At 45.6% G+C, this 70,618-nt stretch overlaps 1 protein-coding gene across 2 annotated transcripts; it reads left to right on the forward strand.

The window, feature by feature from the left end:
- The first annotated feature begins 318 nt into the window (after positions 1–318).
- CSF2RB (colony stimulating factor 2 receptor subunit beta) lies at positions 319–57,626 on the forward strand. 2 transcript variants are annotated; one of them, XM_083156351.1, is made up of 15 exons: positions 319–419; positions 4,364–4,433; positions 5,780–5,874; positions 8,289–8,418; positions 12,604–12,776; positions 14,088–14,236; positions 15,332–15,494; positions 23,607–23,787; positions 27,806–27,966; positions 29,396–29,526; positions 29,661–29,853; positions 33,388–33,478; positions 48,489–48,558; positions 50,693–50,778; positions 54,966–57,626. In XM_083156351.1, exons 3-15 carry the CDS (start codon positions 5,802–5,804, stop codon positions 55,699–55,701), a joined length of 2,337 nt encoding a protein of 778 aa, XP_083012477.1. In that variant the 5' UTR covers positions 319–419; positions 4,364–4,433; positions 5,780–5,801; the 3' UTR covers positions 55,702–57,626. The 2 variants fall into 2 exon arrangements, with proteins under 2 accessions (XP_083012477.1, XP_083012478.1); XM_083156352.1 differs by having other exon boundaries at positions 33,436–33,478.
- The last annotated feature ends 12,992 nt before the right edge of the window (positions 57,627–70,618 follow it).

The following is a 70,618-nucleotide window of genomic DNA, read 5'->3' on the forward strand; positions in this document are numbered from 1 at the left end:
GAAACCCACGCAAGTACGGGGAGAATAAACAATCTCCGTACAGTTAGAGCCATGGTGGGAATCAAACCCATGACCTCAGCGCTGTGAGGCAGTAATGCTAACCATTACACCATCCGTACTGTCCGTACTACATACAAATAAGCATTCTGTAGATATACAATACATGAGCCCTTGGCTAGGCCTTGCCATTTGGAAGTCCCCAATTTGGAGATATTTCGCTTTCCATCTACATGTGAGAGCAGGACACAAACCACTTCCCTATTCATAGAACAGTTTGCAACACACAGGAAAAGCGGCAGACACTTCGCTATGACACACGTAAAACACAAACACATTTTCAGACTTGATGTACACAGTTTTCAACACAGACATCATTCTGCGCAACGACAACCAATCCCAGAACCTTCAGATGAAAACAGGTAATTAATTAGATAAGACAGGAAAGTTAAGGGAATGTATGCAGAAAATAAAATGTTTTAGTAACAGTCAGAAAATATATGTTGAAAGCTGAGATAGCGGGTATGAAATGTGATAGTAGATCTGACATCCACACACCTGTCACCTACTCTAGCAGCTAATATGGGGCCTGTTCCAAACAGTCTGAAAATACAGACAGTACTAGATTGTTGATAGGCCGCATACTGCAGATGCCTGATGTGTGTGTGTGTGCGCGCGTGTGTGCGTGCGTGTGATTAGAACTCCTTACAGGAATATTGGGGCAGATGGATGAACATCTGTGCAACCCCCCCCCCCCCAGTAATTAGCGGCCAGGGCGATGTATTAACAGCCTTCAATGTGTTAAATTTACGGGGCTTGCATTGTCCCATCCCCACTGCAGGGACAACGCTAGACCTGCTGCTGGCTCAGGACTGCGCAAGAGATCTCACGATTAAAGTGAGATCTCGCGCCTGCCCAGAGAGCAGGGCAGGGGGAGAGAAGATAGTTTTTTAAAATGCGCATGTGCACGCTGGGCATCACGGCTCTCCTTATTGGCGCGCGGAGGGGGTGTGTGTTAATACATACGGCCATAATAGGTGCCCGCTGATCCTCGTTATGCAGGCGAAGCGTGACCTGTTATTTTGCAGTCCATATCGGCTGCTTAATACATCTGCCCCATTGTATAAATATATTAATTCTCTAATTGCGCTGCATTCTGTTCTACCGCGTACTGCTGAAATGTAAGGCTTAATGGGTTTATTAGTACAGAATGAGTTCCAGTGAACTGCAGTACTGAGACTGAACATACACTGACTCTGTCCATGTTATATGTGTAAGTGGGGTGATGCTACAGTATAGGATATTGCTTACACGTAACATATGAGGGCACTGTAGGACAGAATGAATGATACTTAAATCTACTGGCCAGATCCTGTTCCTGCACAGCAATATGCCTTACACAGATACTGCCTGTGTGCACTATGGTGCTTTAAATAGCAAATATGTACTGCAATGGCGACTAATCCCATATCAGCTTTCATTAGTCTGACGGACCACACTTGTGTATTGAGAGTTTGGATCTAAATAAGTGCTATGGATTACAGCATATAGTTCTGTAAGCATATTTAGAGCTAGCCCTGCATTTTATTTAGTAGGATTTACAATCCAGACGCAAAATGTATTTTCTCCTGTGTAAAAGCAGAAGTAGTAATAAGAATACTGATAATAATAATTCATGATAATGTTCACCTCTTTCAATGCACCTGACAGACTGCCGCAAATGTCATTCCGCTCCACCATGACTAGAATAGCAGTAAGGAGCACATAAGGGGTTATTTTGGTTCACTCTTTCTGACAAATTCCTTCTTAGATGGACAAAACCATGGGCCTTATTTTGGTTAATTCTTTCTGACAAAATCCTTCTTAGATGGGCAAAACCATGTGCACTGCAGGTGGGGCAGGTGTTACTTGTGCAGAGAGAATTAGATTTGGGTGGGGTTTTACTTCAAAGTGAGATCTATATCGCAGTGTAAAACTAAAGCAGCCAGTATTTACCCTGCACAGAAACAAAATAACTCACCCAAATCTAATTCTCTCTGCACATTTTACATCTGCCCCCCTGCAGTGCACATGGGTTTGTCCATCTAAGAAGAGTGAACTAGAATAAGGCCCATAATTCCCTCTGTTTGGGAGGTGATATTATACTAATGATAATAATCATGGAAAAAAGTGCAAGAGAAGTAACCGATCACCCAATCAGCAATCAGATTTTATTGATGTTTGCAGGTTAAAACAATGAAAATAAATGTCTAATTGTTTTGTGATTCACCTCCACTACTAGGAAACATATCCCCATATACAGTATTCTTACACCTTGCTCATATTATAATATATGGCTAATATATCGATTTGCCTGTGGACAACGGGGCTTACGTTGGCCATACACTTTCGATTCTGATTTATCAGGATTTCCCTCAAACTCCTTATAAGTGGGGCATTTTTGACACATAATCCATTGTGAGATCAAGCTGCCGCATACAATCAATCCTCTTATGTGCCAGAGGAGGTGGTTTGGGAGTGTCCGAGAAACTGCCAGTCAAATTAAGCTGGTTGTATGATCCATCAAATGACGATTTGTGCAACAAATGTGCAACAACCAACTCATGATCTGTGCTCAATCACAAATGATCAGACGAACAGCACTTATGATCTTAGGACTGACCTCTCGACCTGCGGGACTGCGCATCGAACCGATATACCACACGATGTGCACACATTCTATAGCATGACCTATTGAAATTGTGTGTATGCATGTGATTTCGGCCTATTGTGAGGCCAGACACCGTCAGTACAGCACAGGCGGTGGCTGATATATCTGCATTTTTCGTAAAAAGATGACAGTGTATTAGCACTTGGATAATTAAGGAAAACATATTTCTGGTAAGCCAACATAAATACTACCATTTCTATAATTGTGCTCAATGGTTGGTGTTGCTCCCAAAAATTCAGTATGAGTTTCTGTACAAACAGGTTTGCATAGGATCAAACAATAGATACATATATTTTCTGGAACACACTTTGTAATACTTGTAAGATATAAATTGGTATTGGTTAAAACATAACCTTTAATAGTACATATTTAAAATGGCGAAAGAAATTGACATATTAAACAACTAAAATCTCCATATAATATGCAAAATGTAAGTTCCTATATTTTTTTTAAGGAGTACATTATGCCTCCTTATAATAGGTGAAATTAATAACATCTCTATATAATCTCAAATTACAATGATACATATAATGATAGGGATAAAGTGCAGGCTAATTTCTCCACAAAAATGATGTCTATAAGTAGCAAATCACAATTCGGAAAGTATTGATTAACGCATACCTCCCAACTTATTCAGAAGGGAAATAGGGCTACTCGTGTGGCACATCCGCAAAGGGGGCATGGCCTATGCTAATGAGGGTGTGGCATATGCAAATTAGCCACCATTGGGTCACACCCCCATTTTTCACCCTCTGCGACGCTGAATAGACACTATGTGCATTCGCACAGCATCTATTCACTTCAGGTTGGGGGGCTCCCAACTGCCTCACTCGCACCCCAGGACATTGCCGGCCCCAGGCGGGACAAGGACTGTCCCAAAAAACCGGGACGGTCACACGAAAAATGGGACAGTTGGGAGGTATGATTAACATGAGCAAAAACATTGACCATACAGTATATCCTATGATTCTAGTGACCAAGAGAAAGGCATACTGTGTCAAGAAAAACTGTGTGATTACAGAGTTGATGAAGGTGTCTCCTTTATACAGTATCTGCTGTTTTAAATATTGATCCCAGATTCTCAAAGTCGGTCCTCAGGACCCCACACGGTGCATGTTTGGCAGGTCTTCTCTCAGAATCAAATGAAATAATTAGCTCCACCTGTGGATCTTTTAAAATGTGTCAGTGAGTAATAAGTGCACCTGTCGAGTGACCTGGAAAACGTGAACTGTGAGTTTGAGAACCACTGATATAGATCAGAAAAATGACTGTAACAGGTATTCCCCCATAGTCTCCTGTCCAAGTACTGACCTAGCCAACCACTGTGTCCTGGTTGACACGTCAAGCAGACGATTGGTAAATGTCTATACTTACCTTGATTGGCTGTTCCATCAGCAGGTGTGTCAGTCAGGTGTGTATCCAATGTTGCACCATTCTCTATTTAAGATGTTAAAACGCTTTATAAAAAAAAAAAAAAACAACCAATACATAAAAAGTAGTTTTGTAGCTGTTTCTGTAGCCACCCTCTCTGTCCAGCCAGGATTTTCTGCTTATTTAATGTCATGTGCGGGCTAAAACAGAATAAAGAAAACCATATATATAACATTATGAGTGTGAAGTGCTATATTTATGCTACAAATTCTCTGAAATCTTTAGAATAAGAAGAGGAGGAAGTGACTGAAAAATATGGCGCCACAACACAAGACTATTCCAGTGACAAGTTAAGGTATAATGTATTTCCTTGTTTGCATGAGTTGGATGTGGATGCGTCATCCAGTGGAGTTGCAGGTGATCTGGTACCGCATCCTAGGATGCAGCTTGGATCAGCCAAGTGTGAAGCCTGCTGCTGCATCACAGTAATAATGCTATGGATGCTGCTTCCATGTGAGCATCAGCAATACTCCATCCACATCTGAATAAAGGGGTGTACACACGGAGCAAATATGTGCTATTTTCTAAGCAATCTGACTAGATGTCTTAAGGTGCATACACACAGGGGCGATTTTGTGCAAAATTGCGGGAAATATGGTCGCTGAGCGACCATATTGCCCGCAATGGGAGTGTGCACCGGCGATATATTGCCGGGTGCGCGCTCCCGTTTTTGCCCCTGTGGTGATCGCTGGTCGCAGGAACATGCTCCTGCGACCAGCTGATTAACGCTGCCGGGCTCTCCCCGGCAGTTTCTTTTTCATCAGCGACCATCTCTGGTCGCTGATGTAAAGTAGAAACTGAGCAATATATTGCTCAGCCATATATTGCTCAGCCATATATGGCTGAGCAATATATCTCCCCCGTGTGTACACAGCATAAGAAAGTAAGCACAGATCTCTCCGTGTGTATGCTCCGAGAGATTAAATATCTCTTGCTAACTAAGTCAGTGCATGCAGTCAAAATCTAGTCAGATTGCTTAGCAAATGACTGAAAATCTCTCTGTGTGTACAGAATGAGAGATACTGATCGCAATCTCTCATTCTGAACCACTACCCGGCCTTTTTTTGCTTAAGCAAAATTGCTTAGCAAAATTGCTTAGCACAAATCTCTGTGTGTGTATGTCCTCTCCATGGGAGATCTTGACACCAGCAAAATTGCTTAGCAAAATTGCTTAGCACAGATCTCTACGTGTGTATGCCCCTTGAGAACCATTATCACATTGTTGTGGACATGTTCACTTCCCATTGTCTTCCCATTGTGCTTTGTGCAACATGGTGTTCACCAGCAGACTTCGGTGTCAGCCGAACCAAATAAATATATATTTATGGGTTGTGACCCAACTGTGGACTTTAATATTACTCTCCACACCCTCCCTATGTTGTAGACTTTAACCCACCCGAGACTATGCAAGTACAGCACCAACTAATTGCCTCTCTACTGGTCAAATGCAAGGAATTGGCGGAACAGCAATACATACCATATATGTCATCATGAACATAACACCTCTGGGAAATGTAACACATAGGTACACTATAAATAACAGATGAGCTGACCACAAAAGGAGAAGTTCCGCTGTTGATTTATATTTTATATGATGCAAAAGGTGTTTTTTGTAATATTAGTAACTTTCTTGTTTTCTAGCTATTTTAAGGAACTTACGAAAATGGTGGGACCATACCCTGTGCAGTGGTTGTGTGCCCTACTTGGCACCCTGCTGTACATGCCGGAAACACAAGGTCAGTAGACCTGCTTATTTAGCTGAAATCAGATGGATCTTTGTGTATGCATAACTAAACAGAGCTTCTACTGTATTGAGGTCACTGGGGTGCTGTCTGTACTGTATGGCAGTTACTGGAAAGATTAATACCCTGTGATTAGGGCTAACAGTTTTCTAAACCTGCTGTACAGTTCACTTGGACATGCCAACATGGGATCAGTATCATATTTTTCCAGGGACACTTTAAATTTACAAATTGCCCCAGGCCATCATATCTGGCTTTATCCCCTTGCATGCAGCCACACCATCGATTGATTTTTCTCCCCTTCGGTAATAAAAGTCAGTCTAGACTGACTTTTAACCCTGTCGGTATCCGCAGGGCACTGATGTCATGTGACATCAGCTGCCCGCCCCAAGCAGGTATCGTCATGCCTTTGTTTGTAGGGGAACGCCCAGCGGTTTTATGTGGACGCCCCTAAAACGCATAAACAAACCCCAAACATCGAGGATGGGGACTAATTCAGACCAAACGAACAGGTCTGCTTTGAATCGGCCCCTCAATCTGTGCAGAATCACAAGTGATTCTAATTACAGCCATTTCTTCTACAGACCCATGCTATATGGAAAACTGTTTATTTACCACCAAAGCCCGTGGGATGTTATACATAGTGCCAAGTAGATTAGTACTATACCTAAGTAAAACAATCTTTGAAATGTTTTCCTCATCGGCTGAGAGAACTATTGAGTTGCCATTTCATTATTCCCTGAACAGATTTTTGTGGATTAACAGTCTTGTGGTTGTTACCAGCAGATGTCTGTACAACACTGGTTTCAATTTACATTTTAGTGTTTCTACTAATGTATTCAATGTTTGGCCATTAAAATATTTATTACCTGTCTGTGTTTAAGACTCAAGCAGTATCTTTTATGTACTGTAGAAGTGTCTTACAAGCATTGCTAAATTTTTGCTGTGTGTTTCTTTTTGTGCGGTCAGCAATCGTCCGGTAGCTGTTGCTGATCTAAAGGTGGCCATACATCAGAAAGACCTGCCTACAATCATGATTGTGTCCTACTTTCCCTTCAACTCCTCGGCAGTCCTTGGTGGTTTTTGGACAAATAATGTACTCACAATCTGTTATACAATCCGTCGTACAATACAGCTGCTGCATACAACTGGTCGCCTCACAATCGATTGTATGCACCTGAGCTCTGAAAACCACCACACAAATGACGCTGGTTGTATGATTCGTCAAATGACCGATTGTATGTGCTTTAAAGCTCATGCAATTGGCTCCCAGTCCCAAACTGATCAACTGATGCAGCAGGTCTGATCAGAGGAACAATCCTCCAACCCGCGGGAATGCGCATTGCAGGATTAATAGAATTACATTTTATCCCACGATTATAAAAGCAAAATCGAATAGAAAATTAGACTACATCGAACCATATGTGTGGCGTATAACACACCCGTTCTTATTCCCTGTAACATCAACATTCCCCATTGATATTGTTACCAGCAGTGATGCACCAAAACTCCTTTCCCTAATGTCCAACTTTGGTCTATCATAGTGGATATGGATCATAGCATCCACTTGATCTTGTTTTGTACCATCTATGTGACATCTCCTTATTCTCTAGCTCAGTCTAGCTCCAGCTCTATGATCAAAAAGGGGTGGGACAGGGGCGGAGCTATGAGAGAAATGCATTGATGGGATGTGGTCAGCGCAATTACATCATCGTCAGAGGCGTACCTAGATATTCGTAGGCCCCATAGCAAAAGTTTGTAAGGGCCCCTATTTAGCAACTGATGGTGATAAATCTATGTAAAACATATTACTTAGATGGCAAAGATGGGCCCCTTTCAGCTTTGGGCCCCATAGCAGCTGCACCCCTTGCACCTATGGTAGTTACGCCCTTGATCATCGTGGCCATGCCATTACCTTGCAATGCTGGTATTACAGGCATTGCGGATTGATGGGCGGTGTTACAATGACACGATTTGCATCATTAGGTCCAAAGGACCCCCGCCAAGGGGGGGGTCATTGGAAACTGGCAGCAGAGCCGGGGGCCAGGAGGCAGACCTGATCTCTGGGAGGCTCCTGGCCATACCGGGAGAGTAGGCAACCCTGAAGTAGATGCTGACTGGTTACCATAGCAATATCCCATCTGAAATAGAACTCCCATGTGGATTAACACCACAATCTCGAACCATCACTCTATGTACAGTTCCTCCATCCTGTCACCGGAGGTTCCTCAGTCCCTGTGCTGCTCTGGATACAGTCAACTCCAGGAGGCACATGGTCATTCCCTTTGACTTTGATGATGATTATTATTCAGTTCTACTTACTTAACTGTATGTATTGTACACTAAGCCCTTTTTATGGAGATTGCTAAATAGATGTTTTGCTTATATTACATATATTACTATTTCAGGTTCTGCACTTCTAGACTCCCTTACCTGTGTGAATAACTACAAAACCCACTGGAAATGTCAGTGGAAGGAAAGCAGGGAAGCTCGGAAATTGCTCCCCATGAGCCTCTACCATTGGAATGATCTGGGCAGGTATTTTTGCATAATGATACCAATTTACTATTGTAAAATCCAGTAACATTTACACTAGGTATGTTCCAATGTGGCAGATACAGATACATTACAGCTGTCACCTCCTCTTCATGGTGTAGATTGTGATAGATCCTTTTGTGACTGCCAACTCATCTCAACACCACTAACAGCCGGTCCTAGCAGTGCCCGTTTATAATGCAATGCAAACTGAAAGCTGCTCAATCACATTAGTAATGCCCCTCAGGTGCTGAAAGGGGGGGGGGGGAGTGTTCTAGAATAGAAAGAAAAACATGTTTTCTTCCAGCACACTAAGGGGCACTATGGTAGTACAGTAGGTAATTCAAAGGTCTTAGTTGCATATATTTGCAAAGATATTGTAACCCTCTGGGCCATTGTCAAGGCTTCTCTGATACGGGAGGTCCGTCCCAACAGCATGACTGTCCTGCTGTCCCTCCCATGGGTGGCAATGTCCCGCAGGTGGGGGGGCAGTTGGAGGGAGCTGGAGATCACCGCTGCTCAGAGCAGCTGGTGATCTCTGAAGAAATGCTGTGTGCAAATGCACAGCATCTGTTCAGTGCAGGGAGGAAGGGTGCCAGGGGCTGCCTAGTCGCTAGGGGAGTGCTGGGCACACCCTCAAAAATGATAAAAACTGGTGCTGTGTTGCCAGGCCATACACCTTTACCAGAAGCCATGCCCACCCCTTAGCTCCACCTCCTTTTGGAACCAATTTAGGTATTAATGAAGTTAAGAGGTATGGTAATAGTATCTCCTCTGGGGCCTGAGCCATATAATTGCCTAATGTAATGCTGCATGATAATAGCACATCCACATATAACTAAATTGAGAGCTAGCTTACCAGGAGTTACCCCCACTATCATCCTTTTAGCACTACAGGGACCAGCAGACCCTTCTAAATGCAAGTGCCATTAATGCCTTTCTAAAATAAAACAAACTGAAAACTACTCAATAAAATTAGGAATGTCCCTAAGATGCTGAAAGGGGGTTGCTGAAGATACCTGTCTGCAGGTCTGTTGTGCCAAACCCAGAGGCGGATTTAGACCTCTTGGGGCCCTAGGCAAGATACCAGTTTGGGGCCCTCTTCCCTCCAACAATCTACAGCATTATATTTGTGCTGCTGATTGAAGACAGCATTGATAGAGCACCTTGGCACAGTCCACTGATAAATACTCGGGATACGGTCATATTGTCTACAGCATTTAGGTCTACAAGCATTAGGTCTACACCACTAGGTCGACCTGCATTAAGGTCGACCTGCATTTAGGTAGACATGCATTTAGGTCGACATGACTGAAGGTCGACATGATTTAGGTTGACAGGGTCATTAGGTCGACAGGGTCATTAGGTCGAATTTTATAAGGTCGACGGGGTCATTAGGTCGACATGGGGTCATTTGACTGTTTTATGAGTCGACATGTCCTGACAGGTGGTATTTCATGCCCTACCATCCACTAGGGCGTGGTGGCAGAATAAAATAGTGTGTCGAGCGCAGCGAGGCACCGTGCCCAAAGCATGGCGAGCGCAGTGAGCCATGCGAGAAGATGCGGTGCTATGTTGACTGTGTCGACGCTTGAAAAAAACAACCAACATGTCGACTTTTTCACTGTCGACCTAATGACCCCGTCGACCTTATACCTGTCGACCTAATGACCCTGTCGACCTAACACATGTCGACCTAATGACCCTGTCGACCTAATGACCCTGTCGACCTAACCCATGTCGACCTTCCGTGAGGTCGACCTAAATGCAAATCGAACTAATGGTGTAGACCTAATGCTTGTAGACCTAAATGCAGTCTGACAAATGATCCCATTCCCTTTTTGAAGTAGGCTTAATACATCACAAGTAACAGTTTTTATCCTATCAAAGAACATCAAAGGGACTTTTGGAGTGTGGTCCATGTGATGTCAGGACGTCACGCAGTAGTTGTGCAATAGTCCTCTAGAAATGTTTTGGATGGCCAGGATATCTTCATGATGCTTTGAGGCCTGCTTGGCCCTAGGCAGGCACCTAGGGTGCCTTGTGGAAAATCCACCTCTGGCCAATCCCCATTGAAAATTTGCATTGGAGGCAAATGTGGGTACTTGTGTATTATCACAGCGCCCCCGATATTAAGTCGCACGACTTTTAATCGCATCGCATCCCATGCCATACACCCGATACACACCGATGCGATTTAAAATGGTATAAGCCCCCTATACGATTTTAAATTGTATAAGTACCCTAATGGGTGCTTACAATGTTAAATGCACCCCCACAACACCCCCATTATGAACGCCAACCCGAAGTGTGGCGAGCACAGCGAGCCCACGAGGGGCAGCGGTACGTGTCCTCTGACCTTTTCATACCCCCACTATCCACGTCGGCGTGGAGTTGATTTTATATAGTGTGGCGAGCGCAGAGAGCCACCGAGCCCGAAGCGTGGCGAGCGCAGCGAGCCCCGCGTGGGGACGCATATTACCTTACATGTATTCCGCGTCCCCTCGCGGGGCTCGCTGCGCTCGCCGCGCTTCGGGCTTGGTGGCTCGCTGCACTCACCACACTATATAAGATCAACTCCACGTCGATGTGGATAGTAGGGGTATGAAAAGGTCGGAGGACGCGTACCGCCGCCCCTCGCGGGCTCGCTGCACTGGCCACGCTTCGGGTTCACGTTCATAGTGGGGGTGGCGTGGGGGTGCATTTAACATTGTAAGCCCCCATTAGGGTGCTTATACAATGCTATACAATTTTAACATTGTATGACATCGGGGGAAATCTCGTTGCATCGCATACCATCGCATGGCTTATGGTCTGCGATGGGCGCCGTGAAAGTACACAAGTACCCAAATGTGACAGACCTGCAGCAGTGGCAGCCAGAAGGTATCCCCTGACAACGGTCAGGTACCAAGGGGGGGTTGCAGGGTTGTGCCTATTATATAGGTACACTATTGGATTAAATATAACCTTTGGCACCTCATACAGGTCCTCATTATAAAATGGGCAGCAGATACATATTTTGGCATATTTTACCTGGCACCAATGAGCGCAGTATTAGATTTCTGCCACTTGTGTACAGGTGTGAATTATTAGATAGACAGTGTCTAGATAGGTTGTCAATTGGTCAACCCCAAAAAGTCAACATGCAATAGGTGGACAGATGAACATGGGAAAGGTCGACAGGGTCGAAATGTAGACATGAAAATGGTAGATACATGAAAAGGTCGACATGATTTTTTCAAATTGAAAAAATCGACATGGATCCCCATTTACTGTGAAGGATAGCCAGGGATGCTGACAGGTTGGCTGGGCCCCAGTAAAATGAACGGGGGTGTGGCTTCATGGAATGGGCATGGAGAGCCACTGTGCTCTGCCTAAGTGAAGCCAGATGCAGTCTGTGAGACTGCTCTGTCTTCACTGTGACTGGCAGTGACTTCCTATTGGAAGTCTGACCTGCCAGTCACCCAAGGCAGTCCCATTGGCAGGCCAGCCCCCAAAAGCGGTTTCTGGGAACCTGATTAAGCCTCCGGGGGCTGCTGCAAAGCCCATGGAGGCTTGGGTCAGCGCATGTGCAGTATGTTTGAAGTTACGGTGTCCGGGACCATCAGGTGCGGGGAATGGAGCGCAGTGGTGGCAGCAGCAGTGGAGGGGGGGGGGTGCATTGCAGCAGCCCCCCTCCTCCAAAAGGGTAAGAGATGCCACTGCTTTAGACCTAATGCATTTCAACCTTTTGAGGTATACCTATTGTCTGTCTATCTAGGCGTGGATCTATCAATGTTTACAGGAGATGAGACATTACATTTGCACAGCTTCCAACTTTCCCAATGTGAGGGTGTGTCCAAAGAGCCAGGATTGCTCAAGAAGCTGGGAGAGCTGCTTCGTACCCACAACAGGGTGCGTAGCATTGAATGGGTGCAGCTCAGCGCACTGGAGGCGCATTGCGCAACTCTTGCATTCATGCCTGTACTTATAGTTATCTAACATGTACATACTGATTTTCTTGATACTCTTTTATCTGCTGAAATGAGGAGCACTATATTACCTTATTAATGTATATATTAGCTGGAATACAGACATTGAAGATTACAGTAATAGTCCCAATAATGGTATGGACCTTACATAACCAGAGAGACGCTGTGTACAGAAAGTATACCCGCGTGATCACTATGGTCTCTCTCTTACAAACAGCAACAAGAACAGACAACGCTGTGACCCCGATCACCCTGACACCCAACACGATGAGGAACGTTACATGACCTGTCGCATTAATGAAATGTTCATCTCTGCAATGAATACCAAATACACATTCCTGCCAGAACGCAGTGTACATACAGAGACTCACATTGTTCCAGCCTCTAAGGGTAAGACACCAGAAGGCAAGCAGCTGTAAAGCAATGCACAATTTCCTCACCTCAATCTAAAATACAAATGTCCATATAACACATACAGCGCTAAGCTGATATATAAAATTAGAAATTGTGAGGCAGATTTTTAAGTCTGGTGAAGTGATTAAGTGACTATTGATAATGCAGCAGCCGATCAGCCACTATTGGTCAACAGTGACTAGGTTGACATTGACAGAAGGTTAACACAAGCTTTAGGTTGACGTGGACATGGTCGATATAAGTTTTTAATTTTTTTTGTGTCTATGTCGAACTATATTGACATGAACACTGATTAAGTGTACTGCGTCCCGTCGCATGGCTCGCTGTGCTCGGCACAAAAAGAAACCATGAAAAACTCACAACGGTCTTATTCACATTGACCATGTCCATGTCGTTCATTAGCTTGTGACAACCTGTCAATGTCGACCTAGCTTATGCCGACCAATCCTAGGTGCCGACCTAGTCACGGCGTAACGCATACCGAGGTTGCTCAGTGTGCCAGTGGTTAAGAGATGCCTACAAACTTGATAAACTGAATCTGAGGCGCACAAAGGGGCTAATTCATGACTGATCTCATAACAATGGCTGCTCAGCTTGAACATCTGTCCAATGGCTGCTCATCTTGAACGTCTGTCCAATGGCTGCTTATCTTGAACCTCTGTCCAGTGGCTGCTCATCTTGAACCTCTGTCCAATGGCTGCTTATCTTGAGACTCTGTCCAGTGGCTGCTCATCTTGAACCTCTGTCCAATGGCTGCTCATCTTGAACCTCTGTCCAATGGCTGCTCATCTTGAACAGCTGTCCAATGGCTGCTCATCTTGAAACTCTGTCCTGCCATTTTCCAAGGCAGTGACCAAACCCAGACCTATTTACATAACATGTCGTTATCACTGTACACCTCAACAAGATTCCAATGAATTTCAGCTGCTAATGTGCCCTTTAGATGCAGAAACCTGATCACATTGCAATTATGCTTCTGCCAGCCCGCTATCTTACAACTGATATTGGGACAGTATGACGGATTTGAGGTGTAGTCTAGTGGCTGTGATGGGAGCAGTGGTCCATCTGCTGGAGCCTGATGGGAAATTAGAATGAAATAGAGAACATTACACATGTGGGATGTACTAATATCTTACTTATTGAACCACCCTCATATACTGTATTAGCCATTTAGGGTGCAGAGTATGTTGAAGAGTTAACAAAGATTATCCACTACACATGATGTACCTACTGACACTAGTGATAGTGACTGCTGAATTTGTGTCTCCTGTCCAACTTCTCCTGCAGTACGGATGCCAGCTCCAGTAGATGTCATTGTCCATAAATCTGAGAATGGTTGGATCATTCTGACCTGGAAGATGCCAGATTACATTTCAACCACTGAATCGCTGCTGTATCAAATCACATATTGCAGAAAGAACTGGGAAACATGGGAGGTACAGTAAAAATAAAATCTAATCATTGCACCCATTACTAAGATACTGTATTGAGGGGAAGGATTGTGGCTATTATCGGTTTAAACGTCTAACATATGATCTCTGCCTATTTGTGGAAGAAATGAGAACCTGCCTATGTAATAACAGACCTGAGTATCTCAGGTGTGGGGCTGCCATACTGCAATCCAAGGAAGGACCATGTACTACAATAGTAGTTACCAACCTGATATCTCCATTGCTGTTGAGAATATGACAATCACTCCTACCCCTCAAGCTCGCTGCCTAGGTGTTATCCTTGACTCTGAACTTTCCTTTGTTCCCCACATTCAATCTGTCTCGAAATCATGCCACATGCAGCTAAAAAAAACATATTACAAATTCACCCTTACCTTACACAAGACACTGCAAAAACTCTAGATGCAAACAGAAATAGTCTCATCATCTCACACATTGATTATTGCAAAAGTCTCCTTATTGGCCTTCCCCAATACAGACTCTCACCACTACAGTCCATCGTGTTACTCTGTCAGTCACTTCATTGGTTACCTGTATTCTACCATATTCAATACAAAATCCTTTTACTTACACACAAAGCCATAAACCAAACTACACCAACATACATCTCTTATCTCAAAATATCTTCCAACCCAACCCCTACGCTCCTCACAAGATCTGCGTCTCTCATCCACACTCATTACTCGCTCCCATTCCCGATTGCAGGACTTTCTTCGGGCTGCACCCACTCTGTGGAATGCCCTCCCAAGCACAATAAGACTTTCCTTCAGTCTTCAAACCTATAAGCATTCCCTGAAAACTCACCTCTTCAGGCAAGCTTATCAAATTCCAGAACCAGCCACTTAACCTTCATATACAGTTCCTAACTAATCACATCCCCACTATACAGTCCACACATATCCACTCTTTTTTTCACTTTTTCCATCCTACTGACCCATGACCAAACTGCTGGGTCACCGTATCTTACAGCACACCAGGAACCTTTGCTGTGCTATATAAGAAACTGTTAATAAATAAATTAATAAATACATTTGCTATCAAATTTTACATCTGCTATCTCTATGCCATCTCTATCCACAGGATGCTGTCATACTTAATGTTCTGGGAAATACATCAGTCAGCTTTAGCCCTCAGTTATTTGTCCCAGGAAGCATCTACCTGTTCAGAGTGAGATCTATACCGGACCAAGATCACCAGTTCCGCAGTCCTTGGAGCAAGGACTTAGTCTGGACAATTCCCCAAGGTATGTTTGAACAGAACTATAATAATATCTTCACAACCAGCAGCCCCCACTCCCCTCATTAGCTGTCCCAAGGAGTCACTGCGAGATCTGCTGGTTCTAGGGAGGCCAATCTCGGGCCATTTTTTCAATTCTGGGTTTTGGGATTGAAAAATTGTCAATCCCGGGATTCTGGGGATTCTGGGATTGGCCTCCTGATATGCCCAATCCTGCATTTTGTACCTCTCTAGGCCCTGTAAATGGTGGCGGGTGGGGGGAGGAGGTGAGGAAGTAGGCAAGGTGACTGCGGCAGGCCAAGGAGGAGGCGGGGGAGCAGGTGAGGTGACTGCGGCGGGCCGGTGAGGAGGTGGCTTGCTCTGGAGTCCGGGGCGGTCAGATGCAGCGACATGGAACCCCAGTGTGTGACTGTGCAGTATGACCTCTAACGCTGCGCAGCCACGCAACCTTGTTGCCAGGCAGCACATGTGCTGAGCGCTGCTTGCGCTCAGTGCTGCACAGGAGAAGGGGCTCAAATGCACATGTGCATTTTGATCCTGGAATCCCAGGACTGGAGCCTCTAATCCCGGGATTGAAATCTCGGCCAAAATTGCCTTAAATCCTGGGATCACGCCAATCCTGGGATTGGCATCCTTAGCTGGTTGCCTGAATACCAGTAAAATTTACCATCCATTTTTAAATGAAGATGCAGGGGCATAAGTACTCCTGCTTCTCGCCATTCAGGCTGTTGTCGGGGGTCAGCTGCAAATATTAAGTATTCCCCGAATGTATCAAAGGGGAATTGCAGCAGGAATCTCCAATCCCTTCTGCGATCCCCCCTGCACGCCACCGGCCACCTCCCCCATAGGTTTCTATGGGGGATGCGAAGCTGCCCGATGTATCAACTTCGGGCAGCCCAGCTTCGCATCCCTGGGATATCGCCATTCTGAGATGGCGATAGCCGATTTTAGTCTATGGGCTACACACCGCAGACGGCAGTGCAGTCAGTGGGGTTGGCAGGGTTGAGCACATGCGCAGACCCCCCGGCTTCTGCATCAATCAGTGCATCCCTGTCATGTGATGGCATTTTACAATGCGATCCTGGGCGTTAATATTCCACTCAGATCGCATTGTAAATGCGATTGTGGTAAATGGGCCCCTAAGGAACAATGCCTCTATCTGTAAGTATTGTCAGCTGCAATGTGGACATCACTTTAATTTTGACCCACAGTCCTACACAAACCTTCACATTCCTTCCTTCATGTTGTAGGGATTCTGTATGACTATTATGCAAATATCCACTGTATGCACCACCAGGGTCTTCATCAAAACTGTGGATACCCAATAGGTTTTTGAGAGCGTGGGTAAATTCTAAGTGTTTGGCTATGTCTCAATGTGAATATTGGGCTCTTGTTTAATCCTTTGTTGCTATTAGTGACCAAAATACTAGATGAAGGGGGAGCTGTAGATGTGGCATATCTAGACTTTAGTAAGGCATTTGACACTGTCCCACATCACAGGCTGCTAAATAAACTTGAAAGTTTGGGACTGGATTATAAAATATTTAAATGGATAAGAACCTGGTTGCAGGATAGGAAACAGACAGTTGTAGTAAATGGAGTGCATTCTATGGAGGGACATGGGTACTTGTTTCCTAGCACGGTGCCCGTCGGGGTTGATCGCATGCCTTAAGTTAAGGTACTTAAGGCACGCGATCGACACGATCGATGGGATTTTTTTGTCAATTAGCAGGTTTAATTGCCGGCATTGAGAAAATCGTGTTGATCGCGTTGATCGCGTCCATCGCGTGCCATTATAATGGCAAGCGATGCGACCGACGCGATCAACGCGATTTTCACATAGAGATCAATGTTAAATGAGTTTTTAAAGTTAAAATCGTGTTGATCGCGTCGATCGCATGCCACTATAATGGCATGCGATGCGATTGACGCGATCAACGCAATTTTACATAGGGAACAATGTAAAAATGGCCAATGTGCCCTTTTTTGATGCTATATGGCCCCTCATTGGTGTTAATGCTCCCCCATTGTTAACGCCACCCCACTATTGACGCCAACCCGAAGCGTGGGGCGGCGGTACGTGCACTCCGACCTTTTCATAGCCCCACTATCCACGTCGGCGTGGAGCTGATTCTATAAAATGTGGCGAGCACAGCGAGCCACCGAGCCCGAAGCGTGGCGAGTGCAGCGTGCCCCGTGAGGGGACGCATATACCTGTGAAGTTATGCGCGTCCCCTCGCGGGGCTCGCTGCGCTCGCCACGCTTCGGGCTTTATAAAATCACTTTATAAAATCAACTCCACGCCGACGTGGATAGTGGGGGTATGAAAAGGTTGGAGGACAAGTACTGCCGCCCCTCGCGGGCTCGCTGCGCTCGCCACGCTTCGGGTTGGCGTCAATAGTGGGGTGGCGTTAACAATGGGGGCCATTTCACCCATGAGGGGGGTTTGCAATGAAAATGTTTTTTGGGGGGCTTGTTACATTGGAATCAATGTTAAATTTGGTCTCAGGGACCATTTTACATTGATTCCAATGCAAAAATTGCGTCGATCGCATCGCATGCGATTTGGTTGGCATGCGATGCGATCGACGCGATTTTTGTGGCCGCGATCAATACAATCAAAATCGTGGGCGCTGTGCTAGGAAACAAGTACCGGGACATGTTACCAGTGGAGTACCCCAGGGATCTGTACTTGGACCAGTGCTCTTTAATATCTTTGTTAGTGACATTGCAAATGGTATTGGGATTTATTTATATGTGCCATTTGTCACTTGTGAGATGGCCTCACGCTGGGGGCTGGACAGAGTAGGAGGCCTAGTACAGAACTAGCGCAGCCGGAGGTACATGCACTATGACTGAGGGGGGAAGGGGAATTAATGGCTGCCACTAAATTTTCAAACCCTACTCTCCCTCCACTACAACCCCCCCTCCTCCAACCCCCCTCCTCTTCTACAACACCCCTATCTTCGAGGAGGGGGCAGCGTTAAATGATGTGCTTTGCATCTTCAGCCCCTTCCCGAAAATCCTTTAAATTGAGGGAAATTGCCGCTGCCACATGTGGATGGGGAGGGGGTTAGTATTCCGAGAGGGTGCCCACCTTTCCAGGGGGCCAGGAGGGGGACCATTCTGGGAGGTTAGGCAACCCTGATCTAGCTCTGGCTTATTAATGCTAACATTTAGTAGCAATTTAGTTTTCTCACTGGTGCTCTGGGCTTTTTGGCTTATGCTGTTTTTTGGGGTGCCACTGCCACACCCCACACCTAGATATAGCAATAGGGACCCGATACTCAGAGAATCCTTAACAGATGGCTTGGGGGGCTTACCCATGTAATTGCAAATATATGTAACCAAGATCTCTGAATTGTACTATCATGTAATTTTTGCATCTGGTTAGTGATATCATACAATGGGCCTGATTCAGACTAGTTCGCTAGGCTGCGTATGTTTACAGCCTAGCGAATCGGTAAACACCGCCCACCCGCCCCTGCTGAACGAATCCCCTCTCTGACATGTGAGGGTGTTTGTACGCTAACTCATCCCCTCGCATGCGGCCACACGGGTGAAAAATCCCGTGGTCGCTCACCATTGAATGATTTTCACCCGTTCACTAATAAAAGTCAGTCTAGACTGACTGTTATTATGGGCACTGATCACCGAACTCTGTGAACGATGGGCGTTTCCCTGCTACCAACACCTGCCAGCCACCTTTCTACCCCTCCTGGAACAAATGGCCAGGACGAGGGTGAACGGGCAAACTTTGACCATCGGGGATTCCTCCCATTACAAACGAGTCTGAATCAGCCCCAATGTGCTTTTATCACTCTCTAGTCCTCAGGTTATCTTCACCGGCAAAAACAGACAATTTCCATTTGGCCTTTATCACAGAAGTGACATGAACACATTCAATCTTATTTTAGGGACATTATAATACCTATGGACTTTATAATACCTACCTATGTCATGTATATTTGGCAGAGGTGAAGCTTTTTTAAAAATGTATTGAAAGAAATCATGCGCAATATTACCCAGGCAAATAGTGGTTCCGGTTGATAGATCTGTGGCTAGATGTCGACCTTTTGACCCTGTCCACCTTTTGACCCTGTCTACCTATTGCATGTTGAACTTTTGGGGTCGATCTATTGACTGTCCATCTAATGACCCACACCTGACAAATATATAATAACAAACTTATCAATATGCAACACAATTATTAAACAAACAGACAAATGAATATAAACAAGAAACTAGAATTGCCTAATATCTTTAACGTAACAAATACTGTTTTTGGTTTTAAAAACTATTTGGATACATATTGTAACTGATCAGTTCAAATTTGTGATGTACAGTATTTAAAAAAGCTAATGGAGGTAAAGCCACAAACTGGAAATTGTGCGGCTAATATCCATTCTGCGCTGTGTGTCCTAATGTGTTCCTCCAGTCATATTTTACATACTGTAATCCACTACAGATAAAGAATAGGGAAGTACCAACAGTGGTGCGCAATTAAAACAAAGTGCAGCTAGTGTGATTACACCAAGAGGTATAACATCCAGAATATACCCGCAATAGAATTACAATAGATACAAAAGAAGGTGTTTCACACACAGCGCTCATTGTATAACCTCATGAAGCAGTGAAATAAATCAAAGTAGATATCATCATTTGTTTCCAACTGATTTCTTAAATGAAGAACTCAAACAGGTAGACTTGGTGACCTGAAATTATATCCACCCGGTCTCACAATTTATGTGAGTAGGTGGAATAGAACACAATATAGTGCAAATTATCCTTTGTTAAAAAGAGAATTTAATATAAGTCCACACTTACAAAGAGTAGACTTTTTTAAAAGCATGAGATATCAACCCAAAGGCAAAGCTGCTACCGATCAGATGAAAAAGACATAGCAGTCACAGGTCCATATACCAGTCCGGAACTAGAGAATGGAGTCCACGGCTGCATGTCAAAGTGCCCTGGCACTGGTGCTATGACAGTACTGGGTTTGGTAAGTAGTGTTCATGCTTTTCAACTCATCAAATGCAGGATGCCAGCCGAACTCTGAGTTTTTTTTTAAAGGGGCAAACAGTTACAAGGCATGGTAAATGATTGCCCCTTTAAAATCTTGATTTACTTGTGGGAATGGTGGATTATAAACATGATCTCCCGATGGTGTTGGAAACTCTTCATGAGTTTGGTCAATACTCGGGGTTAACAATCAACAGCAGTAAATCTCACTTGTTGATTGACGTAATGACTACTGAGTTGAGGGACGAACTCCACGGGGTAATAGATATACCTAGGGCTGAAAGGTTTGATTACTTGGGAGTAGTGATTACTAAAGATACATCTGAGTTTGTAAAATACAACATTGCACCAGTAATTGATTCTATTAGATCTAAATGCAAGAACTGGTTAAAACTGCCATTAACAGTCTTGGGAAGGGTAAACCTTATTAAAATGATGGTTCTGCCAAAGCTACTTTATCTCCTTCAACACTCTCCTATATATGTTCCCGATATGATATTTAGGAAAATTAATGGGATAATAACCTCCTTTGTATGGAGAAATAAAAGCCCAAGAGTAAAATTAACCACATTGAGATCAAGAGATCTTGGAGGGTTTGCCCTCCCAAACTTTAAATGGTATTACCTAGCAACGCAGTTGGTACATCTGCGAGATTGGGTTAAAGATCCATGTCAATCCGCAGAATTACTAATTTTAATTAAAAAGACCATTCCGGGATTTTCTCCAGTACAAGCAATTTTGATGAATAAATGCCGTAAGAAGTACCCCCCGATTTTGAATCAAGCAATTAAAATTTGGAAATGGATCACTAAGGAAATAGGTTACATGGACACCGACCCTGAAACAAATCTTTCTTCTCTAAGCACCTTTAAAACACTTAAAAAACATCAGGGTATGTCAGCCTGGTCACACTTTGGAATAACAAATTTGGGCCACGTAGTTGCGCAAGGAGGGGTTAAAACATTTGCCCAGTTGCAAATCGAGTTCGAAATACCGAACAGTATGTTCTTCCGCTTTCTGCAACTTAGAAGTGCAACCGAGGAATATTTGCAACTATCCTCCTCTAACATAAAAGACCACACAATTAAAATATTCCTTAGGAATATGGGTCCGTCTAAAGGAGTATCCAAATGTTATAAGTATATCTCATCCCTATCGCCAAATACTGGCCTGCATGAACTTATGACAAAGTGGACCAGGGAAATTCCTGATATAACACCTGATGATTGGGATAATGCACTTGCTATACCTAACCTGGCTACCACTTTACTCAGGACCCAGCAGATCCAATTTAATATCTTGCACCGTACATACTTATCGCCGACTAGAATTAAAAAGTTTGCAGGGGACAAAGTCGACTCTTGTCCTAAATGTAGGGAGTTGGGGTGCGACTTTTGGCACTTAATTTGGCAATGTAAACTCCTGCAAAAATTTTGGAAAGGCATTAAGGATATTATGATCAATATTGGCATCCCCCGTAGTGAAATAGGTCCCAAGGCTCTATTACTGGGAGTATGGTCTAGGTCAGGGCTGTCGGCAGACTTAAGGCAGCTGGCCATCAACTTAGGTTCACTTGCCAAGACCTGTATTGCAAGATCCTGGATGGCAGCTAAAGCACCTGATATTAAGGAATGGGTCAATATAGTTAACCACACTTTTGAACACGAGAAAGACGCTTTTCTCTCTAGAAACAATATTGGGAGATTTCACTTAATTTGGGAGAAATGGTATTACCCCCCTACTTTAAAAAAAAGACTTCTGGACACTAATATATAGAATAAATTTGATAAATTTAGGTTAAATGCACTTTATGATTAAAACTTGGAGGTAAAAAAAGATTTCTAAATAACACAAATGAAATACATATCAAAGTCATGAGCGCACGAGTGTTTTATTAGTAAGTCAAACAAATGACAAATTTACGTCAAGGTCGACACTGTGCTTTAAAAAAAAAAAAAATTGTTCGACACTTATAGTAATTTCCAGTATAATAGTTTTCAAGTTAGAAGCAGATCACGAACGCACGATAGGCTTAATAGATAGATAATTTAAGCAATAAAAATTATAATAAAATAAAACAATCTAAGATATACAGTAGGACCCATTCCCTGGGGCATAAGTACCCATGATTTGGAGAGAGAACAATACTGCAGGGGTTAAGGTACAGAGTCAGGAGGCCTAAGGACCTAGGGGTACATATGGTTATTAGAGAACCTGAATTTAGGATTGTGTATGTCAGGGGTGTCAAACACAAGGCCCGCGGGCCAAATCCGGCCCGCCAGACCTCTTCATGTGGCCCCCGCAGCCGCCGCCAGCCTTCACCTTTTATTCGCGTTTTTTTTTTTTTTAAACAAGAAAGCCGCCTCTTCAGAGCATGCGCGGCAGCCTACAAGCCAGAGAACGTCTGCCCTCTAGCGCAGTGCCGCCGGTCGTCAACCCCTCCTCCGCTCCCACCTGCTGTATAGGAGCCAGAGAGAGGAAAGAGCAGGTCCGTCGTGGTGAATGGTGCTGCTGCTGCTGTGCGCTCCAGGTCACTTACTGCTGAGTGTGCACTGCACAGTGACCGGGAGCACGCTGCCCCCCACTCCAGGATAGATAGTGCGAGGAGTGCTACTCACAGGAGGGAGGGGGAAATGCGCCTGTGTGAGAGCGCAGCTGTGTCCTTGGTGGTGGAGCAGCTCAGACTGGAGTGGACGCATCAGAGCGGGTAAGTGTCAAACTCTCTGCCTATGTGTGTGTATGTGCACTGGCACATTGCAGCCCATCATTAATTGCTGTGTCCCATGATAATAAGCAGGACATATGCCCTAAGACTGAGTGCTGCCCCCCTGTACACTGTATGTGATATGGGGGGCAGGAGAGAGTGGTAGGATGGTCAATTCACCAGTTGTATGTTAAGTACATTTGCTTGGATCGACCTGCTGAATAATCAAAGGTCTTCAATATCTGTCTGTATCTAATCACATGTATGTGTAATGTTTTGTATATTTGTATGTCTGCAAATTTAAAACCAAATAAAGAAGTATGAAACAGTAAAATCTTGACAGGTACTGTATGTTGTAAGCGGCATCAGTAAAATACTCCTTTTTTTTTTCAGTGGATGAAGCAATTCTTCAAAATCTACACTGTGAATATGACGGTTTAACTCAGATGAGGTGCAGCTGGGAGGTGAGAAAAGAATTGATCAGCTCTGTGTCCTTCACATTGCACTACAGAGAGCTACCTACAGACAGCACAAGGAAGATCTCCGCTGCTAGCAGCGGCACATCAGCAAAAGGGTAAGCCTAGGATTATACTGTAGCCAATATTATACTTGAATGTAACAAATCAGCTTCGAGGTAGCATTTATCACATACATTTCGTACCTATAGTACTTACGTTTCTGCAGGTAAAAGTAGAGGGAGGCGGGGACAAGACCAGTCCCATGAATTCAGGCAATTGTATGGAAATGATCATGTGACTACTCATCAATCACAGTCAGGGCCGGTGCAAGGCACCGGAGCGCCCCAGGCGAGTCGGGGTGGGAGCGCCCCGGTGCCGGGGGGGGGGTGTACCTGTCCTGCGGCTGTGTATATAAAGCTAGCGGCGGCGGCAGCGGGGGGTCCCTGCAGTCAAGAAATAACGAGCACTATCCGCCTGGCTACGCGGAAGCGCTTCTGTTGTGAAAACACTGGCCGCACGGCGCACGCTGATTGGCTGAATCTCAGCCAATCAGCGTGCGGCCAGTGTTTCCACAACAGAAGCGCTTCCGCGTAGCCAGGTGGATAGCGCTCGTTATTTCTTGACTGCAGGGACCCCCCGCTGCCGCCACCGCAAGCTTTATATACACAGACGCAGGACAGGTACCCCCGCGGCACGGGGGGGGGGGGCGAAATGCCGCCCTCCAGTGGCCGGCGCCCTAGGCAAATGCCTAGATTTGCCTAGTGGTAGCGCCGGCCCTGATCACAGTGTTTCTTGTTGCTATCCTGCCCGATTAACTAGGACAAGACAAATCTATTGCATTTCTTGGCTTGTTGCATGTGCTCTGAAAATGGCATGCATTGTAAAGCTTTCTGCATGCTATCCCAGGTTACAAACCTCACATCATCATCGGCGGTATGCATAGCAGAGAGAGTACCCTCCTTGTTTCCTCCCATCCCCCTGCTGGACACTGCAGTAGTCTGTGATACTAGGGAGGTGTACACGAATTGGGGTTCCACACGTTCAGGTGTCGACATTAATATAAAATAGCTAAAAACTCATATCGACCTTTTCATGTATCAGCCTTTCTCCGTGTCAACCTTTTGGGGTCGACCCAGAGACCCAATTGCTGTTGACCCTATAGTCCAGACCCAGTTCTAAAAGCAGTGCATGTAATGGGCATTGATTATTGTTTTACATTATAATACTTTCCAGATCATTCTAATTCTTAGCTACAGTATGTATCAGGAGGCTGGATAGACTCTAGAAACACAGATAAAATGATAATGATCTAACATCTATCTTTTTTAATTAAATGATTTACTGGAAACTGAACCAACACTATTTTATTAATAATAATAATAATAAGGTATTTGTGACTTATCTGGGCGCCCGATTTTCTTCACGTCAAATCGCATTGCATACAATCAGATTGCATGCGATGCGATTTGCCGCGATTTGCAGCGCTTTTAATATGTGAAGGCACCCAGATGCCTGTTTCATATGTGAAATGGCCCCCCACACCCCATTTTTAATTGTATACCCACCCTGATGGCTAAACCCCCCCATTGTTAACATCACCCCACTATCAACGCCAACCCGAAGCGTGGCGAGCGCAGCGAGCCCGCGAGGGGCGGCGGTACGCGTCCTCCGACCTTTTCATACCCCCACTATCCACGTCGGCGTGGAGCTGATTTTATATAGTGTGGCGAGCGCAGTGAGCCACACAGCCCGAAGTGTGGCGAGCGCAGCGAGCCCCGCGAGGGGACGCGGATACCTGTGAAGCCCGCGAGGGGACGCGTATAGCTGTGAAGGTATCCACGTCCCCTTGCGGGGCTCGCAGCGCTCGCCACGCTTTGGGCTCGGTGGCTCGCTGCGCTCGCCACACTATATAAAATCAACTCCACGCCGACGTGGATAGTGGGGGTATGAAAAGGTCGGAGGATGCGTACCGCCGCCGCTCGCCACGCTTCGGGTTGGCGTTGATAGTGGGGTGGCTTTAACAATGGAGGTCATTTAGCCATCAGGGTGGGTATACAATTAAAAATGGGGTCTGGGGGGCCATTTCACATATGAAACAGGCATCTGGGTGCCTGTACATATTAAAATCGCATCAAATCGCATCGCATGCAATACAATAGCATACAATGCAACGCGATTTTCTCTTCAAGGGAATTTCAAGGGAAATCGCGTCAAATCGCATCAAATCGCATGCTTAGGGTACTGGCATACAATTTCAACATCGGGTGCCCAGATAAGTCACAAGTACCAATAATAATAATAATAATAATAATAATAATAATAATAATAATAAAAATATCTGCCATAGATGTTTCCTTTTACCAGGGCCGGATTTAAATTTCAGAGTGCCCCTAGGCACCACATTATTTGCTGCCTCCACCCCCTCCCCCCCCCACACACACACACACAGGGGGCTTACCTAGGGTCAATAGATGGTTGTTGGCGAGCCTCCCCCTCCGCGGACTGCTCCCATCCTCCAGCGGGTCCCGGCGTCTTCAGTGGCACTTCTCCCCGACGTCCACCGCTGTTCAACCGCAGGGGTTCTTCACAGCAGCCGTCCGTCCTCAGGTCTCCCTCTCTGTCTGTGGCTCCCGGCACCTTCACTGCTGCAGGGACGCGCGGAAGCTACACCCGCAGCCGCCGCTATCTTTACATATCTTCCGGGGATGTTGGTGGGTCCCAGGATCCCTCCTCCACCAGCCGCTGGGTCTCTCTCTTCCTGCCAGCTGCCTGGAAGCTGCAGCTGCGGCCATTGCAATCTTCAATGGGGACATCAGCGTCTCCAGGGATATCTAGTCGTCGGGTCTCTACCATGGGCAGAACTAGACTCCCAGACCACTGCCTGCCGCCCTCAGCAGGTGCCACCCATAGGCCCGTGCCTCACGGGCCTAGTGGGAAATCCGGCCCTGCCTTTTACCCCAGATGCCCTCTGTGTAAAATGCATTCTTGGTGAGGTCGCAGCATACACTTGTATACGAGACACCGGGGTGGAAATCTACTAATATGTGTATTTTACTTCACATGTGATGTTGCTATGGGCAACCAATCAGAATCTACTTATTTATTTAGCACCCTCTAGAAGATAGTAGACAGGATCTGATTGGTTGCCTATAGCAACATCACATGTGAAGTAGAATACACATCTTAGTAATTTTCCCCCTGGGTTTGGCAGATACACTAAGTAATATGACTATTGAAAGTTGCACGACCCAAAGACTCATGGGCATCTTTGAAAAGACATTTCGTATTCAGAACGTCCATTAACTAAATTAGTCTCTACTGCAAGTCATGAGATTTCCTTATATATCAGTTTGTCTATTATATTTATTTTCAGTGTGGAAATACATTTATATGGATGCTGGAGCAACAGTGGTTCAGAGAGGGGGGAACTAACTCAGCCCAGGTCTGATGCAGGGGCCCATTACCTGGCAGCAGCAACTGCTGCAGCACTTCTTTTCTACCCAACACAAGCTGCTGTGCGCTGGCTGCATTGTGGACAGGGAGGTGTTTAAAATACTGGGTTTTTTTTGCATATTATTATAAGGGTGCAAGGCCACACCTCCCATGATTAGGCCAGACCCCTTGAAAAGTAACTGGGCCCGGCCAGGCGCTCTACTGCCCTGTGGGCCAGGGCAGTCGACACAAGCATTAGGTCGGCAATGGGAAGATTGACAGTCAAAAGGTCGACATGAATTTTTCAAGGTTTTTTTTACCCAAATTTCAACAGTCGACATGGACACCGTATCCCTGTACCGGCACACTATTATATTCTCCCCCCACTACCTAGTTGATGGTAGGGTATGAAATACCACCTGTTGGCACAAGTTGGCTAAAAAAAATGTGACAAACTCATGTCGACTTTTTGACTGTCGACCTTGCCATTTCTTGACCTTATGCTTGTGTCGGCCTTCCAACTCTGTCAACTTTAGCCATGTTGGCCTATTTCATGTCGACCTTTAATGGTCAACCTTCATAGTGTAGACCTAGCAACAGTATCCCTACTGTATATTGTGTCCTACTGTATATTGTGTCCTACTGTATATTGTGTCACAGTCCCTAGTGCTTTAAATATATATTGTGTCTCTTCTTCTGCAGAGAGAAATCTTGTATCAGTGAATGGAATGAAACAGAAGAGGGGTTTCTGTATGTTCAGTACAGCTGTACTCTGAAAATATCCCCTTCCCAGGCAAATAACTCCTTCTACATCCAGGTCCGACCCAAAGAGGAAGTGAAGAGTTTCAAACCCTCTGAATATAGTGAGTAGTATTCTACATGATATGATTATATAATGGGCAGTATTCAATGCTCCCAGTTCACTGTTTTGTTACTGCGAGGCTCGCTTTTTTTTTGGTGAGAGGGCCAGACCTCTCACCAAAAATGGTCCCCGCCCTATTCAACACTCCCGGTTCGCTAAAAATGAACAGCGAGCTTCGCCCTGTCCGCCGCTTGGTCCTCGACGTTGTTCACCGAAATTTTGTGTACCTCACCGTTTGTGTATGCTTCTCCGTTTTGCTCTCGGAATCTTTTTTTAGGTGAACTCAACTTACGTTTTTTGGTGTCTACAAGTCTATTATTTTATCATTTGAAGGATCTATATTATTTTTTTCTTTAGAAGCATCACATCAATATATAAAAAAAAAAATTGTGGTCATTTTTTTCTCCCATGATGCATTTTTTCACACTGTTTATTATACCCATGATTCACCTCAGTTATTAACTGATTCACCTCTAAGACTAATTTGTGTTTTCATATATTTCTCTGCAATATTTGAACACTGCCTACAACAACTGAGTCTGCCTCCTCATACGCCGCATTGCTTAATGCTTGGTGAGCAACTGACGCATTGAATAGGGTGAGCGGGAGGCATGGTGATGCGTGGGAAAAAAATGGCATACGCACGGCGAGCGCATGGCTTGCGTAAAAAAAGAATTGAATACCGCCCACTGTCTGCAGCTCAAGGCAGCTAAGTAATATTTCCTGAATAGCATATGTTATAGGACTTCATAAGTACTCAGGCTGTTCTAGACCTACAGTACTTGGCCATAATATGTCCTTTGATGTATCAATGTAAAGGACTTAAAATGACTACAGCAGTGGTCATGTCAGTGGACCATGCACCCACCACTTGTGACCCACCCCCACCACTCGTGGCCCCGTCCTTTTATCCTGTGATCACACGTCCCGCGTGGCAGGTCCCGGTTCCCCTGTACTTGACTCCCTCCGCAGCCGCCGGGTGGGCTGGACAGACCGGCTGCGGGTTCCCCACCGCTGCTCTATAGTATGATAATGGAATGTTGACCAATGTACACTACAAGGAAAATATAATGCTACTATTAATATCACTGAAAGCAAACGCTTCGAAAGCTAGTCTTCTACCTTGTGATTGCCTCTATGTTTGTGCATGTGTGAGAGAGAAAGAGATGTAGTTTCACTCACTGCCAACATATAGCAGTGTTTCAGGGACACAGAATCAGACACTAGACATATATATATGATATAGATACTTCAATTCCCAACACACATTTTTTATGCGTTGGGCTGATCCATGGAACATAAGGATCAATGTTTAAACATATTAAACATAGAAGATAGTATTCCAAAGTAACATATTGCAGTACCAAAAAGCAGAGAAACAGGTCACACTCTATGTGCCCACATTACTGTATATTTATTTATTGTCCCAGTTCAGACTGAGCCTCCCACAGATCTACAAATAAAGGACCAACTAAGCCACGGATACATGCTGAGGTGGAGCCAACCAGTGGTTAAATTTGACACTGTCCAATTGACATACCAGTTGTGCTACTGGAAACAGGTACCACAAGATGACCATAGAAATGTTATGTGCAGCCTATATGTCTGTCTGTCATTAGCCATCCTCTCCGCCGCCTTTAGCTTTGAATTTAACATGTCTATTTACTCTCAATCACTTTGATTATACTTTTGAAGGGGGACCCAGAATGTCCGAATGCGTTACTGCAGAATGTCTCTGGAAACTTGCCTGAGTATTACATTCCAAGTACTGACCTCCAGGGCTCCACTAACTATACAGCCAGAGTGCGTGCAAAGCCTGATGGGAATTCTGGTTACAATGGTCCATGGAGTGACTGGAGTCAGATCTGTTCATGGAAGACAGACACAGGTAGTGACTTTTCATCACTGTACTTTCCCATTTTGTGGTAATCATCATAATGCAGGTCACATTTTGTAGCAAATGGACAAAACCATGTGCACTGCAGGTGGGGCAGATGTAACGTGTGCAGAGAGATTTACATTTGTGTGAGTTATTTTGTTTCTGTGCAGGATAAATATTGGCTTCTTTATTTTTACACTGCAATTTAGATTTCATTTTGAACACATCCCACCCAAATCTAACTCTCTCTGCTCATGTTACATCTGCCCCACCTGCAGTGCAGCATGGTTTTGGCCATTTGCTTAAAAAGAAATGTGCTTTGCGATCAGGTCTGAATGACCCCCAATATTTCCCGGCCTCCACAAAGAAATAGTCCTATCATCAAGACAACGGGGACATTTACTAAGATGGCAGTTCTATTTCACATGTGATGTTGCTATGGGCAACTAATCAGAATCTACTTATTTATTTAGCACCTTCTTGAAGATCATAGATAGAATCTGATTGGTTGCCTAAAGCAACATCCCATCTGTAATAGAACTGTCATCTTAGTAAATATTCCCCAAAATGTTGATAGTCACCCAGCAGTAAAATTGCATTTCTATCTTCCTCACCAAATTATAAAATTATTATAATTCTACGTATTTGGGGAGACTTTTAAGCTGATAATGTAGGATGGGTACACACCCACTTGGCACTGGCCACACCCACAGTACATTGTCCACTGCCCCTCCCCTTCTCACAATAAGCCCGTGATTACTTTCAGCTCCAGGTCAGTGATGCCAATTAATCCAGCCTTGGGGATAAAATCTATAAGAAATAATAATTTACAAGATTATATACTACTAGTAAGCCCGCTCGAAGCAAAAGCTTCGAAAGCTAGTCTGTTACCGTCTGCGTTCGTGCATGTGTAAGAAAGAGATGTAGTTTCACTCTCTTCCAGCAGATATATATATATATATATATATATATATATATATATATATCTCCAGGATGCTTAATAAAAAGCAGGGTGCACCCCTACCAATCAACTCACCTGGATGTGAGTGCAGGACCCTACGCCTATATATATATATATATATATATATATATATATATATATATAGTGGAGGAAAAAACAGGCGGCACTCGGAGGTCTTTTCAAATACGTGTATTCAAGCAGAAAGGCTTAACGTTTCGGAGCTATGCTCCTTTGTCAAAAGCGTGCGGTGAGACAGTGAGGTAAGCAAACATCTTACCTTATGTAGGGTGCCCTCCATTCCGTCCTCCGTCCTGGTCCCCGCCCGCCGCCGGCGCCGTTTGTCTGTAGCCGGATGTCGAGGCTGCGTCGCTTCCGGAAGTGGCGTGGGGAACTGGTCAGAGCCCTGCGTGGAACGCAAGCCCTCGCTCACCATGGTAACCATTCCTCCAATACTGTCTGACGCGCGTCACGGCTGGGTTGGGGACCTGGAGACGGGGATAGAAAGTGCAGGGGCTTAGTAACAGTGCAAACAATATACAAAAAAATATACAAAAAACATGAAGCATGAATTAATGGTGTCAAAATGCTGAACAATTCTGTTAATGTATGCATTCCTTATGCTGTGCAAACAAAACCGTGCTGTGGAAAAGAAACCGGTAGCGTGAAACCTTATGTGACAAACAAAACATAATGTGTGGGGGCATAAGAGGAATGGCTATGCATAAATGTGAGTTGTGGTATGCTGGGATATAACCCAGATTATAAAAGTGATGAAGTTTAAAAAGCGCTGTGCTTACATGACAGCGGGGTTTAAAAAGGATGCAAGATTGGCATGTGTGACTCTTTGTTGAGTCACAGCTGGCTATCACGCTTACTAGCCCGTATATTATTTTATTGCGGACCGGTGCATGGCCATTCTTTCCCTCATATTTCTGACCGTTTTGCCCACATATATTTTTGAGCAAGGGCATTGGATGACATAAACGATGTGTGTCGTCCTACATGTAAGTACATGCTTGATGCGGTGGGCTGTTTTAGTCACTGGGTGTACGAACGAAGGAAACTGCACTAATGTCAATTTAGACACTAGTGACACATACAGTTATACACATGAAGTCCGCTTCAGCGACAGCAAGCAGTAGGCTCAAACTAACACTCTCCCTAATAGATATAAACACTAGGAATTTAAGCGAGTGTTTTATCTAGCCCGCAATAATAATTACATAAAATAATATACGGGCTAGTAAGCGTGATAGCCAGCTATGACTCAACAAAGAGTCACACATGCCAATCTTGCATCCTTTTTAAACCCCGCTGTCATGTAAGCACAGCGCTTTTTAAACTTCATCACTTTTATAATCTGGGTTATATCCCAGCATACCACAACTCACATTTATGCATAGCCATTCCTCTTATGCCCCCACACATTATGTTTTGTTTGTCACATAAGGTTTCACGCTACCGGTTTCTTTTCCACAGCACGGTTTTGTTTGCACAGCATAAGGAATGCATACATTAACAGAATTGTTCAGCATTTTGACACCATTAATTCATGCTTCATGTTTTTTGTATATTTTTTGTATATTGTTTGCACTGTTACTAAGCCCCTGCACTTTCTATCCCCGTCTCCAGGTCCCCAACCCAGCCGTGACGCGCGTCAGACAGTATTGGAGGAATGGTTACCATGGTGAGCGAGGGCTTGCGTTCCACGCAGGGCTCTGACCAGTTCCCCACGCCACTTCCGGAAGCGACGCAGCCTCGACATCCGGCTACAGACAAACGGCGCCGGCGGCGGGCGGGAACCAGGACGGAGGACGGAATGGAGGGCACCCTACATAAGGTAAGATGTTTGCTTACCTCACTGTCTCACCGCACGCTTTTGACAAAGGAGCATAGCTCCGAAACGTTAAGCCTTTCTGCTTGAATACACGTATTTGAAAAGACCTCCGAGTGCCGCCTGTTCTTTCCTCCACTACCTACATCTAGAGAGGGCACCGGGGCAGCTGTTTAAGGGACCGGAGAGTGCCAGGCCGCAACTTCACTAACTATATATATATATATATATATATATATATATATAGAGAGAGAGATGATTTTGGTTAATGTGTATTATATTAACGTGATAGATCCTCAAGAAGTGGTAGCAAGCACTGTATAGGCCAGGCATGTCCAAACTATGGCCCTCCAGCTGTTGTGAAACTACAAGTTCCATCATGCCTTGCCACAGTTTTGCTATTAGGGAATCTTAAAACTGTGGCAAGGCATGCTGGGATGTGTAGTTTCACAACAGCTGGAGGGCCACAGTTTGGACATGCCTGGTATAGGCTAAAGCCATAGACAAGAGCGTAAATGTAGATAAGGACACGTAGAGGGTCTTGGTGAGGGATGTACATGACATAGACACATTCCCTGTCATTATCACAACAAACAATGGGCCTCTAGGGCTCAGACTCCATTATGCTGCGTGGCTGGGCGCTGCAGCCACGAGAGACCCTTAAAGCGCCCCTGCCAGGGAGTATGACATAAAGGTCATTTGGTATTGCCCCCATCTCACAATGTAAAATGTTTTTGCTGTTTTTCAGATGTGGATAAACAGAGCATATTCATTTCTGCAATTGTTATCTCCATAGTGCTCTCAGCTTGTGCATGTCTGGGGTACAAGTACTTCAAGAGGTGAGTAAGTACAGAAGGGATAAGGCTAACTCGCAACTGGAGAGTAGTCTGATTCTGTTATGTATACAGTGCTAGCACATTTATACATAATAACAATGGCAGCGAGACCTGATCGCACACCTGCAAATTCACAGGCCGGGCGATAATCGAACCACTGTGCATGTTACGGCTCGCCCTATGCAAGAGCAAGGTCATCCTTATTGGCAGAGTGTATATAAGTACGTGCAGTGTGGTTGTTAGACCTCACACTTAGAAGATATAACCAGTTTGAAGGGTTTATTCAAGTGGCAGGCTTGTAGGTTACAACAGTACTTCATGTGTTAACTTCAAGCAGTAATACAACTTGTACATTTGGTAACGACAGTCTCTGGTTGTTACTTAGCTGTAGCGTTTTGGCGCGTGCAGGGTAAATGACAGTCTGCTGGTTTACGCTGCGGTATCTCTCCCAGTCTCGCTGCTGCCAATGATGACTGATCTCCCTGTGCAAAAGGTCACGCTGGTAACGGGTTTACAGCGGGGACTTGCTCCTATGCGCTCCGGTGCACGTGGAGCTACAAACAGCATGGACGGAGTCACACACGATCTGAGGCACACTCTAACGCGGGGACTTCCTCACAGGAAAGAGTAACGCTGCCAGCAGGGTCAGGGGTCTCTGCCCTGCTATTCGCTTAAGCGACCTGTCACTCAGGGTGACGCTTAACTACGTTGGCTGCAAGGGGGAAAGGGAAGACTGTAAGTCTCACACTAAGCAGTGTATGCGGAGACAGGCGCTGAGCGCTGCAATCTAACACTCCCCCTCGCTTAAGGCTGTCTTCGGCTACATAAAAGAACTCAATACAATGCTTTGTCCTTTTGTAATACCTGTAACCGAAAATATGGTTAGAGAGAAAAAGACATTCAGAACATCAAAAACTTCAAATCAACATTTTTGAACTTAGACAAGTCCACAGTCCTTCACGAACTTAATAAGCAAGTTTCCCGACAGTCCTTTAGTAAGCATGTCAGCGACATTCTGTTCACTTGCAATGTATTCAACATCGATGGACTTGTTCTCCACTAGTTCTCTGATGAAGTGATGTCTTATCGCGATGTGCTTTGACCTTCCATGGTGCTTGGTAGTACAGGAAAGATCTATTGCTCCCCTGTTATCACATGCGATACTGATAGTCTCTTCTTCATAAAGTAGACCTAACTCACACAAAGTCTCTTTGATCCAGAGTGCTTCTTTTGATGTCTCTGTAAGAGCCATGTATTCGGCCTCGGTTGTTGAGAGAGCAACGGTCGGTTGTTTTCTACTCGCCCAACTAACTGCTGCTCCGGCCAGTGTGAACAGGTAACCGGTGTGGGAACGACGATCATCTTCATCTGCTCCCCAGTCGGCATCGCAGAAGACTTTCAAATTTGAATTGCTTGTCTTGGCGAATTTTAATTTCAAGGAACTTGTACCTTTTAGGTATCTCAGAATCCTCTTCACCGCAATCCAGTGTTGTCTTCCAGGATTTATTGCAAATTGGCTCACCCGACTGACTGCATGAGTGATGTCTGGACGAGTTCCAATGCTTGCATACATAAGACTTCCAACCACGTTCTTGTAAGGAACATCTTGCATTTCCTCTATTTCTTCTTGTGTGGTTGGTGACATACCTTTTGTAATCTTGACGCTTTTGTCAATTGGTGTATTCACTGACTTGGAGTCTGCCATCCCATACTTCAAGATTGTTGCCTCGATGTACGTTTGTTGGTCGACTGTGACTGTTCCCTTTTGCAAGTTTTGAACAATCCTCATGCCCAACAGATGATTGGCTGGACCTAAGTCTTTCAACTTGAATCTCTGTTTCAGTTGATCTCTCACACTTGTGATGTGATCTTCGTGACCTGCTATAAGTATATCATCCACATAGACTGCTATGATGAACAACTTTTCTCCCAGAGTTTTGTGATAAAGGCAGTGGTCAGTCTCTGATCTAATAAAATTCATTTCAAGCAGTACTGTGTCCAATTTTATGTACCAGCAACGACCACTCTGCTTTAGGCCATATATGGATTTCTTCAGAAGACACACTTTCTCTGTCTGAAGTTCATTCTCATCATAATGATCTGGTGATTCCATATAGATCTCTTCAAGTAGTTCTCCATTTAGAAACGCTGAATCGAAGTCTAATTGGTATAGCAGTAAGTCTTGTAAAGTGGCGACTGCAATTACTAATCTGAGAGTGTTATACCTCGCAACAGGTGAGTATATCTCCCCATAGTCAATTCCGGATCTCTGTGTGTATCCCTTAGCAACAAGACGGGCTTTGTAACGGGCAACTTCTCCGTCTGAATTTAACTTCTTGCAGAAGACCCACTTGTTCTTGACTGTCTTGCGGTTGCTTGGCCTATTTACTATGGTCCAAGTATCGTTCTCTCTCAGTGCTGATAACTCTGTGTCTATTGCAGATTTCCATTTCGCCCAATCACTGCACGCTTTCGCTTCTTGAATACTCTGAGGTTCACTGAAAACAATATTCGCATATTCTTCCTCATATCTTCTGGCTGGTATGCCCTTGTTTCTTCTTACAGAAGCTCTTTTAGTTGGTTCGCTTCCTTCTTCAGTATTTTCTGTTGCAGGTATGCTTTCTATTTCACATACCTCTACTAGTGCTTGCTTTTCTTGCTCTTTTGCTTTTGTGGGTGATGCTGTTTCTTGAAATATCACATCTCTTGATTTCAGGAGACGTCTGTTCTCTGCATCCCAGAGCCTGTACCCTTTGCTCTCCTCACAATAGCCTAGCAATATGCACTGTCTTGATTTTGGGTCAAGTTTCTTCCTTCTCTCCTTTGGTATATGCGCATAAGCTCTGCTCCCAAAGACGCGGAGGTGACTGATGTCTGGCTTCTTCCCAGACCAGGCCTCTAAGGGGGTTTTTCCCTTCACGGCCACTGTAGGTGTTCTGTTTTTCAGGTATACTGCAGTAGATACAGCTTCTGCCCAAAAACTCTTCTCCAGGCCAGCATCGTTCACCATCGCTCGTGCTCTTTCAACGATTGTTCTATTCGCCCTTTCACTTACGCCATTCTGTTCAGGCGTGTAGGCCATCGTCAGCTGATGCTTTATGCCATGCCTTTTTAGGAAGTCGGTTAGTACTTCATTTTCGTACTCTCCCCCATTGTCGGATCTCAGGACCTTTAGTTTTAGGCCCGTCTGAGTTTCCACTAGGTTCTTGTACTCCACAATTTTCTTGACCACCTCACTTTTCTTCTTTATGAAGTATACGTGTGTCATTCTTGTGGCGTCATCGATGAGAGTCATGAAGTATTTGTAACCACTGGTTGACTCCTCTTCCATTGGTCCGCACACATCTGTGTGCACCAGAGCTAGTTGTGTTTCTGCTCTGCCTGCTGACTTGGGAAATGGGTTGCGGGTCTGCTTGCCTTTTATGCAACTCTCGCACACAGGTCTTCCGGTGTCTTTCACTGTGATTCCTGTTGCCATCCCATCAGCTAATTTCTGGACATTATCATATCCTAAGTGTCCCAAACGTCTGTGCCAGAGCTCCATGGACTCATTTTCAGCAGAGGCTGCCAAAGCTACACATTCATCTGTGTCTAGGACGTATAGTTGGTTGCATCGGGTTGCTGAAGCAATTACAGTCCCTCTTTCATTATGCACCATGCACTTGCCCTTTGCAAACTGGACTCTGTAGCCTTTTGCCTCGAGTACGCTGATAGCGATGAGGTTACTTCCCAATTCTGGTACATACAGGACGTCTTGGATATCTGTGACTACTGTCTGTCCCTCAATTCTTAGTCTCACCGTGATTGTCCCAACACTTGAAGCAGTAAGGATCTTTTCACCAATCCCGGTAACTGTTGTGGGGTTACACTGTGTTAAAGAATTGAACCACTCCTTGTTGCAGCTGAAGTGTCTAGAGGCTCCCGAGTCCATGTACCAGAGATCCCTCCTTGGCTTGTCTGTTACATTCAGTGCTGACTCGTTCTTCTTATCATGCCGCTTGTGCATGCCACTAGTGTTCTTCAGCCTGCATTCTGAAGCCTTGTGCCCTACTTTGTGGCACACATAACATTTGAATGTGCATTTCTTGGGTTTCGCACCCTTTGCTACTAAGGCAGAATCTTCAGCTATGGCATCCTTGTGGATTCTCTCTTGGAACTGTAGTAGTTTGGCTCTCACAACTTCAGTTGTAAGCTTGGTCTCATTTGACTCTAGTGCGACAACCAGAAAGTCAAATTCCTCTGTCAAATTCTGCAGCATTACCATTGCTACTTCTTCCTCATCCACTTTTGCTCCTACACACGCCAATTGCTGAGCTATCGATAGTATTTTATCAATATAATCGTTCATGTCCTTGCATGCATTCAATTTTGTTCCATACAGTGTGCGTCTCAGACTTATCCTTCTCATTAAGCCTTTATTTTCATAAGCACCTTGTAGAGTTGTTCACATGTCCTTAGCGGACTCCTTCCCACAGATAGTAGAGTAAACATGCTGCTCCACAGCCAGGCCTATTGTGCCAATGGCCTTGTCTACCTCTTCTGGGTTTGGACTTTCTCCTGGGGCTATTGTGACTTTCCATAGCTTCTCCCTCTTAAGCTGCATTTCCATAGCGAACTTCCATGTAGTGTAATTCTCTGAGCCTTTGAGCTTTGGAAAGTTCATGCTATGCCCTGTACTGTGCATTCTCGTTAACTCTTCCACAAATGGCAATTTAGAAATAATTCCTTTGTGTTCTTTTATGTACTGCGCTAGCACTTTGTCTTCAGGGGGTTAATCTTCGCGCACGTGACGTGCTGGGCCCATAACCTATTGGCAGAGTGTATATAAGTACGTGCAGTGTGGTTGTTAGACCTCACACTTAGAAGATATAACCAGTTTGAAGGGTTTATTCAAGTGGCAGGCTTGTAGGTTACAACAGTACTTCATGTGTTAACTTCAAGCAGTAATACAACTTGTACATTTGGTAACGACAGTCTCTGGTTGTTACTTAGCTGTAGCGTTTTGGCGCGTGCAGGGTAAATGACAGTCTGCTGGTTTACGCTGCGGTATCTCTCCCAGTCTCGCTGCTGCCAATGATGACTGATCTCCCTGTGCAAAAGGTCACGCTGGTAACGGGTTTACAGCGGGGACTTGCTCCTATGCGCTCCGGTGCACGTGGAGCTACAAACAGCATGGACGGAGTCACACACGATCTGAGGCACACTCTAACGCGGGGACTTCCTCACAGGAAAGAGTAACGCTGCCAGCAGGGTCAGGGGTCTCTGCCCTGCTATTCGCTTAAGCGACCTGTCACTCAGGGTGACGCTTAACTACGTTGGCTGCAAGGGGGAAAGGGAAGACTGTAAGTCTCACACTAAGCAGTGTATGCGGAGACAGGCGCTGAGCGCTGCAATCTAACAATCCTGCCATAAAATCCTAACACTTTTTGTTTTCACTGGCCGTACTCAAGTTCATAGACATGAAGCCGGTATTTTGGGGTGGTAATCGGGAAGTTGTGTGATGTCAGCTCCAGCCCTGATCTGCCTGTTTCTATCACACCCGCTGAGTTTGGTTACTCTGGCCGGGCGGCGATGACCTGATTGCAGAGCTCTGCAAATTAGCAGCCCAGGATCAGATGCTCAGACAAGATCATCTGAGATGTAACTAAAAGTCAGTGGAATCCATAGCAAAATCTTGAAAAGCTTCCCAACCCTCCCTGTGCCGAGGTTGTCAGGAATAGAGAGAAAAGTGAAAGAGAGAAAGATAGGGTATCAGGAAGAAAGGGATGAGAGGGGAGAGAGAGAAAGCATATCTGGGAGAGAAAAAGTGTCAGAGAGGGATGGGAGCTGAGAAATTCAGGGAGGGATGTAGAGAGAAAGAGAAGGGACAAAGAGTGTTAGGAAGAGACCGATAGGGAGAAATAAAGGGTGTCAGAAAGAGAAAGAGAATGAGAGAGACGATATCAGGGACTGAGTGAGAGACTATTAGATAGACAATGTAAGAGAAAAGCCCCATACACACGGTGCAATCTAAGCCCTTATAACAGGGGATATGGTCACTGAGCGACCAACTCCCCGTGTATACGGTGCGAGTGTCGCCAGGAGCTCTCTCCTGCGACCAGCCCTGGGCTGGTCGCTGGTCACCGCAGGAGCATGCTCCTGCGACCAGCTGCTTCCCCCGGCAGTGTCTCCTTTTCATATCAGGTCACTGATGAAAAGGAGACACTGAGCAATATGATTTCTGAGCAATATTTTGCCAGCAATCATATTGCTCCGTGTGTACAGAGCATTAGAGTCAGAGAAAGACAGTTTTGGGGGGGAGAGTATCAGGGAGAGAAAGAGAAAGAGGATCAAGACAAGCACTGTCGGACTACAGCATGGCCTAGGTCTTTGATGGGGGGGGGCACTTCACGACATTAGATCCCATCCCCTAAATACCCGCAAATGGTGGCACTGGACTACCCTGCTGTCAGGAGCTGGCCAGACTGGGTCAGAGTTTTCTGCAGTGTGGAGACCCCCCAGCTGCATCCTACAGTGGGGCAGATGTATTAAGCCTTAACAAGAGATAAATGCAAGGGTGATAAAGAGAGATAAATGTCCAGCCAATCAGCTCCTTACTGACTTTTTTTAAACACAGGCTGTAACATGGCAGTTAGCAGGTGATTGGCTGGACGTTTATCTCTCCTTATCACACTTGCATTTATCTCTTGTTAAAGCTTAATACATCTGCCCCAATATGTGGCTGCAGCCTGAGGGTTGCTATTGGCGGTGGCCATTTTGTCTGGAGTGAAGAGGGAGTGGTGGGCCTTGCAGGCAGTCTGTAACATGGCCCTATAGCAGCTGCACCAATGGTAATTCTTCCACTGGTCACCGTATGTATTAGCATGCAAGTATAGCCTAACTCTCCAGAATCTTGGACCAACTATTTAATTGTGACAGGTTAAGCTAAGATGAGGGGCCCCACACATTTATACAGCACAGCGGGATAGCTGTTTTAGCATAGCAGTGACCTATCTCCCTGTCCTTTGGGCTGTCTATTCTACAATGAGATATTTGGGTCCAGATACAGCTATTTTACCATATAATACACTATTATTGTTGTTGGAAACCCCTCGATTACATGTACCCCTGTGAGATTGGTACTCTTACTTCTTTTAAGAAGGTTGTACTAAGCATACAGCATAGGCTGGTCCTAGCAAGACAAAAAGTAAATTACTTGTTTTGTGGTATCCTTTATTTTCTTACATGCAGTGTGAACCCATGTTATTCAATATTGTTATTCTTAGAATTATTTGGTGGCCTTCCCAACTGTCTTGTATCTGTTGCACCAGATTTAGGAGCGCTGCTTTTCCTCCATTCTATCTTTTTTTTTTAAATCATGTATTTTTTTTTTTCCATCAATAGATATTTATTGACATATATTTGTATATGGGGTACAGAAATAAAAAAAAGGGGAGACATTAGGGGGGGGGGGGGACTGCAGTCGGGGGTGAGGACAATACAAAACGGTAACACTTTACACACTGGGTTTTATACATTGATCATATAAAACACATTAGGTCACTTCGCATAGCGAGCTGTACATAGGGATATAAATACAGAGTCTATTATAAAGTTAGTCTAGGGCAAGAGAGCATCAATTAGACAGAGGTTTGGGGTGAGGGAGGTTCTGCATCTGAATCGGGGGGCTCATTCAGGCTAAAGGTAGTTGTTTGTCCAGGCGTGCCTGAGGGGAAGAGTCTAGTACCCTCCTTGTCAGTTGCATAGGTGTGCCAGGGAGCCCATTTAGGGTGGGGCGAGGGGGGATTGGGGGAGTGGGGTTGGAAGCCGGTTTCCATGAGGAAATGGTGATTCATTTTTAGTATAACCTTATGGAAGGGGGGGGGGAGAAGTCTGCTTCCAATGTTGAGCTAGGTTTGCCCTTGCCGCTATGAGAATGTGTCCGAGGACATATGTCTTCCCAATCGGGAGGTCTTGTGGGTATACATGGAATAAAGCTAATAGTGGGTCAGGGGAAAGGGTTAGTTGGATCACTTCAGAGATGAGGTCAAAGACCTCTCCCCAATATGCCCTGAGCTTGTGGCAGGACCAGAAGATATGGTAGATGGTACCTATATTCCCGCATTGTCGCCAGCACATATTGGAGCACGTTGGCCAGAAGGTGTGGAGACGGTCTGGAGTGAGGTAGAGCCGATTTATCAATTTGATGTGCATCTCCGAGTGGTTGAGGCAGCGGGACATTGTGTAAGAAGATAAGAATATCTTGCGCCATTGGGGGCCAGAAAGCTGGACGCCCAGATCCGATTCACATTTTTTATGGGCTGAAGTTTTAGTAAACTCTGCAGGGGTTATGAGTGTGTCGTACCAAAAGGAGATGTCCCCTTTGGAGAGTGACTGGGAAGGTCGGGAAAGGATCGTCTGATGTCGGGGGTCTAGTGTGGGGCATTTGGAAAAATGGGAGTTCCACCAGTGTGTCACCTGGAGGTAGTGGAGGTACTCGTGAGGGGGGAGAGAGTATGTTTCCTGGAGAAAGGGAAAGGGTCGTATTGAGTTAGCGTCAACTATGTCTCCTAAGGATGTGATCCCATTCTGTTTCCAGAGGGACAGGTTAAGGTTAGGTATTAGTCTTGCCAGGGTAGTGATGGGGAGGGAGGTGATAAGGGAGGTAGTGGCGCGAAGGGAGGACAGTAGTTGGTCCCATGCGTGTAAAGTAGCGGACGTCGTTGGAAGAAGGGTAGGTAGTGGGGGCCTGATGTGGTTTGGGATCTTAAGGAGATCGCTAATAGGGATATTGGGGGAGTGACATTGTTCAATGTCCACCCAGGCCCTGTGGGTAGGATTTTCAAAATAGTGTTTAGCTGGGGCGAGTAAGCAGGCCACCTGGTATTGAGCCAAGTCTGGGAGGTCGAGACCCCCATATGCTCTTGGAATTACCATTTTGGAGCGGGCCATAACGGGGGGTTTGGATGACCAAATGTATTTTGTCAGGATAGAGGTGGCCTGTTGTAGGGACTTTTTAGGGAACACATATGGGATAGTGCGGAACAGATACATTAGTTTGGGTAGGAGCGACATTTTAAATGCCGCCATCCTACCCATCTATGAGATTTCATACGCCGACCATGATCTGGATAGTGATGTGAGGGAAGTTAGGAAGGGAGAAAGATTAACATCGAATACAGACGTCATGTTAGGGGGGATGTGAATGCCTAAGTATTTTATAGAGGTAGCTTGCCAATTGTAGGTGTAAGTGGCTTTCAGTCGGGGAAGGTGGTCAGTGAGATTGATCGGTAGTGCATCAGTCTTGGATGTATTAAGCTTATAGTAGGATGCGGCGCTGTAAGCAGCTAGCGTCTCGTGGATGTGTGGGAGCGTGTGGATGGGGTCTGTCACGAAAAGTAGCACGTCGTCCGCGAATAGGCTGAGTTTATGCTTGTTGGGGCCTACCTGGAGACCTGGGATGTTAGGGTTATTGCGAATGGCCATAGCTAATGGTTCAATGGAGAGGACAAATATTAGGGGTGAGAGTGGGCAGCCCTGCCTTGTGCCATTGGTGATATTAAAGGGGGAGGAAAGAAAGCCATTGCTGAACACTCGGGCCGAGGGGGAGCTATATAGTGACATAATTGATGATAATATCCGGTCTCTGAAACCGAAGCGTGATAAGACTTCCTGCTTGTATTGCCAATTAAGGCGGTCGAATGCCTTTTCGGCATCTAATGAGACGAGAAGGAGATCTTGTTTAGCAGACAGAGAGTCTATCAAGTTAAAAACTCTCCGTGTATTGTCCGGGGCCTGACGTCCTGGGACAAACCCCGTCTGGTCCGGGTGTATCAGCAAGGGAAGATAGAGGTTGATTCGGGATGCCATTAGCTTGGCGAAGATCTTAATATCTCTATTCAACAGGGCTATAGGACGGTAATTTTGGCACAGGGCAGGGTTCTTGCCGGGTTTCGGGATGGTAACAATTCTGGCCTCTAACAGTTCTGGGGGGGCGTGTCCTAGTGAGGAGAGTTCGTTGAACAGGTCAGTAAGGTAGGGTGATAGCAAGTCACTGAAGGTTTTATAAAAATCTGTAATGAACCCATCCGGGCCAGGGGCTTTATTACGCGGGAGTGACTTAATAACCGACTGGACCTCCAGGCGGGACCAGGGGGCGTTTAATAGGTCTAGTTGGTCCTGGGAGAGTGAGGGAAGGTGTAGGTTTTCGAGGAAGCTGTGGATAGATGGAGGGGTGGGCTGCGGTGTGGAAGGGTCCGTAGACAGGTTGTATAATTTGGAATAATATTCTGCGAACTGGTTTGCGATGTCTTTAGGGTTATGTATTTTCACATTACTAGGGGATATAATATACTTTATGCGATTTCTAGCTTGCTGGGCGCGCAGTTTCCGGGCTAGCATTCTGCCCGATCTGTTGCTAGCGAGGTAGAACTTGTGTCTCACTCTGTTTAAGGCCGCTTGGGTGCGGGCCAGGAGCATTTTCTGTAGTTGGCTCCGTACTGAAGCCAACTCTACCTTCAAGGAGTTAGAGGGGGTCTCCCTATTTCTTGTGTTAAGTTCTGCTAGTTTAGCCTCTAGGGCTTTTTGGGTTGCGGTGGCGTTCCGTTTCAGAGTTGCTCCAGCTTGGATAGCAGCCCCTCTAGTAACCGCCTTAAAGGCGCACCAGTGGTTAGTCACCGATGTGTCTGACGTTTTGTTGTCGGACATGTATAGTTCCATTGTTTTTAGAATGGTGCTTTTGGCCGTAGGGTTTGATAGTAGGTGGGGGAACAGGCGCCAGGGCCTAGGGGGGATTCAGGAGGATTGGAAGTTCCATTGCCACACAACAGGGGCATGATCAGACCACGTGATGGGGAGAATGTCAACTCCTACGGAGTGTTGGAGGGACCACTTATCACACAGAATATAGTCAATTCTCGAGTAGGTGTTATGGACTTGGGAGTGGAAGGTGTATTCCCGTCCTGTGGGGTAGGTAGTTCTCTAAGTATCATACAGGTCAAACTCTAAGAGGAGGTTACGGAGGGCTAACGATTGGTTGACTGAGTGAGATTGGTGGCTGGAGGGGAGTTGGGATTTATCCAGTCGGGGGTCAAGTGCTAGATTAAAGTCTCCCAGTAATATCAGAGAGCCTTTTGCGGTCTTTTGTATAAGGGTAAAGAGTTTACGGAGGAAGGCCACTTGGTTCGTGTTGGGGGCATAAATAGAGACTATCGTCGTGAGTCTGTCCTCTAAGAGGCCAGTTATAATCAGATATCTGCCGTTTTTATCAGACGTCTGGGAATGACAAGTGAAGGGGGTGTGTCGGTTAAACAGAATGGCAACACCATTACGCTTGAAGGGGCCGTTGGCGTAGAAAGCAGTCGGGTAGTTAGGGTCCCTAAACGTGGGAGGACGGGGCGAGGCAAAGTGGGTCTCCTGGAGGGCTACGATGTCCGCTTTCTGTTTATGGAGGTATGTCAGTGCCAGTCTGCGTTTGTGTGGAGAGTTCAGCCCTTTAACATTTAAGGAGATCAACTTAGGCATGGCAGGGTGTTAGGTAATGCAGAGAAGTTAAAGGTACATCCACATAGGAGAAGCGTAAATGGTAGATAGGTAAAATGAATGCAGTCCGGGAGGGTGGGGGGGTGGGGGGGGGGGGTGATTGGGAAGGACAGTATGTAGATAAGAGGGAAGAAATAGGGATAGGAAAAAACAAAAGGGTCCAATAACTAGGACCCGCATAACTACTGCAGGCGAAAGGAAAAACATTTTCATGCAGTAGTATGTGGAGAGGTTGGGGGGGTGGTGGCCCGGCGTCTCTGAGCAGAGGGCGGGGGGAAATTGGCCACCCCTCCAGTAACGACAATTTTAACTAAACATAACATTAAATATAAAGTATAGATATTAACAGTCCACCTGAGTAGCACAAGGGGGAAATAAGCTATAACATTGGTTAGTTCCTAACAAGATTGCGGGAGAAAAGGAGATGAAGGGGTCCCCAACCAGTGGGGAGCAATAAACCGTTAGGAAAAAAAAAAAAAAAAACCTTAAACAGGCTAACATTTTGCTGCTGCAAACCGTAGGCAGCATAGTCCCGAGGCCCTTAGACCGTCATCGTTGGTAAAGAATGAAAGCTGATACTTATCATTGAAGCCTCAACCCGCAGTGGGGAGGTGATGGAGGTCTAGTGGCGTGGGGAGTCCATCATTAGGCAGGGATGGTTGTAGTCGGAAGAGGGACATCAGGTGTCGGTCCAGTCCTGGCGGAGTGGTTGTGGGCGCTTCTGCCCCTGGGGGGCAGTGATGGAGATGTCCCATTCTAACAGAAGTTTTATCCCGGCATCTAAAGACGATATTGTATAGGTGGTGTCTTCATGTGTAATGATCAATTTCACCGGGAACCCCCACCGGTACCAGATCTCATGGTTGCGTAGTGCCAGGGTAATAGGGGCAAACAACCTCCTGCTGGCCAGTGTTGCTGGGGAGAGGTCTTGGAACACTTGGAGGCCTCCGAGTGTGTCTGTGAGTTTAGCGTCGCGGGCCGCCTTCAGTAGGCGCTCTTTCACTGTAAAGAAGTGGACCCGGAGCAGTGTGTCCTTGGGAAGGTCGGCTGAAATCGTTTTGGGTCGTGGGAGGTGGTGGATACGATCAATGAGGAGGTCCTTGGGGTCAACGGAGGGGAGGAGCCGACGGAACAATGCTGTGGCATAGCCTTCAAGCTCAGCGTTGGTGACCGATTCTGGGATGCCTCTGATTTTAATATTGTTCCGTCTGGATCTGTCCTCCAGATCGGCTAGTTTGGTTTTGAACTGGTCCATCTCAAGTTGCTGGCGATCATAGGAGGACACGAGAGCGTTGTGGGATGTGACCAATTCTTCCATTTTCTTCTCCAAGTGGTCTGTTCTGTCGCCAATCGCAAGCAGTTTTATATAGGTAAAGAAACAGTAGAGATCAGGTACCGAGGGGGCTCATGTAACAGTTGTGATTTCACATAGGGGTAGGTAGGCTGCAGTCGTCACGGAGTGGCAGCCGTGGAGCGGCGGTGGTCACATTAAGCTCCGATGGTCGGCTCTGGCAAGGGAGGGTTCGAAGTGAAGGGGTGGGTGCAGAATGCGCTGTGTGGGGCCCAGGTAGCTGATGTCCCCAGGGGGGGAGGAAACTGTCTCAGCACCCGGTGGGGGTAATACAAGGGTTCCAGGTGCCTCAGTGCCGTCAGGAGGTTGTGTACTTCAGAGCGGGGGAAGCAGGGTGCGATGCTGCACAGTGTGTAAAGAACAGGCGAGGCTCCTGGGGGGGAGGGATATTATGGGCTGCAGCAAGTGAAGATTTACCAGCTTAGGTAGTGCCCAGGTGTTCTAATAGGTCTTATACGTCCATATATGATGTAACCCAATGCCGGGTATCTGTGTGAGTACCGGCCTGTAGCTGTATCAGAGTGGGCTATAGGGGGGCTCGGTGAGGAAGAGGGTTATTTATGAGGGCCCACTTAAAGAACTTTAGCAGGAGGTATGGCAGTGTGCAGGGACTGGGTGCAGCAGGGAGACTGTTTTACCTGCAGCTAAGATGGCCGCCGCTGGGGGATTTCTTCCTTCACCTTTCCTCTCCTCCAACGCGACCAGCGCGGCGATACCGGGAGGCAAGGTATGGTGTGTCCGCAGGTGAGCTGGGGTTGTTACAGTGGCAGTGTCCACTGCCGTGCAGCGCGGTGATGTCCGGCCGTCAGCGCGCGGCCCTGCTCCGGCCTCCGTGCGCCGGGATATCTGGCCGGGCGCCGCCGCCGGCTGATGTGTGGGGTCCCCTCTCAGCTCACCGGGTCCAGGTGCAGGAGTCAGCTGTCAGAGAGCGCTCCCACTGCCGCCGATGTTCCGGGATTCGTCTCGCGCCGCTTCTCTCCAACCGCTGTGGGTAGCATGTGATCGCCAAAATTGAGGTCCCGGCTTCAGCTCGGTGAGGAGGCCGCAACCTGCAGGAGCACTTATAAGTGCTCCCCGGCTCCGCGGCAGGGTCTCGCCGGCTTCAGGGTACGAGTAGGTGACGCTGGGATCAGGATGGGTGACGGGCAGGGAGGGGAAAAGGGTATTTAGGGTAAGTTTAGGTGTTTGGGCTAGGGAGCTGTCTTTGTGTGCGTCCTGTCTGCCCGGCTGCCAGGCCACGCCCCCCTTAAATCATGTATTTTTATTGAATTTTAAAGATACATATATTACATATGCATTAAACATACAAAAAAACAACAACAAAAGAACAAAAAACAGATAAAGGAAAATCATAAAGAAAGAAATAAAAAATTAAACATTACATGTGTGTTGCGTCATTCAAAAGGTATTATGTTATATATCCATAAATGTGTTTACAGCTCAGTATTAATCGCCAGGGTTCATAGACAGTTGGGGTCACAAGGAAATAAGAAGAGTAAGAGGTGAATCTATGGGGTCATGCGTGCAGGTCCTGGGTGCAGACGCCTAGCTATCCTCTCTAGACATACGGACAGTTCTAGTGAATTACGTGCAGGGGTCCTGTAAGTACAGTGCAGAGGTCTGCCACAGGTTCCAGACTTTGCTGAATTTCCCCAGACAGTTCCGTTTAGTATACATAAATCGTTCATGTGATACAGTAGTGTTAACAAGCGCAACCTACATATTAGAAGTCGGAGGGGCAGGGCTCATCCAGGCTCTAGCAATGCATACACGGGCCAGGGTGAAAAGATTATTAACATATATTCTGTGATACTTAGGGAGCAGCTCCTCCAGCTCCAAACCAAAGATACAAATGCAGATGTTAGCAAGTGGGACCTGCACACCTGTATCCCGAACATTAGCCAAAACAGTTTCCCAAAAAGAGTACACCTGCGGTCATTGCCACAGCAGATGCCAGAAGTCAGCCCCAGGTCCCAAACATTTAGGACAGGCGTCGGACCCGGTACCACCCATCTGCATCAGCCTATGGGGGGTCCAATAAACTCGATGCAGGATATACAGCTGAATCTGTTGGAACCTCCTCCATTCTATCTTTAACTGTATTTCTCTTACTCCTTATAAAACTACAATATTTTTCTTTAGAATGAGGCAGCGTTGGATTGATTCCCTACCCAACCCCAGCAAAAGTAAACTGCTCAGCAAATACCCACTGGTGAGTACTAGGAGGCAGGGTTCTAGGTTAGTGAAGACCAGCAGCTACTACTTATGTTTGTCAAGAGGCCTACCGCTTCGCTAGTACCCGGCGAGGAACCAACCACCAGCCCCGGGTCCTGGCACCTGTGCAATTGATCTGGCAGGTGTTGGGACCGTCACATGCTCAGTCACTGCGGTGCGACAGCACATGCGCAGACCCTTGGCTTCTATGAACTGCACCAACAGCACATTATTATTATTATTATTATTGTTATTATTAGAGAGACAAATAAAAAAAAAATATTTTAAAAGGGTAATTATATTTTGACATTGTTCTAAAGGGTTAATTATAATTTATGTCCTTAATAGGTGTTGACTCCATAGATCAGTGGATCACAAACGTGGTCTCCAAGACAACCCAACGATCCAGTTGTTAAGGATATTCATGCATAGACACAGTTGACTTAAGTAATACCTCATACCACTTTCAGACATTCAACCCGGCAAGTACCTGACATTTTGCCTGGTGTAGTCTGACCCCCTTTCACTCTAAGCAACAAATTACCAGGTTAAAAATGTCAACCTGGTAATTTGCTGAATTACAATGTTATTTCTTCAGTGTTAAAGACCTGGGTCGGCGACCAAGAATTTAAGACCCGGGTTGACCCTTTAACACTTAAGAAATTACCGGGCAGAACTGCTTCACTCCTGTTCAGTGTGAAAGGGGTATACATCAGGGGAAGATGTACAGTATGAAGCTTTATACATCCCCCCCCCCCCCACCACCAGATTACTTATGTCTACAAATGTATGCTGACCCTGATGTTTTGGCTTTGGTTCTAATTCTTTGCATTTTGGTTGTAATAAATCCACTCTCGTGATTTGATTTGGATTTCGGTTCAGTTGGGACTGGATAAAAAAAATTATAATAATTTATAAAAATTGATTAAACAAAACTGCTAAAATCATATAATTTTTGCAATCCAAACACAAAATTTGAAGTTGAAGTTTGAATTTAAATTTGAATTTGAAAATAATTATTTTAAAAGGGTAATTATATTTTTACATTGTTCTAAAGGGTTAATTATTATTTATGTCACTAATAGGTGTTGACTCCATAGATCAGTGGATCACAAACGTGGTCTCCAAGGCAACCCAATTGTCCAATTGTTAAGGATATTCATGCATAGACACGGTTGACTTAAGTAATACCTCATACCACTTTCAGACATTCGACCCGGCAAGTACCTGACAATTTGAGTGCCTGGTCATTTTGCCGGGGGCAGTCTGACCCTCTTTCACTCTGAGCAACAAATTACCAAGTTAAAAATGTCAACCTGGTAATTTTCTGAATTAAAGTACACGGTTATTTCTTCAGTGTTAAAGGGTCAACCCGGGTTGCCGACCCCGGTAAAGACCTGGGTCGGTGGCGACCGTGAATTTAAGACCCATGTTGACCCTTTCACACTTAAGAAATTACCTGGTAGAACTGCTTCACTCCTGTTCGGTGTGAAAGGGATATCGGTCAAGGGAAGATGTACAGTATGAAGCTTTATACACCCCCCCCCTACCACCACCAGTTTAGTTATGTCTACAAATATATGCTGACCCTGATGTTTTGGCTTTGGTTCTAATTAATTGCGTTTTGGTTTTGATAAATCCACTCTCGTGTTTTGATTCGGATTTCGGTTCAGTTGGGACTGGATAAAAAAATGATAATAATTTATAAAAATTGATTTAACAAAACTGCTAAAATCATATAATTTTTGCAATCCAACCCCAAAAGCCGAAGTTGAAATTTGAATTTCGAATCGCAATAAGATTTTAATCGGATCTTTCCAGGGGACCTGGAATGGGTTTGGTTTTGGATGTACATTATTTTAATGTATTTGGATTTCTGGAGAACCACACTTCTCATTATGGCATCTGTGCACAAGCAGGGATATCCCCAAAACCTGGACTGAAGGAATGTCTTGAGGACTGGTGTTTGGGTCCAATGCTACACAAGAAGTTTTGTGTTTCTTTTAGTAAATATATTTTATACTTTTAAAACTATGGACTGGGAGCATTCTCAAAGCTAATCTACCCATCAGAAGTAATGCGAATGAGTGACCATTCTCAAAATGACGCTTTGTTTCTGTATTTCTACTAAGGGATATTGGAGTCTGAATTTCTCACCATTCATAGGCCAAGATTTCTATGCAGAAAAGGAAGAACTCTCAGTCTGCTTCCAGATCAGGTAAGAAATGGAGATTCTATAAAGATGTAGGGGGTTATATTAAGTCTTGTGTTCTAAAACCTGCCACTTCTGATCATGTTTTTGCCCGAAATGTAAAGGTGTACTGTTTTACTAGCTGTATCTTGCTAGTAAAAGTATCGCTCTTTTAAAAAAAAAAAATGGCATAAAGACAGTCAGAAGTGTCATGTTTTGACTCTGCTACCTAGTAAATATTGCGTTTAGAGTTTATTCTCCATTCAACTGTCAAAGCCTATACACTGCATTTTCTGAATTAAATAAGATAACTGTTTCTATACTGTGTGCATTTATCAGACTTACCTACTTTTACAGTCACCTCTTCGGGAGAAGCCCGGAGAGACTATCAGCAGCACTTGGGGGAGGGGGGGGGCAGGGCCTGATCTCCATGTCATCAAGCCCCACCCCAGTACTGAAAATACAGAGATTTGCTATTCTCCGAGCAGGGGGCAGGAGTTTAAAAATTACACAAATTTTAGCCCTGCACCCGAAAACTGCAGAATGCGGTATTTATACCAACGCCTGGGAGATGCGCGGAGGGTTGGGGGGGGGGGGGGGGCATTTGGCATACTACTGCCAAAGTAGGGAGAATGTTGTTGTAAAGGTCAGCAAGATACTGAGGCTACGGATAGAGAAGAGGCCAAAATAGGGTCATGATGGTACCTGATGGAATGGGCTTTCAATCACAAGGACTCAGTCAAGGAATGATGGCATTACTACTCTGACAGTGATCCAGATCCTAATAGGCACATCTCTTACCCACAGCCAATTACAGAAATATAAACATTTCTGGATGTTTAACTTCCCAGCAATGCCGCTATGCTGACCTTAAATCTTGACTGATATACAGTATGTCAACTTGACCGTTCATTTTATTTAATATGTCATTTACTGTTCTCTTCAACCCAGACTAACTTACTGAAGCTGTAAGTCGGCCTGTCAATAACTAAGTTTATGTGACAGCTTTAATGTCCCTTTATACTGTAGCTTGAGTTTTTATTCACAGCTATTCCCCGCATTGTGTATCATTAAAGTAAAGGAAACTGCTTGACTTGACAGAAATTGGACTTTCATTTTATCTAGGGACTTGTTAAGCTAAGATACATTTAAGAGATTTATACAAATCCCCATCTTCAGGCCTGTCTTCTTCATGCAACATTTTGTACATTCACCTAATCTCAAATGAGAATTAATACTTAATGTGCATGGCCAGTTTTGGTGTCACTCATACACTGAGTCCTTTGGAGAACACTGTTATTTAATATACTTAATGGAGATTGATAAACAGTTATTTTCAGTTTCAGCTCCAGATTTCTTCTTTGGATTAGTTTTTCTGGAGAGCCTCCCACTACATTACTTTGTACATTACAGATTGTAAAATGCCTTTCCAATGATTGGTTTATATAATATTCAGTAACTATTTTTACCTATTGGCTGCAGGACTAACCCCCCCCCCAGTAGAATCCGCCGCCTTATTCAGCCCCAGTGAGGCCAAATGCACAGGCTTCACTGCGACTGGCAGTGACTTCCTATTGAAAGTCTGACCTGCCAGTCACCTGCCGTAAAGGCAGACCCAGAGGGAGGTCTTCCCTCCCTCTGAGAGTGACAGACGAGGCTGCGACAGGCAGAGAGTTGGCTTCCTGTAGGATTCTGCTCTCTGCCTCTTAGTGCAGCCCAAGCCGGCTTCTATAGGCTGCAGCCGATGTAGGCCATAAAGCTAGGGGTAAGAGCAGTACCATTGCCGATACTGCACATGCACTGTGCCTGACTGTATTCTACAGGTGCGGGGTCTCTGGACAGCAATGAGGAGCAGTGGGAGCGTTGTGGAGCTGGACCCGTCCATATACTTCTGCATGTGACAGGGTCAGTGGTGAGGCAAGAGGAATGGAGGCAGGGCTGCTGAGACAGCCACAGTACCCAGGTACTGAACAGGCGTGGTTAAATCCAGGAGTCATAACCACATACCTTCTAGAAAAAAACAATGGAAACTACTATACCAGGCACAAGAAAATGCCACCATGCACTGCATAGGGAGACTTCTGTAACCCCCACTTGGTCCACTTACTTGCCTGGGCCTGAGTCGCTCCAGATCTTCCTCCAACAGGAAGGGGCAGGGCTCCAGGATAAATTACATTTAAACTTTCAGTTTTCTGGGATTGCTGAATATAAGGCATCCCTATTAGGCACCTTATAATGAAAGGGTCCCTATGTAAAATATGCTGGTAATTGTTAAAATCATTTTTTATAGATATTGCTATAATATGGTGCAATCTACAGTATATGATATTGCTTATTCATTTATATTATGTGCAATGTGCACTAGTGTATGCCTCTGTCCTTTACTGTATGTCTATATCCTTTTAAGAAAATTAAAATGGACCCAAACTAAGGCTATTGCCACTACTTTGCATATCCTATACTTTAATTTGATGTTGCATGCTTCATGCTCCATTGAATTGCACATACTGCATTACATATTCAGCGATAGTAGTTAAGGCTGAACAAAGATGTGCATGATCTATTTGCTACATCCTTTATATAAACTGTGTATTCTGATTAAGTTATAGACAAGCTATGATAGTTTTTTGTACCCATGGATGTTTTTACTCAATAGTTTGTCCAACCTTATTTTAAATGTATTTATTATGTCTGCCGACACCACCTCTCCAAGAAGAGAGTTCCACAATTTAACTGTCCTGACCGTAAAATAAGTTTTTTTCATCTAAAGCACCCCATAAAATGGGCCAATTCCGAGGAATCGGTCCATCAAATTGGTCCAAATCGGGTCCGTTTGATGTCCCCTCAGTTCCGATGCGTGGTCCTGTGAGCATCAAACCTGAGTCGATGGTCAGACCTGCTGGCATCTGACCACCCAACCTTGGACCTCTCTTCCGGTGGCGGGCCGGGAGGGGACCAGGGTCGCATGGAAATCATCACAACAAATTGTGATGGATTGCATGGGTTCCTGCCATCCGGGAAGGTCCCGGGCGGCTCGTGGGGTATTTGCTGGCTGTACACTGCTGCGAGACATTGCAACAGGGTATAAAATCTTCTTTCCTCTAGTCTAAAGGCATGCCCACGAGTCCTTTCTCAAAGCAAAAAAGGTACCTGACAGTTCCTTATATTGGCCCCTGATAAATTTTGATATGTTAAGCTTATCTCCCCATAAACGTCTCCCCTTAAATATTATTTATAAATTTCATCTATTTTTTTTCTTTAAAAGGTCTGAATTGGACCCATCTTTGTGTTGTAGTGCATTTTATGGTAACTATATTTCCTTGTGTGCACTTAACACAAGTCCTCTATTCTGTTTAGTTTTAGTTCCTCTCAAGAGTTTGGAAATAATTATATAAACACGTAAAAATGAATAAATTAAAAAAAATATTGAATTGGATTGTTCACTTGTAGTGCATAGAAAAGTAGTGTGCACCTAAAACAATGAGATTTTTTTTTCAAAAGCTCATAGAGGGCAAGTGACAGTGTGCAAGTGTAATCTGACTGACAGCCATGGGATAATGGGCCTAATTCAACTTCAGTTGTAGTTTTGCGAAGATTCTCAAAACTACAACTGATCCCTCTAGCATGTGGGCAAGGCCACCCTGCATGCCGGATCCCTCCCCGCAATTATGCACACACTATTTTGACCGCTTTTGTGTGAGCACTTCGCTATATTGCCAAGTGCGAGCACATTAAGACTAGCCACCTAGCTGTCCCATCTTTTGGGTTGCAGTAGCTGCATGTGATGTTATGCAGCTGCCGCGGGCCACCCTGCAAATGTTCCGGGCATGCCTGCACTGCAACACCAAGTTGATGCCCCTGCAATGCTGCGACGCTGCCCTCACACTACGGTTGCATTTCTTGATCACAGATTCAGGGCTCATGAACACACCGGCATTCTAAAAAATGGAATGCTCAGATCACCAAATAGTGATTTTCAGTGATCTGCAGTGCTTATTGAATCATTCACAATGTGCAGCAAAGCATGTAGAACACTTTATTGGTTGATGTTTATCTGCTCAGGCTTTCCAGAACTACTGGAGGTCAGTTATGGTAATTGTCAACAATTTACATGTACAGTTATTCAAATTAAATAAGTTCTTCAATGTTCACTTCTATGTAATTGCACAGAAAAAATATAATAAGATTGCACAATTTCGACTTTTGATTTACAGTCCAATGGATGCGCCGGAGTCTACAACTGAGACCGCAAAAGAATTATCAGTACCTTCAAAGCCTGACGTTTGTCCACTGGGACCTTATTCAGTGGCTCCTCCTATAGAGGAGGTTGCTAAGCATCAACAGTCCAATTGTGAACTGGAGGACCATTGTGGGACCTGTGACACAATGGAGGTGTCCATAATACAGCCTGCAAACAATCCCTCTAATCTGTGTTATAATAGGCTCTCATCTACTCATGTCCATTCAATGTCAGATTTAGAAGTGAGGAATTCTGGGTACTTTACCGTTCCTAATAGCCAAACCAATTTCTTTAATTTACCCAATGAGGAAACCCCATCCTGCCGAACTGGTCAGGCTGCAAGTCAAATGGGTTATGTATTGAGTATGGGTAGTAAGGTTCCTCCAAACATGCACCAGATGGAAAATGTGAAGAGTCGTGAACCTGGCAATAACAGCTACTCTGCCATCCCTTCACCCTCCGACATACAGGTCTCCGCAGAAGGACCCTTGATGATAATTAATCCCGATGGCACTGGGCCACTTGTGTTGAAGCAGGTAGGAGATTACTGCTTCTTCCCTGGACTTCAAGCAAGCCAAGAAAATGTAGGAGGAAAGCAGACACCAACCAGTGGACAAAAGCAGCAGCAGGTAGTGAAGGGCCAATCGCTACCTGCTGTACAAGCATTTAAAGTGATGCAAAGAGGTTACCTTGCTTTGGAACATACATAGGTACTGCAATACCTTGTCTTAGGCCATGTTTCAGAAACTATTATTGGGTCTTGTCAGCCATAAATATGTATGTCCATTTATTGCTTTGAAGGCTTAATATTTTAAAGTTCAAACATCCATAATTAACCCCTGGGAATTTTCCGTGCTATGCTACAGTGCCAAGACTGGCAAATCTGGGAAATTCTCAGGATTGCCACTGTCTTGGTTGCTTAGTGCTGGGCAGTGCCGCTGAGCTGAGTGCTGAGCTCAGCTTCAGCTGCTGCCCAGCTCCGGCTGCCCAACCCCGCCTCCTTCCCCCTCAGCTGTGTGTTGCATGACATTTCTAACATCACGCCGCACACAGCTGGGTTGCAGGGGGCAGGGCTGGGCAGCGACTGATGTAGTGCTCAGCGGTGCTGCACGGCCCCGGGAGACACAGTGGTTGGTGTTTTTTAGGGAGCACTCCCCAATAAAAACTTGCCCAGTCGGGAGCACTCCCTAAAAAAAACCTCCACTAATGAAGGGGTTAAATCCAGCAACCATATGTGGATATCTTCATCTTTGCCTCCTGCTGCATCATCCAGTCAAAAGTCCAGGCTAGAATAGTTTACTAAACAATAAAAATGGAATATAACTATTTGCATAATTTAGCAGGTCAAAAAGCAGAGAGGGTTATCTAATTGTTTTCCCTCACGGATACCTCGGATACCTCGACGTCAGTGGTTCCCAACCCTGGTCCTCAAGTACCCCAACAGTGCACATTTTGCAGGTCTCCTCACAGAATCACAAGTGCTATAATTAGCTCCACCTGTGGATCTTTTCAAATGTGCCTGAATAATGAGTGCACCTGCCGGGTGACCTGGAAAATGTGCAAGAAAGAAAGGTGTGCAAAGTCCTTGGTTTAGGTGCCCAAACTGGAGTTTTGGGGTCCTAACCAACACATTGAATTAGCTGTTACAGTATTTCTGGCTAAACCCGGTCCATTAGGACACTTATAAACCAATGGGCACCTAAACAGAGAAACAACTGAATTGCTCTTATCAGCACCCCAAAAAACATTTTGACTCTTCCCCGGAATGTCTACACCATTTATGGGTCGAGAATGAAAGTGAAAAAAAGGGCGGAGGGAATGGGTATCATGATCATACGTACAGGTTGAGAATCCCTTATCCAAATATCCGTTATCCAAATTATTCTGAAAACCATGGTCTCAAGAATGTACTTATTTGGGGGTGTAACTGTAACAGCACTACTGGGGACATGATATGTAACTGGCACTACTTAGGATATGATAAGCAACTGGCAAAAAATATCTGCATGCTTGGCATTCAAATTCAGAGATAGCGCACAAACTTTTTTTTATGTTTTAAAACCTTGTTTTATGCACAAATAAAATATATTTGTGTGTATTTCATGTGTTTGATACAACATTAATGCAAGATACGTCATTCAACTATAAAAATATTCCAAAATATGGAATAAACCGTTATCCAAAAGCTTCCAAGCCCGAGCATTTTGGATAAGGGATACTCAACCTGTATCATTGTATGTGGTAGAAAGCAAGTATTGGGGACTTCTTGTATTAGGTGTATAAGAGTAAAATTGTGGTAAAAGTTTAAGTTTTGTGACTGGACTCCCCATTTTGCAATAGGCCAATGTCATGTTCAGGCCAGGGCAGGCCATGTAAAGTTCTGTCAACAGAAACTTACATTATAAAGAAAGCCATTTTGGACTTTTCCAGAAAGTTGCATTGCACAGAACTGGAACAGTCCTAGTCCGTTCAGTCAATGCTTCAATGTTTTAGGGAGGGCAATACGACAGACTGGGTACAAGTAAGGTTATATTCTGCAACCCTGTTGCATTTGACACTGTGTTTCTTTCATCTTGACATACAGTAAATAGAAATGATAAAGAACTGATTCCTCTGTATTCACTCCAATAAATATATTCCCTGAATCTTGTACACATCTGGCAGCTTGTAGTAATGTGAATAGTATGAATGGTAAAACACATCTGCAATATTTGTTGTGAAAGCAGAAGATGGGGGAAATGTAATAGGATAAGAGATTCAGAAAGTGAGAGATTTGGTAAGGGTGCATACACACTGTACAATTTTTTTGACCAATTTGGTTGAAAGACATTTCCATTGAACCCAGTGTCCTGGACTAAAGATGTTGACGAAAAATATTGACGACAGACGAAAGAAGAAAGATCTAGCTACAGTTTATAGGCTCTTTTTGAAAGATATTCAAATTGAGCTGCATGCACAGTTGATGATCATCATTCATCGTTTGTTTGTTGACAATATCTTTTGTCAACATCTTTCGTCCAGGACACTGGGTTTAATGGAAATGTCTTTCAACCAAATTGGTCAAAAAAATTGTACAGTGTGTATGCACCTTAAGAAATCTCCAGTTTTTTAAAAGCGGCAATCCTTTACACAGCAAAATGAAACTGGTTTTGCAGTGTAAATGTGGAGATTTCTTACCAAATCTCTCACTTTCTGAATTTCTGAATCTATCCCATTACATTTCACCTGATGCGTCTTTTGCTGATGATATCATGATACTTGGAAATCACCACTCCTTGACTTTACATGCAGTTGCTGTGCTGACTGCTGCAACATCTGGTTAGGGGAAGGACAATCCTGGGGCAATATAGAAATGTCAAGGATAAAGTTAAGACATGTTAGTAAACATTATGGGCCTTATTCTGGTTGGTGCGGCCGGGCCGTACGCGTACGTCCCGGGGTTTTTCATGATCTGCGCATGTGCAGATACGCTAATGCGCCGGCGCGAACACTCCACAACGCTTACGGCCGGGCTCTCAACGTGCGAAAAAACCTGTACGCGAACGTACGGGTAATGGGGCGGCATAGGGGCGTGTTGATGGGAGCGGCCAAAATAATGAGGGAAAATGGGCGTAAATATGGGCGTACACGGGGGTGTGCACCAAAAATGAGCGGTGTTACTACCGCACGATCGACTAAGGCACCGTTCATTTCGGACACCAAACAGGCGGCCGCCAACCGCCAGCTCAAACCACCCCTACAGATACCGCATGCCAGCGTGCAGCTGAGTTGGCTAATTAACGCTGATTACTACTCAAACACATACACCTGAATGTAATAAGCAATGCTGCAGTCTATTAAGTCCAAACCATGATTTCACTGCCTGCAAGCCACACACACAGCACGCAAACACATTGGAAGCTTATGTTTCTATACTTCTCCACATTTAAAGGTTTGTTTAATTTAAGGTAAGAATCTTTTTATACGCTAAGGTAGGTATTTGCTAAACAGTTAGACACATTCACTACGTGCTTTAATAGACTTTACGCAGTAGCACACTCAATCTACACAAGTCGACATGTGTCAACGTGTTCACTCTAATACTAACATAGGTTTTGTATTTAGGATACAATAACATAAACCACATCTAACACCTACAAAGGATGTTTCAGCAATGTTTGAAGCCCATGACCACTATTTTCCACACAATCTTTGTATAGTACCCAAAATAATGACCTGTACCACTATCTCATCTGCTATGATTTGGATTTGACTACACTCTGGATGTAAGATGCCACCAATCACATTATTGCACTCTCATCTCTCTAACAAAGGATTCCTACATCTGCTTATGACACTGTAAAATCATATATATTTAAACAGTTATGCATGTTTGTTCACAAGCTAATTTATCATGTTTGGCCCATTCACACATCTTTTTTTAGGGAGGACACATATGCATTCCTACACAAATGTACCTTTTGACCCTTGTTTGTCTGCCTCACCCACTCCATGAGGAAAGCATTGTTCTGGACCTGCTTTTACCTACTACTGTAGGAGCTACCTCACCTGCACACAAACTGCTTTCTCACCTATTAAGTTGCTCTGCACATGTGCTGACACAAACTAATTAGCAGGGGAAAGTTGGATAGGAACATGGGAATGGCCATGGAGAGGGTTACACATGGGAAACTTCGACCACACTTCAACAAATGTTCAAAAATACCCTGGTCAGTAAGTACACATAAATCTAGTATTTGTTTCACACAAGAAATGACACATACCACAATTTAGATTTAATTTGTAAAATAAATTTATTTGCTGTTCAGCATCACAGCTTGACACTTTAATGTGAGAAATCAAATAAACAAATAAAATAGACACACAAATAATAAAACAGCCAGAACAAGAGGTTGCATATCTCCAAACATGTGTTACCCTGCAAATGCAATGGTGAAAGAAATGGGGACACCAGAATACGTACTGCAACAACCAGGGTGAATACTAAGCAAGATACACACCACCAAAAAAAAATATCCTGCATTTGTAGAGGTCAAAATACGAACTTTCATGCCCATGGCACGCAAATGGATCGATGGGCAACTCAGGAAGCGGATGTCCAGTGCAATTTAAACCTTTGGGCTCCAACCACAGAGGAAGTGAACCAGGTCTCATTTGGGCCCTTTTTTGCCCCTTTTAGATGGGGCCTTGGGGACAGGGGCCTTTGGCTCAGCTGGCTTTCGGCGTCTTCCCCTAGTCGACACAGGAGGGTCAGCCGAGGTGGAAGGTTGGGGAGCAGCTTGGGGTGGGGCAGCAGATGGGGGATTGTCCCTTAGGGACCTGGCGGTGGACAGCTGCTCCGCAAGAAGTTCATTCTGGCGGCTGAGGTGTTGGCCAATGCTTACTATGCCAGCCGCCAGAGTTTCATTAATGCGGTTCAAGGCCTCAACCTGCAGATTGTTTGTGGCCTTCCACTCCGCCAGAAAATCCGCCACCTGCTGCTGACGGATCGCAGCATCCACCCCTTGCTGCTCGATCCTGTCCAGCGTCACCAACAGGCTCTCATCCCATGTCTCCTGTGGCTGGGGCTGGGGGCGACGTCTTGGTGGAGGCTGGACCACTTGCTCCACCTGTGGCTCTGCAGAGGAAGATGCTGCCGGTACATCCTGGCTTTCTGCTTCTGCTAGGATAAGAATTGAAAACAATGTCACCATCACATACGCAATAAAAAATATCTTTCTAAATACAATGCATTACTGTGACTTACCATCAAAAGGAGCATCAAAGACCTCCGCCGGGAGCTCACTGTCCATATTGGAGATCCCCCTGATCTCCCCCACATCAATCACGTCCACGGAGTCCTGCTCCAGGGGGGTATACTCCAAATGGTCAGGCATAGGACCGCTCCCGGTGGACATGCTGTGGTTGTACCGGTCAGTCATCTTCCTCTTCAGTGTACTTTTGAAGTCAGTCCACCTACAAGTTTAAAAATACAAATATCACCATGAGATATGTGCACCACTGTGCTACGTGTAGGGTTACCACCTAGTCCCTTCAATTCCGGACACATGTTAATTACACAGGTTCTGTGGCAGTTTAAAATTAGGTGAAGTGGAGTCTTGAAGTCAGCCAGCCACAGAACCTGTGTAATTAATATGTGTCCGGAATTAAAGGGACTATGTGGTACCCCTAGCTACGTGACATTTCCTAGTGTGGGTGCTCTTATGTTTTTTTGCCATATGTGTCCCACACACACATTCATGTCTAAATTAGGAGGCATTTCAGTGTCTCATCTCATTCATTAGGCCACTAAATGCACATACATACATCACTATGCAGAAATGACATCATCCATGGCCAAATTAGGCACCTCCACCTGGTGTGAAACTACACATTCCACCATAGCTTGACAATGTGGTTATTATGGAGTAATTTAACTATGGAATGGCATACTGGGATGTGTAGTTTCTCACCAGCTACATGTGCACAGTTTGCTCATTCTTGTTTCAGTAGCATCATATGGAACATGTTACAACAACTCTTTCAAAAACACACTTTCTCTTGTCCCATCACATACTTCACATGAGCAGAACTGTGCCCATAACCTCACATCACACCAATGGTGCATGTTTCATATATCAATGTGGGTTATTAGACATGGTTGTGTTCACATGTGACATTGAAGTGTAGCACTATCTACAAACACACCTTTCTATTAGTCTCAAAACATACATGTAACATATGTACACACATATGACATCAGGGGGACAAAGACCAGGGCAATTTTTCAGCAGTCTCCAGCAGGAACTGAGGCCCTTATTCTAGTTCACTCTTTCTGGCCAAATATTTCTTTGATGGACAAAACCATGTGCACTGCAGGTGAGGCAGGTGTAAAACCCCACCCAAATCTGATTATCTCTGCACAAGTAACACCTGCCTCACCTGCAGTGCACATGGTTTTGTCCATCTAATAAATATTTGGCCAGAAAGAGTGAACTAGAATAAGGGCCTCAGTTCCTGCTGGAGACTGCTGAAAAATTGCCCTGACAAACACACTAACCTTTTCTTCACCGCGTCCCAATTTCTGACCACTGGTGACACCTGGTTCACTTCCTCTGTGATCTTGTCCCAAAGGTTTCTCCTTGCACTGGCACCCGGCTTCCTGGTTGCCAATTCAATCCATTCGCGTGTCCTGGGCACTAGAATTCGCATTTCGGCCTCTACAAATGCAGGGTTTCTCTTTCTGGTGGTGGTATCCTGCTCAGTCCTCACCCTAGATGTTGCAGCTCGTTTTCTGGTGGCCCCAGTTCTCTCACCATGCACCTGCTGGGTCACACCTGTTTGGAGAGATGCAACCTCTTGTTCTGGCTGGTTGCTTGGCCCTTGTGGAGCTGGTGGAGGTTCACCAGGGCCTGTTACTGAGGGGCCCGCTTGATCTTGCAGGCTACTCCTCTCTTGGGCCCTCCTTCTCCGCTCCTGTTCCCTCTTGTTCAGTGCATCAAGCAGGGATTGTGCTGTAGCTCTCTGCAGAGCGTCCTCAGCTGCGGAATCGTCTGAGTCAGACATGTTTGCAGCAATTGTGGGCTGCATCTGACTGAATATTTATATGTTAATCTCCCGCCATGAACAAGGGGGCGTATATTTTTTCCCGCAATGTAGATGCAAATTTACGCCGATATTTCCCGCCGATAATACCCGCTTAAATTACGCAGGTCTCAACGCACCTGATCAATCACCTGTATATGCACATACACAGGTTGTGGAGCATTGTGGGCTACATCGTGAAATGTGTGCACCTGTCATTCCAATGATGAGTGTTGTCAGCTGGTATCTGTTGGAGTTCGTGTATGCCTTGTGAGTCACATTTCAAAACATCACGTTACAATGCTTTCCTTACATATGTAATGTGTATGAAATTGTCATACAGCAACATGTCGCATTGTGGCCCTTTAAGCAGCGTAGTTATGACTAGAGGGTTGCGTGTATTATTTTCCGCACACTGTAAATACAGTACTCCTCTCCATGCATATCGGTGTATCGTGCCCCCTTTAAGCAGCGTAGTTATAAGTAGAGGGTTGCGTGTATTATTTTCCGCACACTGTAAATACAGTACTTCTCTCTTCATTGAATGCATGCTGTTGGTTGTGGTGTGTGTATATCGGAACGGTCCGCGTAAGTTTCTATTCGCATCCAGTTTGTTAATGTAAGAGGGATTAATAAAGTTAATACCAAACAAACAATTTTTTCGACCAATCAGCAAGCACCAAAAGTGATATATGTACCTGCAATTAATAACTGCGCCATTGCCACTATGACTTGTCCTCGAGCTAGGCCCTTTTCCACCTCAGAGCTTTTGGCCCTGGTCGAAGTTATGGACCGTCACCTGGGGCCCAGATTACTAGTATGTCAGCGTTTTTTAGCAATGTTTTGTGTACTTTTTATAAATATGTTCCTGAGTATGGGGGTGTATATGGGGGTGTATATGGGGGTATATATGGGTGTATATGGGGGTGTATATGGGTGTATATTGGGGGTATATGGGTGTATATGGGTGTATATGGGGGTGTATATGGGGGTGTATATGGGTGTATATGGGGGGTATATGGGTGTATATGGGGGTGTATATGGGTGTATATGGGGGGTATATGGGTGTATATGGGTGTATATGGGGGTATATGGGTGTATATGGGTGTATATGGGGGGTATATGGGTGTATATGGGTGTGTATATGGGTGTATATGGGTGTATATGGGGGTATATGGGGGTGTATATGGGTGTATATGGGTGTATATGGGGGGTATATGGGTGTATATGGGTGTATATGGGGGGTATATGGGTGTATAGGGGGTGTATAGGGGGGGTTTAAGTAGTTGATCAGTTTTTGGGTGTAGGATATCAAATAGTTTGCATGATAAATGTCTGAAATATCACAGCAATGATAATTTTGAAGGTTATGAGCATGACTAATGTGAATTTTTCTTTCCCCCTTTTTTATGAAACCCAATCTTCGATTTCTATGCCATCAACATGAACATTTCAGCACGGGCAAGAGCCGCCAGAGAAGCCCGGGAGCAGGCACGCCGGGACCAGGCAGCCCAGGAACAGCCGGAAGAGGAGGAGGAGGAAGAGGAAGAGGAGGAGGAGGAGGAGGAGAAGAAAGAGGAGGAGGAGGAGGAAGAAGAGGAGGAGGAAGAAGAGGAGGAGAAAGAAGAGGAGACACTGGGTGCAGCTTGGACCCACACAATTTCCCCATCCCCTTCCCCCTCCACAACCCCCACCCCCTCCACAACCCCCACCCCCTCCACAACCCCCTCCCCAACCCACACCCCCTCCCCAACCCACACCCCCTCCCCCTCCCCAACACTGGAGACACTGGGTGCAGCTTGGACCCACACAATTTCCCCATCCCCTTCCCCCTCCACAACCCCCACCACCTCCACAACCCCCACCCCCTCCACAACCCCCCCCTCCCCAACCCCCACCCCCCCCCTCCCCACCCCATTTCCAACCCCCCTACACCTCTCCACCACCCACCCCCAAACCTCTCCACTCCCCACTCACACCCACTACCTCGGTCCAAACTCCAGGACCATCCCCCTTGCTCCTGACCCCCCCAACCACTGCACAGCCAACCAGCGGCGACCAGGATGGCTCAAGTAGCCGTAAGTAAATAATGTGTCTAATGTTGACCTACACATTTCTACACATAAACAATCACAACAACCACATATGTGTATCCAACATCAACATTAGTTGCAACATATCACTGCAGGCCGACCATGAGGTGTGTCCTGTCCTTCTCCAGGAACAAGGCTCCCCTTGGTGGTTTTTTTGAGTGTGGCCATGCCTCACCCCTTGAATAATTGACATAACAGTACATCCAATGAGATATCCGACATTAGTGGTGTGGTAGTTATGTGGCTCCAGGTGTTGGGTAACTCCAGTTCCCAGCATGATGTGCAACACAGGCAGTGGTGTAACTAGGCTCCACGGTGCCCGGAGCAAAGGCATGTTTCGCGCCCCCCCCCCTCCCCGCCCCATGGGGTACATGTATGCAGAATAGTAACACCCAGTACAGTATATGCAGGGAAGTTACACTGCTTAGGACAGAGCAATGAGAGCTTGCACACATGCTGTATATGTATGCAGCATAGTAGCACCCAGTACAGTATATGCAGGTGAGATACACTGTCTAGGACAGAGCAATGAGAGCTTGCACACATACTGTACATGTATGCTGCATAGTAACATCCAGTAGAGTATATGCAGGGAAATTACACTGCCTGCACTGCCCAGGACAGAGGGGCAGCCTGGTGCACAGACCAATGAGAACTAGCACACATACTGTACATGTATGCAGCAATTACAGATAATGCAGAGGGCAGGTCAGTGCCATATAGTGCATATACGGGAGAGCTGACACACACTATCTCCTAGGTGCACTTACCGGCACAGGACATGGTCTTCCAGGTCTTCAGCAGCAGGATGATGATGTAAGGAGAGAAGGGTGGCCTGGGACCAGGGTACTGCCGTGACCGGGGGGAGAAGAGAGAGGGTAAGGTGACCCTGGACCGCGGAGACTGGCTCTGGCGCTGCAGCCGCTGACTTCATCAGTTAAAATGGCGAGAGCGGAGCTACATGGCCCGGGGACGTGGCCACTGCCAGTCAGGCTCCTCTGATCGCGCCCCCTGCAGCTTGTCCAACAGGCGCTGGAGCAGTCACCTCACCCGGCGGCTGCTGTGCGGTTAGATTAATGCCGGGCGCATCGGGGAGCGGGCGAGCAGGGCAGGGGAGCTGGCGGCAGAGCTCCGGCGCCAGGTGACATGTCGGCGCCAGGTGACATGTCGGCGCCTGGAGCTAGTGCTCCGCCGGCTCCGCCCTAGCTACGCCTCTGAACACAGGGCCGGATTATAATGGAGGCGCAAGGGGTCAGTGCCCCTGGGCCCCCCTCTAGCTAGGGGCCCCCTGTGGTTGTCATGTATTTTTTCAAAATAAAATGTTTAAGTTATGTTTTTTTTTTTTTAGCTAAATGTTTTGTGCATGGGTGGGGTAGTGCTGCAGCTTCACCTATCTGCCAATGTGACAATGATTTATGGTGCTGAGCATCGGGAGCCAAGGCACACTGATTGCACAAGTGTGCAGTGCATTTCTGGGAGTTGACTAAGTCCCATGACACTTTGCACCAGAGGACAGAGGCTGAGAAGTTTGTGCTGAGCTCTGATTGGTGGAGCTCATTACATGCTTCTCAGGTCCATGGAGAACAGCAGCAGCAGCTTAGTCATAGGAGGGTTTTTAATCAGAGGCAGCACTAGGACTGTGAGGTCTCCTCCAGAGTAAGGGGCAGAGGGACAAACACAGGCTTTTCATGTGGTGTGTGTATATATATATATATATATATATATATACTAGGTGATTCATCGCGCCCTACGGGCGCTCTTCACACCGTCGTAAGGGGCTGCGCCCCCTTAATTTGTGAACGTTTGTATATGAGAAATATGGTTAGAATTGTATGAAAGATGCCTGTATTGCAACTTAGGTGTCCGCGAATCGCGGGAGGGGGGGTCGCAGAGGGTGCCGCGAATTGCAGGAGGGGGGGTCGCGGGGGGGCCCGCGAATTGCAGGAGGGGGGGTTGTGGGGGGGTGGATGCTGCGAATCGCGGGAGGGGAGGGATTGCAGAGAATCGCGGGAGGGGGGTCGCGGGGTGGGTTGCCGCAAATCGCGGGAGGGGGGTTACGGGGCCGGGGGTTGCGGCGAATCATGGTAGGGGGGGTCGCGGGGGGTGTGCCGTGAATCACGGGAGGGGGGGTCACGGGGTGGGGTGCCGAGAATCGCGGGAGTGGGGGTTGTGGGGGGGGGGGTGTGACGCAAATCGCCACAAGAAAAAATCAACACAGAAAGGTCAACACATGTAAATGTTGACATAAGTGTGCCACTTCATTGGTGTCCATGTCGACACATGAGAATGAATATGAAAATATTCAAAAAATTAAAAAAAAAAAACTTCAAAAACTCATGTCAACCTTTTTCATTGTCGACCATAGCCATGTCAGTGTTTTCCATGTGTAATTTAATTCTGGAGCTGCCGCGAATCACGGGGGGTGCAGCGAATTGCGGGAGGGGGGGGTCGCGGGGTTGGGTGCCGCGAATCGGGGGAGGGGGGGTTGCGCGGGGGGGGGGGTGTGACGCGAATCGCCACAAGAAAAAATCAACACAGAAAGGTCAACACATGTAAATGTTGACATAAGTGTGCCACTTCATTGGTGTCCATGTTGACACATGACAATGAATATGAAAACATTCAAAAAATGAAATAAATCTTCAAAAACTCATGTCAACCTTTTGCATTGTCGACCATAGCCGTGCCAGTGTTTTGCATGTGCCATTTAATCCTGGGGCTGCCGCGAATCGCGGGGGGTGCCGCGATTTGCGGGAGGGGGGGGGTTGCGGGGGGTGGGTGCCGCGAATCGCGGGAGAGTGGGGTTCATGGGGGTTCCGGTGGGGGGTTGCCGCGAATTGCGGGGGGGGGGGTCGCGGGGGGGTGCCGGGGTGCCGCGAATCGCCACAAGAAAAAAATCAACACAGAAAGGTCAACACATGTAAATGTTGACATAAGTGTGGCACTTCATTGGTGTCCATGTCGACACATGAGAATAAACTTGAAAATATTCAAAAAATGACAAAAAAACTTCAAAAACTCATGTCAACCTTTTTCATTGTCGACCATAGCCATGTCAGTGTTTTCCATGTGCAATTTAATTCTGGAGCTGCCGCGAATCACGGGGGGTGCCGTGAATTGCGGGAGGGGGGGTCGCGGGGGTGGGTGCCGCGAATCGCGGGAGGGCGGGGTTCACAGGGGTTCCGGTGGGGGGTTGCCGCGAATTGCGGGAGGTGGGGGGTCACGGGGGGTGCCGCGAATCGTGGGAGGGGGGGTTGCGGGGGGTGTGACGCGAATCGCCACAAGAAAAAATCAACACAGAAAGTTCAACACATGTAAATGTTGACATAAGTGTGCCACTTCATTGGTGTCCATGTCGACACATGACAATGAATATGAAAAAATTAAAAAAATTAAAAATAAATCTTCAAAAACTCATGTCAACCTTTTTCATTGTCGACCATAGCCATGTCAGTGTTTTGCATGTGCCATTTAATCCTGGGGCTGCTGCGAATTGCGGGGGGGGGGGGGGTGCCGCGAATCGCGGGAGGGGGGTCGCAGGGGGGGTGCCGCCAATCGTGCAAGGGGGGGTCGCGGGGGGGTTCTTTTTGCCGCGAATCGCGGGAGGTAGGTCGCGGGGGGGGTGTTTTTTCTGCGAATCGGGGGGGGGGGTCACGGGGGAGGGTTTGCCGCGATTCGCGGGAGGGGGGGTTCGCGGGGTGGTGGGAGGGGTCGTGGGGGGGTTCTTTTTGCAGCGAATCGCGGGAGGGGGGGTCGCGGGGGTGTTTTTGCTGCGAATCGCGGTAGGGGGGGTCGCGGGGGAGCGGGTGTTTTTGCCGCGAATCGCGGGAGGGGGGGGGCGCGCGGGGGGGAGGTTTTGCCGCAAATCGCGGGAGGGGGGCGCTCACCTGGTGGCTGTGGAGTAGCAGTGCTGGGCAACATGGGAAGGCAGTGGGTGTCTGGCACTGTCTGTGGGCTCACTGGGCTGGTTCTCTGTCACATACCTCCCAACATGACCCTCTCCAGGAGGACACAATGCTCTGTTTCTAGACTTCCCCTTAATGTATGATTGCCATCACCTGTTTTAAACAGGTAAATTTCTCAGAGAGGTGTTCAGCACAGATGAAGGCAATCACACATTAAGAGGAAAGTCCAGGAACAGAGCGTTATAGACACAGACACCCACTTTGAGTGACAGATGTAGCCAAATATATAGGAGATATATATCCCCTGCAGGTAACCATTGACCAAGTTTATTCTGCCTTTACTCTGTGTTTTGACAGTATAATATTCGCCCATGCAGTGTGCGGCCAGTAATGACAAGTGCAAGGGGGCCCCCCGCTCTAAAGTACCCCGGGCCCCCCAAAGGCTTAATCTGCCACTGGTGCAACTTAAATGTAGAGATTGTTTTGGTAATAGTGTGTGAGGCCATGCGGATGCATGCTTTACAAACATAGCTGTAGGCCTATAATTTGTACAGCAATGTCCTAAATTTAAAATACTAAGGAGTGCTTAAGCCACAACAATGTCATAACCCTTAAATAGCACAGGCTAATTGTGAGGTTAGAGGACAGTCCCCCAAAACCAAAGTACCAATTGGGATACAGCATACATTCATTGATGAAGGAGTAATTGAATTAATGTTATTTACTATGTACAGTATGTGTGTGTTAACATATTATTTTTTAGTACTGTGTTTACAGCAGACCCATCTTCAATGTAGTTTACAAATGTATGTGGCCTTCACACATAACTCTGAACTTTTTATTATGTACAAATACAACAAACTTTTGTGTATGTTATATATTATTTTTTTTTTTTTATCCCTTCACTACAGACACTGAACAGCAGCAGGAGGAGGTGGCACGGATCCGGAGGGAAATATTCCTGACCCTGCTATATTTATTTATTCTTTTTGCCCAACTGGACGACCTCATTTCATTTTTTTTTATCCCCCCCCCCCTTATTATTTTTGCCCAAAATAAACGTTTATGTACAGTTCGAAATTGCCTGTGTTTTTACTAATAAATATGTTAGAGGGCTTGTAAGGGTAGGTACATACAGATGTGTACTGTACGTTATACTTGTAATTTGAGGTGAGGGGTAATGATTGATGTGTGAATGTGTGTGTTTTTGAGTAAAATAACACATAGTGAAAATGCATGCATGTTTAATGTTGTTAGATTAAAACATCACACATAACATCAGGGTAGGTATACATGTTACACATTGTGGACAAAGTAATTATGGACATAATTTAGTACATATACAGAAACACCAACATAACTTGATGTAAAAGTAACAGCAATATGGGGACACATAGATAGTGATTAAAATGCCACATTACATGGAACATAACAAATATACATGTAATGAGGGTTCAAATGTAGTTTTATTAGGTCTTTATTAAGGTAGACAATTGAGTTAATAGAAAACAATAATTGAATAACAAATAGATTAATTAATCAATTGTCAGATTAGTAGTTGAGAGGCAAGATTTGCAGGTCCATATATGTGAAGGGTATGCCAGCGTGCACGGACATACGCTCACTCTCACGAGCGGTGACATAAGCTGAGTTTTCCATTGAAAACAATAGGGACCCGTCCGTGCAAGCTGGCGTACGCTCAGATCTCCGCAAGAAGTCGGTGGGAAGACGGACGAAAGACGTCCGTAAACGGCGCCGTACGCTCAGTTGTACGCCAGTTGTCGGAGTGCAAGGGCTGGGCCGTCCGCGTACGTTGCCGTACGCTCATTTGTACGCCACTCCCCTTCTACGGTATTTCTGCCCGTACGTAAGCGGCTGATTTGTGGGTGGACTTAACCCTAACGGCCGCGTACGGCTAGCGTACGTTAATAGCGAACGTACGCACGTTTGGCCGCTCCGATCAGAATAAGGCCCATTATGTGTAGCAGTGGCAAACGCAGGATTTTCAGAAGGGGGTTTCCAGAGGGGCGGAGCAAAGCACGGAGATGGACACTTAGGTGACCCAG

This window comes from Crinia signifera, chromosome 8 (assembly GCF_055691185.1).
Source record: "Crinia signifera chromosome 8, ASM5569118v1, whole genome shotgun sequence".
Taxonomy (NCBI): Eukaryota; Metazoa; Chordata; class Amphibia; order Anura; family Myobatrachidae; genus Crinia; species Crinia signifera.

Excerpts from the sequence above, each read along its gene's own strand:
- CSF2RB (XM_083156351.1), top strand. The coding sequence starts at position 5,802 with ATGGTGGGACCATACCCTGTGCAGTGGTTGTGTGCCCTACTTGGCACC. Across the intron at positions 23,788-27,805 it reads AGCGGCACATCAGCAAAAGG|AGAGAAATCTTGTATCAGTG; the intron begins GTAAGCCTAGGA and ends CTTCTTCTGCAG. Across the intron at positions 29,854-33,387 it reads TTCATGGAAGACAGACACAG|ATGTGGATAAACAGAGCATA; the intron begins GTAGTGACTTTT and ends GCTGTTTTTCAG.